This window comes from Papaver somniferum, unplaced genomic scaffold (assembly GCF_003573695.1).
Source record: "Papaver somniferum cultivar HN1 unplaced genomic scaffold, ASM357369v1 unplaced-scaffold_107, whole genome shotgun sequence".
Taxonomy (NCBI): domain Eukaryota; kingdom Viridiplantae; phylum Streptophyta; class Magnoliopsida; order Ranunculales; family Papaveraceae; genus Papaver; species Papaver somniferum.
Window position 1 is genome coordinate 6,746,813 of NW_020619603.1, and position 61,050 is coordinate 6,807,862.

Here is a 61,050-nt window from a genome sequence, read left to right on the forward strand (position 1 = left end):
CTCTGGGTACTTAGATGCAAAGTACTCCAATAAAATTTTAGAAGCACACAATTCTAACCCTAAATTAGGTAACTTTTGGAAGTCTAGGGATATAGAAACATCCTCTAAGTTGGGTGAATTATCTTGTGGGAAGGATTCATCTATGGAATTAGGCAAATCATCAACCCAATCATCCACAAGGTCATCTTCAAATTCTGTCTGGACAGAGAGTCACTACAAGACTGATCATCATCATCATTAAATAATTTTGGTCATTCCAATAATCTCAGTTTTTGTTCCAAACTAGGTGGTGTGTGTTTATAATACTTCTCATATATCTCTAGAGGAGATTCTTCACTTACTTCGTGTGGAGCAAAAACTCCATACCATTTCCTACGCTTATATTCAACAAGCGTCATCTCAGATGAGGTTTCCTAATAATTTGACTTTCTACGCTTATATTCCGCCAACGTCATCGTAGGTGATATCTCCTCAGACGAAGTAATCATCCTCAAAATGTCCCTGAAAAGAAATACAAAAAGAAACGCATAAAAAGGAAAAAATAAAATCTAAAAAAAATGAAAATAATGTACAAAATTAAAATAAATAAACCTAAAAATTAATCTAAAAACAAATCCGCGTCGGCGGCGCCAAAATGATGTGTTTTTTAATCGTTGTCTTAGTAAATAGATACGAACTCTAAGACTTGTGAGGATTAAGTTTAAAGGTTTAATGAAAATAATAAAAGAGAGAGTTACTGGGTCTAGGATTCCACCACATTCATATCATATGACTCAATTATTCATTCTCAACAATTATCGCTCAATAAATAAATAAAACATCGACTCTTGTTTTTCCAAAGTAGATCCTCAAAACATTAGTTATAAATCGTAAGCATGGGACATCAAACATTTAAGCAAGCATGACTCATCTAATAAAATAATAACTAATTAATTCGAATCATAATTCAATTTTAATTAAGTGCAAAAGTCATAAAAAGAATAAAACAAATTCACCCATGTATGAAGTTCGACTTCCTCCATCGACCCAGTGTTTGGGTTTTAGCTTCTCATATTGTAGACACGCTCAAAATTCATTTTTATTGCTCAAAAGTGCTTACAAGAAGTGAAAAAAATAAGAAAACTGAGTTTCGCAACGCTGTTAAGGCGCTACAAAACTGTTACAATGAATAATACAGAAAACTATTGTTTTTATCTGTCGTAGAAAACTGTCGTTCCAGGTTGAAACAGTGACAGTTTTATGCGACAAATCTGCTATGCAGAAAACTCGGAGAAGGATATCGAGTGACTGGGGAGAAGAACAGAGGGTTGCATAGCAGAGTTTTCTGCTGCTATGCAACCCTCTGTTCTTCTTCCCAGTCACTCGATATCCTTCTCCGAGTCATGTATCTCCTATTTAAACCCACAGCAGCATCAAATCTTCGAGTTAATTACCACATATTCTCCATTATTATTTTTTTATTCTCCTCGGTCTCTCACGGGAATAAATTCCCTTTGTATTCTCTTTCAACTTCTTCTAGTGGTGTACACGATCCAAACACGTTTGTTACATGACTCTTGGATGAGTTAAACTCTATTCATCTACGCGCTACTTCCAAAAATATCGCAACAGAATACCGAAGATATCTTACTCTGTTTTCCTTCAGTCCACGTAACTTTCCCTTTTCTTCTCCTGCACGCGTTAACTGTCAGCAACGATCGTTCAAACAGGTTCCATACACGCTGCCAACACACCAGATATTGAGTTATCTTCACTACAGCCATGTGAAATCACAGACAAGCCTGTGTAATCTATTCTCCCAGTGTGTTGTAATTCCCAACGATGTAGCCCAGCTTAGATGTATCAGAAGACTATGTCAGATCTGTATAAGCGAAACAGGCCCATAACAATCCACTGGAGTGACTGAATCACTCCAGAAATCTCCAAAATCAAAACCAGCAACTCTCGGGTTTTCAAGCAAAACCCGTAACCCCTTGTTTCACTCAAACTTGATCAAACAGCCAAATCTAATCGATTCTAAAGACCATACCATCTTTGTTATGCTTAAACAGAACTTCCCAACCAATTTCAGCCATTTAATCTTACTGGAACACCTTCAAAATCCGAACCCTAATTCTGCCACCATTTTTCCCGCCATTTTCTGATTTTGAATTTGAGAAGAAGATGTCTTCCCCCTAATCCTGTACGGACGTTCCTTTAGAAGTTGTCTTATGGGTTGTAAATAGTAAGGAAGGTGCCCCTTATCCGTGAGGTTCCCATTAGTAATTGAGGTACCCCTTAACCAAAACTGAGAGTCCGAATAACACGTTTCCTCCGAGTGCAAATAACATTTTTTCGAGCCAATTCTCCACAAGAGCTTATTCTTCCAAAAACAACTAAAACAAACTTATTAGAGAAATAATGAGTCCTAGCTAATGTATTTATGGGTTAAAATGCGTCGCACTTTCGTACTTATCAAGCACTTGAAGGATAACTGGACGTTTGAGCAGCATAAGCACGAGGAGCCGTAGAAGATTGTCCAGTAGATGATGGTGGACGAGGAGGTGGTTGTGGTCGAAACGTGCAAGCAAACCGCTTCCAGCATAGAGGTGCAAGATGGCTGGGATTATCACAGAGTTGAGAAACTATTCCCGGACGAGAACTAATGTTTTGTGTCTGTCCAGTATTACTACGTTGAAAAGAATTAGGGTATGATGCAGGGTACCTTGTAGAAGAAGCGACATTGTCAATAGGTTGAGAAATTAAAGGCTTGTGCCGTTGTTCCATCCGTAACTCAAACGTAAGAAGGTGAATAATCTTCAATGGTCATAGATGCTATGGATGTGGTCAGGGAGGTAACAATTGGATCATATGATAAGTCCAAGCTTGCACGAATAAAATGGCACATTTCTGTAGTGGTGACAGTAGTATAAGCAGGAGCGAGACTATCAACTATGTCTCGGGCACGATCAATATAGGATCTCATGGAGAGTGATCCTTTCTTCAAAGCACGGAGTTCACATTGGAGATGGTGAATATGAGCAGCAGATTTAGAGGAAAACAAGGACTCAAGAGTAGTCCAAACTTCACGAGAATTTGTAAGGCGATGAACATGCCTCAACACAACAGGGGTTAAGGAAGAAAAAATCCAGACAAGTAAAATACGATCTTGTTTCTTTCAGGCAGTAAAATCAGGATTAGGGTTGGTCGTGTTGGGAAGAGTTGCAGCAGGACAAGGTTTGTCACCATTAATGAAACCGTCAAGTTCATACCCTTAAAAATATCGTAAGAACTGAGCACGCCAGAGAGAGTAATTTGTATCATCGAGTTTGACGGTTATGATATGATGAGGTTTAGAAAATAGAGATGAGGCCATTATTGATTGAGATGAGGAGATAATAGTAGAGATAGTCGAATCTGTAGAGGTTGCGCAAGACATGGAGGATCGACAAGGATGATACCAAGTCAAGTTTAGGTTTTGCATAGGTTTAGAAGAGACACAGTAGGGTTTAGAAGAGATAAAAGAATTAAAAGAATTATAACTTTCCTCTTGATTCAATGTATGTTCGAGTATACAGGGAGAGCATATATATATACAAACTTTAACAACTTGTATCTCAAGTATTACCTATCTTAGAGTTTCCTAGAATACAAACATTCTACATATAAATCATTCTAGAACATTCAGCAAAACTGATAGTTTTCCTATCACGTCACAGATGTAGTCCTAACAAACACTATGCACCATTAAGTCTATGAGACAGAAAAAACCACTGCAAAATATAATATGTATATGCTGCTCCGCAAAAATCACCAAATGAGTCGTTAACGCCGCACTACAGTCTTCAAATGCGTTTTCTTCCACTAAGAATAACTTGGTTTTTCGTTCCTTTTTTTTTTCCTTTTTTTTTGATCGGAAACTTGAGTGACGGGCGGCGAATTTGTGATTGGATACAATGCAATTCTATGAAGTGTTGATATGAAATCAAAGATAGCCAACGTTTACATGCAAACTTGCATGACAATACAAGTGACCTTGATCGAGGGTTGGAACCATGCTTAGTACCAACATCAAAATTTTCAAGGCTTGGTAATTCTAAGACTTGATCAGTTACACCATATATCTTTTAGCTAGGTGTTGCAAACAAGTGACAGTTTGAAATATAGCCTATGTTGGTCCAGTATAGCCTGGCATCCAAATTTTACAGCAAGAAGAACATGGGCTAGGGCCGTAGGTCATAAGCTTGGCACATATAATAATTGAAGTCAGGAAATTGAGTTTTTGATGTAGAATTTGGTGATATTTGCAAACTCCCTCATACTATGAGACCTTGTAGACTTGTAGTTAATGACATCCCTAGCTCACCCCCAATCCCTACCACACACGTACTGACCCTTTCATCTTCATAAGACCAGAAAATTTAAATCTATCATAAACAAAAAATATATCGTATGTCTTCTTTTTTAGAGAAAGGGGATTAAAATGTAAAATTGATAAAGCTCCATGCTTTAACATCTAATTATAGAAAGCATTATTGTTTTACCCCTCGTTTTGGAGTTCTTCTATAGAACATTTGGTTTCTATAAACAGGAAACAAGTATCCGGTTGATTTCCTATATGTATCCGTTTTATTCTTATATATACTCAATCGAAGTTATTCATCCTCGAAGTCTGAAGATGTCGACATCTAATGTTGACAGTGGAATTCCTCTAAAAAAGACAGATGTTCTTCCTGTAGTTGCAGGAAAACCTACAACCACACCCCCAATGTATCTAGACAATCACTCAAGTAATCATAATGAATTCTTTATTAACTCTTAAGAATTATAACTGGATACAATGGATAACAAACGATTACAATGACCTTACTTACTCTCCAAATAAACTTTCTCTCTCCTAGTTTCTTGTCTCACACACACTAAAAGTTCTCTCTCTACGTGATGACTTCTCTCCTTTATATAGGATTCCTCATAGTGGATGACAGCTAAGAGATCCACTATTTTCGGAATCATTGTGCGATACATTCACTCATTTACACTCACTCATTCTCGCACAACTTATATTTCGCATAGAACATCACACTTTACTCGTGACTTTGCTGACATCATCCAATACGTCACTTCAACTTTGCCATGTGTGATAGTCCTTGCTTACATCAGATAATTATTACTTCGCATACTTATTGATATGTGCGATATTCTACTCCTACATTTTGCCTCTTCTCATTTCGTTACATTGTGAAGTGAGCGATATGAGAAATTTCCATCCTATAATATGGCATGTGTATATCTTTTCGTATTCTATCTTGCCGACATTCCTCCGGAATTTCTGTTTTTCCTTAATTACGCGTGTATTTTTAACCACTTATTATCTAACACGTCCTTTTAAACGCCTGTTTTTATCCGTTCATTCCACGCATGAATGAAACCTTGAAAAATGGGACTGATCTTTCCATATATATCTTCTTTCGTCTTCTTCTTTATATCTTCTTTCGTCTTCTTCTTTCTTTTTTTTACTTCCTATTTTCTTATTTCATTTTCTCTGCTACTACTTTCACTGATAAAAATTAAAACTTATTTTATCAAGTAACTTACTTCTTTTATTCACCTTCATTCCCATTATAAAAATGGCTCCTGATGGTAAGAAGATGGAGACAGAATTCAACAGGTTGAAGAACAAATTTTATTCGAGAGGTTACTCACTTTCTCTTCCCTCATCATTTGACTATTCATCCAAACTTAGTCTTGATTTGATCGACTCCGATCAATGGAACAATCAAAAAATTATTGTTTAATTGGGACAACTTTCTATTCTTCCTATTCACTTGTTCAACCCAGAAATACCCCTATTCTATGAAATTATTGTTGATGCCCGATTCGCACGAGGAATATTCCAACTAAGTGGTGAGGCGATCAGAATAGCATATGAATATTCTCGTCGCGCAGCTGGTTTAGGGACTTCTTACACTTATGAGGTGCGAAAAGAATCACATCGTGATAAGGTCATCGATTCTTCCGAATACAATCTTGATAACTTCTTCAACAATTACTATGTTGCAATTATGAAGAGTAATTTAACTAAATGGGTTGTTCGCTTAAGAAGAAAAGATGGTATTGCTGAAGATGATAAGATTATGCGAGATGTTGATTGGAATGACAAATCTAACAGTTATGCTCGCAGATCTAATGACTCAAGCTGGTTTAACTGCTCTGTCATATTAAATATGGTCCATATATTTCTGGTAAAGCTGAGAATGGCTCTGATATTCCTCTTCCCGAAAATTTTTCTTCTTACCAACCTTGGAAGTTTGGTCTTGCCGAATATGAGACAAAGAAAGTGGTATGGGGGCTTCGCATAAATGTTTTCAATCTCGCATAATTTCCTTCCAATTTCTTATAGTCATATAAATGTTCTCAATCTCGCATGATAATTCCACTTTTTGCAGGCTGCTAAGAGGACCAAGACTTCACACAATGCATCAGCTTCGCAGAATAATAAAGTAAGAAACATTCTTTTTGATTTTAAGAATATTTTTTCCTCTGTTTCTTATCTTGATTATTCGCGTAGGTGAAATATTTTGGTGATAAGACTTCAATTAAAGGTAAGAATATTCCTAAAAGGCCTACGTCTAAATATCATCAAAAAGGATATCTTCAATGGATGAACTCTCTAGGAAGCGTAAAAGATATGATTCTTCTTCAAGTTCGGAGTCTAGTGAGGATGACATCCTTGCTTCTGATGATTCATCAGTTCCTTCTTCTTTGAAAGAGTTGTCCAATCTTTTTGTTAGAGATCTTCTGACTGCTGTTGATAATGAAGAATTAAATCGTTCTTTTGGAATGGTTTCTAAAATATACGATAGGTGAAATATTTGGGTGATAATACTTCAATTAAAGGTAAGAATATTCCTAAAAGGCCCACGTCTAAATCTTCATCAAAAATGATATCTTCAATGGGTGAACCCTCTAGGAAGCGTAAAAGATATGATTCTTCTTCAAGATCGGAGTCTAGTGAGGATGACATCCTTGCTTCTGATGATTCATCAGTTCCTTCTTCTTTGAAAGAGTTGTCCAATCTTTTTTTTGGAGATCTTCTGACTACTGTTAATATTCCTTCTTCTTTTTTATGGAGATCTTCTGACTACTTTGATCATTCTTTTGGAATGGTTTCTAAAATATGAGATGCTCCTAATTTAGATGATTCATCTCTTCGTGGAGCTTCCTCTGCAATAAATCTGAACCTCCAATTCACAATCAGCTCTTTGGTAACATTTGCAACTTTAACTTTTTGTATTCTCTTTAGTCTTGCTTTATTCCTAATCGCAATACTTCCTTTCATTCTCGCAGGGAGCTCGTTTATCTTATGTAATCTCCTTAGACTACCAAAGGAGACTTACTAAACTTGAGAAAGAAAATGCCAAGCTTAAAGCTGAGAATTCAACCAATTCTGATTTGATTCACAGAGCCCGAGAAAGAAATGATGAACTCATTGGTATGTATCCTTTATTTTCCTTGTTCTTCTATTTTTATTCGATAATTCGCGTTTCTTATTTTGTTATATTCGCAGACCCGTATAACCTTTCCGATGAGGCTGCCAATCTTTCTGATGGTGAAACCCTTTTGGAACACCTTAATTCTTCTTTAAATAACTATCCCAACCAAGGATTTGAAAATCTGAGTTTGGAAGAATTAAGATTGAAATATGCTGCTCTTAGAAAAAGCCATAGATCATTATTGACTACATTTAATAACTTTAAACATCATCTTCGTGAGAGCCAAGAACAAATTCAAGTTTTGGAAACAAAGAAGAATAAGCTTATTGATGAGAAAGATGAGATTGCTCTAAAGGGTGCGATAGCACTAGAAAAATTCCAAGAGTCCATTGTTGAGGTTCAAAAAGATCGTGATTTACCTTTGAGCGAAAAGAACATACTTGCGAAGAAAGAAATTTAATTCGCTCTCAGCTTCTCATAGAAAGCGAAGCTGAATTAAGTTGGGCTGCTAGGGTTCTGAATGATGCTAGAGAGGGTTTATCTATTAACGTGAGTCTTCAAGCTGAACATTCCGCATTGGTTAAAGACATTGTTTCCAATTATGAAGGTCAAATATTGCTTTTTTAATACTTGTCTTTTCTTTGGGAATAACATCTTCCTTTTTTATATATCCTAACCTGCTTATTCATATTTCGCAGATAAGGAGAAGAATTATCTTCAGAAGATTGAAGAATTAGAAACTCGCTTAGCTTCTGAAGAAGAGAAGAATTATCCTCAGAAGATTGAAGAATTAGAAACTCGCTTAGCTTTTGGAGAAAAAGATTTATCTGCTCGCAATTCTAAGTATCAGCAATTGAAGAAGAACTTCATCATCACAATAGCAATGGGATGACAAGATAAGCAAATGGGATGACAAGATAAGCAAGATCAAACGGTATCCAATTGTATGGCCAAACGGTATCCAATTGAAGAAGAACTTCATCATCTGGAGAAAACCGTTCATGAGAAGGATTTTTTTATGAGCAAGTTAAGGCATGTTTTATCAGTCAATTCACATTTACAGATGGGACTTGACAAGAGCTATGAAATTCTTGGTAAAGTAGCTGATCGTGAAGCAAAATAAAATTGATCAGTTTGTAATTCCTGTACTGTTTGACTCGTGCGCCACTTATATGTTGGCTGCAAGGTTCATCAATAAAATGGTTAGTTCCTTTTCTTTAAGCATACTTCTGACATACGGGGGCTTGCCATTGGTGCCACAATAAGAACAGAAAATACATGAATTAAGGAGTTGCTTACCGACTTACTTCCGAAATGAACGCATACTACAGTTTAGACTTACGACTAAATTAAGCATCGAACAACTTTTTCTTTTGTTTATTTTGGGTCCTTTGTAAACTGCTAATCGAAACGGATAAAATACACCGCATATCTTTTTGATTTCCTGGTGGAATTATTTAATGGGAGATTGCCTGGATGGAGACTGCATTTTCTCAACTCTGCTGGTAGAAATATTCTCCTCAAAACGGTGTTCTCTGCAATACCCATCTTTTTCATGGGTTACTGCTTACTTCCAAAAGGGGTAACTCAGGAATTGGAGAAAATCCAACGGTGTTTTGGTGGGCTCACTCTTCAGACGAAAGAAGAATGCATTTTCTTAACTGGATGAAAGTGTATTTGAGCACAGATAGTGGAGGTTTGGTAGTGCGAAATCTTGAACAAATGAACCTGGCTCTTATCTGTAAACTAGCCTGGAGATTCATTGAGAACAAAGATGCGATGTGGGTGAAGATTTTGTCAGCAAATTATATCTTGGAAGGGACGTTCTGGTCTGCTGAGGAACCGGAGAAGTGCACTGCTATTTGGAGTAGTCTTTTAGAAGTCAGAAGGATTCTAGAAAAATGAATTTTTTGGCAGATTGCAAACGGACAGAATACTTATTTGGGATGATCCATGGCTGTTCAATCATGCTGATCATGTTCTCGGTTTTCCAGAGGTAATGACTGATGGCATTAAAAGACAGATGTTCTTCCTAAGGAGATCATACAAATTTTACACCATTATACAGCATGGGAAACAATGGAGGATCTGGATATAGTTTTGAGAAACTATAGGACTTCAACAAGTGATGAATTCGATATCAAGGATGTCGAAAGTGAATTAGAGAGAATGAAAGAACTAAATACTGATCTGGAGTCTTATGATCGTGATGTGATCGGTAAGTCAGTTATGTCACATCATGATGCAGTTAAAAATATTGTTCATCAAATTGTTGACAAGTTTCCAAGCTTTCAAAAAACGAAAGCGTATAATCAGTTGTTAATTACCAGATCTGATAAAAATTGGATTCGAAGAATTGTGCGAGAGAGGAGTACAGAGAACAAGGATAAAAGTCGACCCAGACGAAGGGGAATTGCTGCCGCTGATAATGATGCTGAAATATGTCTCAGCAATTGGCTTCAAAAACTTATGATTGACATAAGCAAGAAGCTTGAATCGAACCATCTGTGTATAACTATGTTACATGTGCGTGGGAGGGTGCGGGATTTAATGTAGCTCTTAGAATATGCAATTACGGATATCAGAAATAGGATGCGGGCCGAGGAAAATCAGCGTGAAAGGGATCGTTGGATCAGAAAGTGGGAGGAGGAGAAGGAGGAGGCTAAGAGATTGATAAAGGAGAGCCTGCAGTGTCTGTGCAATGTGATGAAAGACGTGCTAGGTGATAGAGTTCAGAACGTTGTTGTCTCCGGCTGTTTCGAATATTCTTCCCCTTGTTCCTCTTCTTGTCTACTGAAGGACTCAGGCATGGGTGGGAAGACATTAGAGATCAACCCTCATGACCATGTCATTAAGGACCTCAAGAAGAGGTCTGATGCTGACAAGAATGACTTTCATGTCAGGAATGCAACTCTTCTGTTGTTTAACTATGCTGAATTGCATTACAAGACGATGCGGGAGCAGCAAACTGCAAAAGTTTAGACTTGCCTGATAACATATACGCTTTATTTTGATATTGCTTGATTTTCCAATGTTTTTGTGAACCTAGCTATTTTGGTGTTCAGCTAGCGTGCAACGGATTGGAATTTCGAATGCTTGCATATAAATTATTCATCGAACTATTTGTCATCAATATATGGTCACTGACTGACCACCTAGTCGCTAATTTATCTTGTTTTTAAGTGATTGAACGTCTAATATCCTTCAACCTCTTGTGCCGGTTCAATGTGCTTTCATGTTCTGATCCGTTTGTGCTCTTGAGTTTTATGAGCAATTTCCCCGGCTGCCCTATTTATTTTGTGGAAATTAACGTTTAATCCCAAAGTTGTTGGGCTTTGGACACTCTAGTCCTCTCATCTCGAGCCTAGTTCTAGGAGGTCAAAATCTACCAAATTTTGTACAGGTTAATCCAAACCTGGACGATTCAGTCCAAAACTATTTTTTCTGTGGGCAAAAAAACCCTTCAGTTAAATGTAGTATCACTTATCCGTGATTCAGTTTCCATCTTTTCGTTTTCATTTCATAGAAAATAGCTCTCCTGAGCGAAGAAAACAATCATAAAACTGAATCTCTTCGTTTCAATGAAATTTCAATCTTGTCGTTTGTATGATAATCGAACAATGATGGATTCATCTTTGAAAAACCTATATCGTCGTCATTGAAGAGTAACTCAAAATCGAATTTTTTTGGCAAATCAGTTTGAAGATTCCATCATTTGGAAGCGATTTGAAACATGAGAACATGTTTTTATCATTTAATTTGAGTTTATCTCCCTCCGTCCCATAGAAAACAGAGAGAAAAACCCTTTAAACTTTTTTTTCCATTAAATTTGAAGATCTAGAGAAATAATTTTTATTTTGGTTGATGGAAAACTGAGGTCGTAGACAGATTATTGAGCATGGATCAAATGCGTTCAGAGAAGATGTCATTTGTCATAGAGGCGTTTCTTATCTACGAGATATTGAACTCCTACGATTCAAGGATGTAAGTAGTAGTAGTAATAACCAAAAATTTTCAGATTTCACCCTAATTTGATTTTTGGTTTTCATTTTTGTGCATCGGATTCGAAATTTTTTAAGGTCATCGTTGAATTTTATTAGTAGGTTAAATTTTTTACAATTGGGTTGGTGTTGTTTAATTGTGAATGATCGATATAGTAGCTTAGGAATTTATGATATATAGGGAATATAATTTATTGTGTTTGATAGTAATGAGACTTAGAAATGTAGTAATTGCAGTTCATGCAAGCAAATTTTATAGATGAGTACTTCAGCCTTTGAGCATAATACGTACGTTGACTTCAAAATTAAGTAATTGCAGCACATGATCGTAGCTGAATGAGCTCTAGACTTTAATATCAAAATTCATAGTTTATAAATAAAGACGAAAGATAAATTAAATGCTTCAATCAACAGGTGAACTAATAGCACCAATTTGTAAGATTTTCATATAGCATGTTCTAGATTATGAGTACTTAAACAACTAATCAGAGATTTTCAAGATTCTTAGGTTCCTCTTAAGGAGTTCATTTCATCATCGTTGTTAGTCGATGCCGTCACGCTCTGTAGAAGATACGAGATGCTAATGAAATTAGGGGAAAAATAAAGACCAAAGAAAATTAAAAAATAGATAAATAAATTAGAAGTCTAATTGTTGGTAACGTCCTTGTTTCATCCCAAGTTAGTCATAAAACACAAATTGTTCAACTGAAAATGTGGGCAGGTGTTTGTCTTACAATTTTTGAAATAAAACGAAGTCCAATTGTATTACATTCTAGGCTTCAGTGCATATAGTTGTACACATGCTTCTCACTATACAAAAATCTTCTATATTATTTTTTTTTTTTTACTTTGTTTTTGCATCTCTAACGTGATATGTGATGTTAACTCAGGGGGGAGTCAGTGTTGGTGACGATGATGAAGTTCCTGAGATCTGTAAATGTATAATAAAACTTGCAATTTTGACAACTTGGATCTCAGTCCTCTCTAAATTCCTGGTTGATCAAAGAGGTTTGTAGTGCTTGTTCCCTTTTCTCCCTAAATATTAATTACATGATAACATGCCATGTTTCGGTCTATATATGGTTTCCTTTAATCAAAGGGAAATTATATTATTTATAATTGAGATCCTTTGTGATTGCAAAGCTAGGAGAACTTTGTTGGTGATATCTTTCATATGTTTTATATTTTAGATTATTTGAAGATTTGTGCATGATTGTTCCAATGTCCTTCCAATGACCTATAACATAATGTTTTAATATTTTTGGGTCTGATTGACAAACTACAATCTACTTTTTACCAATGGGAGACTGTCCCTTCAAATACCGGAGAGCAAGTTCATCTAACGAAAGAGCTACAAACTGGTTATTGAAGCATTGAGTGGCAGGTATTACAATCAGTTTGACAAATAAATACTTAGATGTAACCATATATGATTTTTATGAATGCTAGCTCATGAAAAGTGTACAGTCCCTCGACATAATTAGGCAACTGCCGCACACGAGTATTTTTTGTAATTTTTATGGGTCACATTAAGAGATTGTTCATAACGTAGCACCTATTTGCTAAACGAACATATCAAACGTTAGATAGATCACTAGTGAAAGTTTTTATTTGGCTCTCTACAATTTATAGATACTCCAAACACTTGCCTTATTAGTTTGTGCATTATTTATTTTTGGATTACTAATGTGTACATAGTTGTACACATGTTATTTTTTGAAGGCTGGGCATAATTCTGCAATTTAGTTTTTTTTCTTTTTTATATATATTTATAAAGATAATGTATTGTCATCATTTTTCTTTTAGTACTTCCAAATTTGGTTTCCTATGACCCAGTATAAGTTTTGTTGATAAGATTAATTTCATGAGAACTCTTTGTTTGTACAAAAATATAAGATTTTGTTAATTTATTTATGTCTTAGAAGTAGACCACATCAGCTCTTCAAGAGCTTCTTAATTACGTATTTTGTGCTTCCAGTGTTGGAAATGCTTAGTCGTAATCTTGGTTTTAAGAAGATAACACATTTAAGATGGCATTTTCCTATGATTTCGTTTCCTTCTACTGATGTGTTAACATCCTATCTATTTTTCTGTTAAAAATGGGGTATAACAGAAGGCATATATGTTGATGCTTAGTGTGTACATAAATGTACATATGTTGATCGTTAATTTGTATACCCTTGATCGTTAATGTGGACATATTTTTACACATTTTAATCGTTTATGTGCACATAATTTTTCCCTGGAACCAACATAGAGGGAAAATATCCTTGTATAAAGTAAATGGATCCTATAGTTGTACATGCAAGTTGGTAGAGAATGCAAAAACATAATACACAACGTTTTATCAGAATAGTTGTTTTAAGCATGAAGAGTCATCTAGAGAATCAGCCACTGAATTCTAAAGTTCCAATATTCCATGTTTAAAATACCTGCAAAGGGTTAATCAAATACCTAGTCTTCAAATGTTGTTTAAAATACAAACTATTTTTGAAAAACTACTCTACGGGTTAATATCTAAAGTCCCGAGTTCAAAAAGCAATGAATTTCTTTAATTTGCATACGGAAGTGTTTAATCTGATTACCTAAATCGTTCCTCTTTGGAGGTCTACATACATGATTCTCTCTTCCGACCAAATTGTTTCCTACCCGCGCCTGCATATATATGTGTATGTATCCGTCATATATTCTTTTAGAGATTCTATTTAAATTATAGGAGTAAGATGAATTGAGTATATATACAGATCTAACTGAACTTATAAAGTATGTTAAAAATATCGGTGCCACACCAATTTCCAAGCTTTGCGAGTAAGTTTCAAAGGAACCTTGCAGGTGTCTCTATCACAAAAATGAAATGAATACAACAGTAACAGGAAGGGCCTTGCCGCTCTTCGTTTTATTTAAAGAAAAAAGAACTTATCTAGATCAGTGATTTTGGAATCATTTTTGCAGTGATGACACGAAACCAAAGAGCAGACACAGATAATTAGTTATGCAGGTCGTGCCATCACTGAAAGAAACACCTCATGAACTAATCATTTGAGATAACTACCATTGTCAAAATTAATTGTTATCTTTAGTATAACCTCACTATTGAAAGAACTAAAACCAATAAAACATATAATAATTACCTCATGAATTTCTGTATATTTTCATGATGGAAATCTGAGTGCAGGACTTTACACAATCAAAAATGTAATACACAAATAAAACAAAGTTCAATGGTACTATAGTTTTATGGCTTCGAACTATAGTTTTTGCTTTCTCCAATTGCTCTTTCCTAAAATGTCTTTCTTAAAATGTTTGAAATGGAAAAATACCCAGACTCAAATTTGTCCATATATTAAGTGATCATTTCAAGCTTTAATGTTAGACCATTTTCAGAATCCAAATTCTTAGAAGAGACACCTTGGGAAGTGACCGTATGTCTTTAGACAGGAAAGATAACAGAAGAAGTACTACCTGAAGTAAATAGATCCAGTCATGCCATAATGTCCAGTCGCACCAATCTAATCAAGTTGAGTTCCCAATCTTACATACGTCTGTGAAGTGAGTGCACTAACACATTAGAGTTTATTCATATTCCAATCAAAGAAATAAGAGAGATACAGATGCATTGAGGTAATTAATATATCCAGTTGGTTAATAAATCCAACTGCAATTTTAATTAGTTATGCAGGTCGTGACAACTGGGATTTGAACTAATTGAAAACTAATTAGAATTCTTACTAAGCAAGCATACTCAAACTCACTTCATCATCATAACTATTTCAGATAACCCATCCAATGTGTGCCGGACATTATCATCATCAGACATCGAGGTCATAGAGAACAGAAGAAAGGGGATCTTTGTATTTCTTTTTATTCATATCGTAAGGACAATCGTACTTAAAACACCTTACGAGAAGAAAAACAAACATACATAAGAGATTAGTTGAATAAGAAAACAAAAAAAAGAACTCAAGCTTGGATTTATAAATAACCTCTGATAGATAATATGGCTTGGTACGTAAATAGCGATCATGACAGGCTTCATCTGTTGTTAGTGATGTGTAGGAGAAGGTTGTATATCTTTTAGTTGGGACTGGTCATATGAATGATGACAACATCAGACAATGTGTAGAACTGAGAACCTAGTACCCCTGTCCACATGCAGTACTTTCCGAATCAGGGACAACAACCAACAATTTCAACAAAAAAACAAATACTGCACACAGAAAAGTTGGTTCCAAGCTTTTATAATTTATTCAAATTTTAAGAAAAAGTTAAGACTTATTTAGATATATCGACTACATGAACTGGACGATCATTACTTCAACAGCTACTTGAGAAATCATCCTGTATATATACACCTCCAAATCCTCCTTTAACAAAATTTTGATATTGTATTTGTGCATGCATTACACAACCCAAATCTAAGCAGAGAAAATAAAAATTAAATAATGAAAATCAAAAAGGTGTTAATATTATTCTCTTACAGAAGCAGAGAACACAATAAAACATCCTTGCAATTTAGGGTTCCCTCTAATCTACTTTCAAGACGACAATGCATGGTCGAGGGAATCCAGGGTATCTGCCGTTAAATAGTACCACATCGCTTAGAGCAACCTAGGATCCATGCTTAATAAGGCATGGGAAACACTAACCTTACAAGCCGGTTTTCAAGATTAGTTAGGCCCGGGGATTCCAAACATGGTATCAGAGCCAGGCCCCTCTCAACCCACCCATGTCCATCCGTGTGTCCGTGATTTCCGTATCACCCATCAGTGTAGCCCAGTAAGCGGCTTTCGTATCATACCCGTCAGTGTAGCCCAATCAGCGGCTGTCATACCCGTCAGTTCAGTTCCTAAATAGTACCACATCGCCTAGGGAAACTTAGGATCCATGCTTAATAATCCATGGACAACCCTAACGTTGCAAGCCGGTTTTCGAGGTTAGTTAGGCCCGAGGATTCCTAACATCTGCAAAACAATGAAAATAGATTAGAGGGAACCCTAAATCGCAAGGATGTTTTTTTGTGGAGTAAAACAGAAGGAAAATAGGCAGAGAGAAATCGGCAGCGTAACGGGAGATGATCTCGATCCAGATTGTTTACTGTTTCAGAATGGAAAAGAGATGAAAATAGAAAAATGAAGAAAATAAAATTAGGGTATCGGATAGTTTTGCGAGTAGGTTTGATATCTGAAATTTTTGGATATTGTCCACCAACCCCGTTTGTGTGCGGCAATAAACACGGAAAAATCTCAAAATCCTGAAATTTTTATTGGTCGGGGGCCAGGAGCTCTAGAATTCAAGTTTTTGGCCTAACTTTCAATCTGAGGCCAGCAATTTCCACTCAAATTATATATACAATGTGCACATAATTTAACTGGTGGCAGGGACGAAGACCAAATGGTAAGTGGGCTAACCCTGGATTTTCAAGTGGTTTTTCACTCCATCTTTTGTAGCTGTATATTTAATCCTTTGGGGAGAAGGTTGTTACTCTAGCAAAGAAGACAGCCAAACGATAGTCTACGTCTTAAAGATTAAGTGCAAATGAAAATCTACGGTAATCTTTCTTCCCTTTCTTTTGGAATAAAGATCCAAACTAAACCCGCCGCCAGAAGCAGAGGATATATAAAAGGAGTAAAATTGATCTCTCTTTCTTGGAGACACTACATGATGCACGAGTCCATGACAGCAAAATGGAAGGGATTTGGGTATGTCACAAAGTTTCAGTTTGCAGTACAAGTCAGAAAAAGCGTGTAATCACTAACATTTTAACACTCTTGATAAGTCTAACCAAGGGGACGACAGAATAAAAATGAAGAAACATCTTTCTTTTTATCAAGTTTGATTTTGTGGTCAATTTCTTTTTGTTTGAAGAAGGTTACCATTGAGAAGGCAAAGGTAATTAAGAACCTATGAAGATGAAAATGACGTAGAATCTAATGAAGACGTCTTCTAGGTGTTGCTCATGAGCTTTTACCATTTAACAAGGGTGAGAATAGCGTTTTGGAAGTGTCTCTAAGTCTCTTCCATTGATGTTATTGGTCCCTGTTGAGCATTTTCGCTTCACAGTAACACAAAAGGTCCAGGTATGTACCTGTTTTTTGTTTGTTTGTATGAGTGCTTTGAATGAATATTACATACCTCTGATAAGTAGTTTAATAAGGCTAGATATAAAATTGTTAATACATGTTTTTGTTATACGAGTAAAAATTTTCATGGCACCATTTAACCATTGTTGTCCAGGTCAGTGGGTTCTTTTTTGATGGCCGTGGGTGCATGATTGATGGATATGAGGTAGTGATTATAATGGATGACAATAAAACATCTAATACTAATGCAAAAGGACGTTATAAGCTTGATCAGGTTAAAGTGGCATGCATTTGGTAACTAGCAAGTGACATTAGAATCTTATTATGTTGATTTCTTCTTTTCTTTTGGAATTTTTCAAGCATTACAAAGCTGTGAGAAAAATATAATATTGCTAATAAAAAGGTATTGAAGTTTCTGTAATGGTGCTAATTTTGGCCAGCACTTCAGCAAGACCCATGAATTCTGATGTTGTTGCTAATATTGTTGTAAAACCCATTGTTGTGCCTTCTGCAGCTCTGCTTACAACGACTAAGACTCCTATGATTATTACTTTTATAATGTTAAAGAAACAGTGAGTTGATTCATTGTATAAATTTGAAAGTCAGTATACTCAACTGAACAATTGAATTTGTTTATAGACAACTTGATTCCTGATTTAAATTGTCTGTAGGTTTGGCACTTCGTTCTAAAGTCTACTTTTTGTTCCACAATGGTAACAAAGCAAAGCATTTGAGACTGTATGCAAATAACTATTACAGTTACTGTAATTCAAAAATATATATTTTCCGCTCGCAAAGATTATTGACAGGAAATTACTAAGTGTAAGCAGAGAGGTGGACAGAAATTTAACATTGAACTTGTTTATAGTATATAGAAATTATGATGCCTTTCGTTCCCCGAATGATGCTATAAGAACCCCGAACGCCACGATATACATAAATAGCATGCTAACAAGCAACACATATGTTCTTCTCGAGGACTTCCGATATTCTCCCAGTAGAAGTATTCCCCAGAATGTGCTTACAAGTGGAAGTGCCTGATGCAGCATTCAGAGATGAAGATAATATCAGGAAAACAAGAAAAGTGGCACAGGAGATCTTGCAAAGAATGGCGCATCTATCGCAAATAGATTCTTCGACTACAAAACAGGAAGTCATACAAAGAGACTGACCTGAACAGCATCTGCTACTGAATATACAGTAGCTTCATCGCCCATGAACTGGACACCGTTTCCAAAAACACAGATCAATCCTGCCAAAAGTGCCCAATATCTCCCATCCCAATCTTTTCAGATTATTAGTCCCACATGGTTGGGTTATTTAAGATCCTGCAGTTTATAATCTATTAGGGCCTCTCCACTCATTGCCAATTGGTTTTGAGTTGGATGCCCGCAGACTTTAATATGGTATCAGAGCAGGCTATTTGTGTCGAATCAGTTGACCGCACCTTTACTCCGCGTCACCCGATTTAATTGTCCACGTGTTTGTAAGACCCGCCGAGGCTACACGTGAGGGGGCGTGTTGGGATTATTAGTCCCACATGATTGGGTTATTTAAGATCCTGCGGTTTATAATCTATTAGGGCCTCTCACTACGGGAAAAATCATCATTGACGACACAAGATAAGAGTTGCAGTACCCCTACGACAACTCCATTTCATGCATTGTGGAACGGGGGTATTGTAGAAAGTCCAAGTTTTTCTACAATGGTTGACAAGTGTTGTAAAGGGTGATGTGATTCATGGTTCGACAATAGTTTGTCAATGTTGTGATTCTCTTTCGATTTTTTTTGATAACCTAACACAACTCTTGCTTGTATTGTAGAACAATCGTGGACAACATAAGTAGCATATCGTAGAAACATATGCAACAACAATTACAAGTATTATGAATAATATTTGCACAACACTTGTATGAATTGTCGAACTATCTTGGACAACACAAACTTATGTTGTAAAGTAACTGTTTCGTAGTCGAAAAATGGAATACAACATCGATTAGTATTGTGAATACTACTATCATTACACTTCCTAGAGTTGTACAACTATACTGAACAACTCCTACTTATGTTGCAAGATTTGTTTTTACAATACCCTTAACAGTTGTAATATTTGAAGTAACAACTTCTGTTTTCTGTAAATGAATGTGTAACCACAACTTTTATTAGAAATTGTGTGCATAAAACTATTTTGAAAAAAAAAATTATAGCTGAAACTGGATTGCCGAAAGTATTTCACATTCACATTAACCTGCCAGTGCAATACACTTACATTCATTCAAGTTAACCTACTAGTGTTAACCACATACATTCAAAAAAATGGCAGTGATACAAAAGTTAAGTTTTCTAAACACACTCCAAAAAGATTATGAAGATGTCTATGGGAACACTAATCGACCCTTGGGCCATGTAATACAACTTCCGACAGCATTACTAACATACTTGAACTCTGAAGTTGGCATGTAGACATAAGCATCATACACATGAGCAGTAATCACACACTGTATGCCAGATCATAATGAATCTGGAAACTGCATCCCATTCAAGTTACTATCATTTGTGGGGGAACTGCCATTTCTATTTTGGTAGGAGCCATCATTGAAGGCCTGACGAAGTCTTCAACCTTAGGTTGGTGGATGGTAACATCAGGCAATGGAGTCATTGGACCATTCTTTCCTTTAGGATCCTAATCCAACATGTTCTTGACCTTGATACCAATAACACCTTGCTCAACAAAACAAACAACAATGAACTTTAAGTTAGAAGATGAACGGAATTTCCAGAAATAAAGAAAATATAACTCGGCACACAACAAAAGAAGTAAAACAGAAGAAAAAAAGGCGCTCTTTATAGGTGCAATTGGGTCCATCTTTTGGCAGTACAATGTAAAATACTCCTGGGATTATCTGCAAAAATATAGCTTTAACATTTCAAAACCAAGTCGGTAAATCAACTGCAAACACAAAGCACAAGAACCCGTAAATTAAATTTAGACTAAATCCCACAAAGTACAAATAACCAATAACAAGATGAATGAAGCGTCCATACCGAGTCTGAATAAGTATGACGATATCGATTTCCAAAACAGAGCAATTACACGTACTGTTACTGGACTCCCTACACATTTGACTCATAATCGTAGTCATCCCCGTTGCAGCTAGGTAAAACCATGAAATAGTCTTTCCTTGAATAGATTGCTTAACCTGAAATTTACAAATTGATCCAAGTAATATATAAACTTTAATCAAATCAACATGAATATAAATGGACGACTTCTGAAACAGGTGGTGATAGTGTATGATGCAAGCTATTCAAGGAACCTACGGGAAACAAGTTAACCAAAATCTAGCGCAATTGTGTTCTCTTTCTGCAAGACATGAATCCAAACCAGAAGGCCAGTGATAATGAACAACTTCCTATAGATTCCAGTTTTTCTATATGAAGCAGCACAGTTGTCTGCTTTAATGGGATGTAATAATGAAGATACTGCAACAACTAAAATGATTATAGCTTGTGAAATACCTTATCAACCCACTTCAGATTAGTAGTGTCCGCGCTCAGAATCAGAGCTGGTAGTAGCCACGTACAAAAATATTGCATGAAGTAACTAGGTTCTGACTTGAGAAAAAAAGAGATCTTGTATCTGACTTAGAGCAGCAGCAACAGTGCTTTAAACTGAGCCTCCCTTTCCTTTCTTACCCTCTCCTCCACTTCATCCTCTCTCTGCCTCTGCTTTTCAACCAGCTCTTCCAACTTGTCCTTTCTCTCTGATTCTTCTTTCTTTTTCCTTTTGGCCTATGCAAACCCCAAACAAATACCAATTGTTAAAAATAAAAATAAACACTTCAACAACCATTCATGGGGGCAATATATATCCACAATTGCATACAAAAACTAGCATTAAAAAAGTAAAAAATTAAGCAAGAATCGTACATTGCTGCTTTCGAAGAGCTTCATCTTCCTCCAATTTCTTCTGTCTCTCCTCCTCAGACCTCAGATTGAATATCAGCCTCCTCTGCTTCTCTCTTATCTCCCTGTGATCCTGAAGCAGCTGGGCGATACGCTCACCCCTCTCCCTTTGCAACCTGTGAAACTCATATTGGCGACAAGAGACGATCCTAACCTGGAGAATGTTCTGCAACAAGTGAAAATACGACCTGCATGCTGCATCTCAGCCAACACCGTTCAACCAATACCAATTCAGAGTTCAATCACCTTCAATTGGATCAACCAATTCCTTGTTCTCTGCGTTTTCAATCTGTTGCAGCAACCACTTCAAATCCCAGTACTAGCACCCAGCTCATAACCTCATTTTAGCAGCACCAGAAACTGTAACTTCAGCGCAAGAACGAGCTCATTTCTGCAACTTCTGCTCAACTCAAACCCGTTAAACTGATTCAACACAAACATGGCAATGTCAATATCTAGTTCTATTTTTATTTGGCTGAGGAGGAGTGCAATAGATGTTACTAACAACAAATCATGTTAAATTTAACTTTGAGAGTCTTTTTTCAACATTTTAGCAAAACAGAAGGATCTCATAGTGCAAAGACATTACCTCCATAAGTGCAGCTACGCTTACTCTGCAGGAAACCCAAGAAAAGAGAATGAATCCCATAAGTTAATCTAGGTACACAAGAACCATCGCTAAAGAAAAATCAGCCACAGACCTGAATCTCTCTCAAAGCCTCAACACGCTTCCTAACATTTGGTGCAAGACTTTCAAGTACATCAGAATGTTGTCCGGTCTGAAGCTTATTCTGCAAACAATAATCAGCCAAAAATACCCAAAAAATCAACAAAAAATCGATTCCCCTTAAAAAAACAAGAACAAACCTTTCAAGATGCAAATCCCCAATAAATCAACAAAAATCCTCCCCAAAAATCCCCAATTAATCAACAAATAATCGATTGGGGACGATGGGTTTCTGGTGGAATTACAGATTTCGAGAGGAGGATTACAGAGGAGATCTGTGTTGAACTATGGTATCGAGAGAAGGATTACTGATGGACTTGTACCACAAACCCCACAACCCCTCTATTCACGGCTTGCAATTCCAACACCCGCTACCACCATCCCACCAAGAACGATTCAAACCATCTTCTTCTCAATGATAACATCACCACCAGTTCACGAATCAACATCACTCCTGTTTAATCATCCATTGAAATAACATCTTCCATACCCTGTATTACCAAATCGAACCCACCATCTTCATAGCTTCTAAAAACCTTGACAAACACCAACACATATGAAACCCATGATAATCACCATGCCTCTGCTATGCTCAATTTATTCTCGGATTCAATAGAAAACCCTGAATCTGAATCAAGAAGAGAGGGAGAGTCGGAGGCGAAGGCTGAGGAAGAAAAGAGAGACGGAGAGGAAGAAAGAGAAAAATTAATAGGAATTAGTGTTCTTAGTGTCGAGGAGGGTTAGGTGATACTACCAAAAGAAAGGACGGACAAGATTTCATTTGATCCACCCATACGGATTAAGAAAAGATCTTAACGGTTGAGATTGTATTTGGGATGCTCATACGGATTGAGAAGTATGTGTTTTTTTTTGTGTTAATACGAATTAATTATTGGGTTCTATTATCAACTTTTGACACGAAACAAAATTCCAAAAAAATTATTAATAAATTTATTGCATTGTTATCGACATTTTAATATAAAAAAAAATCTAAAAAATATATAAGAATGAATCGGGAAAATAAAAATGAATTCGATAATTGGTGTGTTTCTTTGTGCTTTTGTGCTTTCTCTTTGTGCTTCCGGTTAGAATTTCGACTAGTTACATAGGTCATGAAGTAATTTCGACTAGTCATACAGGTCATGAAGTAGCTTTAGTTCACATTAGTAGCATGATACATCATTGAAATCGATAAATATGAAGCTCAGTGTCGATTCAAACTTCAAATGTGGTATAAAGACATACAAACTATGAACCAAGAAGCTCTGAGAGGGTTCTGACTTCAAACTTAGCATGATACATCATCAAAATCGATAAATATGAAGCTCAATGTCGATTCTAACTTCAAACTTTGTATAATGGCATTTATTTTATGAACCACGAAGCTGTGAGAGGGTTCTGACTTCAAAATTAGCATGATACATCATCGAAATTGATGAAAATGAAGCTCAGTGTCGATTCAAACTTCAAGTTCGGTATAACGACTTACAAACTATGAACCAAGAAGTTTCAAAGTGCACAAAAACGATGAATCCAACCATTTACTGGTAAGATTCCATGGAAATATTCTACGAAACCTTAAACACACACAAAACTTGGTAAGAACGATGAATCCATCCATTTACAGGTAAGATTCCTTCGGAATATTCTATGAAACCTTAAACAAAATATGTTTTTGCATATTGTATGCATACCAGGCTCTGGGATCGAAACCTGGCCGGGAGTGGACTACTATAAGTCAGAAACTTGGTAAGAACGACGAATCCATCCATTTACAAGTAAGATTCCTTAGGAATATTCTACGAAACATTAAACAAACCCTATTTCTGCATATCGTATGCATACCAGGCTCCGAGATCAAAACCTGGCCGCGAGTTGACTACTCTAAGTCAGACTTGGTAGGAACGACGAACCCATCCATTTACAGGTAAGATTCCTTCGGAATATTCTACGAAACCTTAAACAAACCCTATTTCTGCATATTGTATGCAAACCAGGATCCGAGATTGAAACCTGGCCGCGAGTTGACTACTCTAAGTCAAAAACTTGGTAAGAACGACGAATACATCCATTTACAGGTAAGATTCCTTCAGAATATTCTACGAAACCTTAAACAAACCCTACTTCTGCATATTGTACGCATACCAGGTTCTGAGATCGAAACCTGGCCGGGAGTTGACTACTATAAGTCAAAAACTTGGTAAGAACGACGAACCCATCCATTTACAGGTAATATTCCTTAAGAATATTCTACGAAACCTTAAACAAACCCTACTTCTGCATATTGTATGCATACCAGGCTCCGAGATCGAAACCTGGCCGCGAGTTGACTACTCTAAATCAGAAACTTGGTAAGAACGATGAATCCATCCATTTACAGATAATATTCCTTTGTAATATTCTACGAAACCTTAAACAAACCCTACTTCTGCATATTGTATGCATACCAGGCTCCGAGATCGAAACAAGGCCGTGAGTGGACTAGTATAAGTCAAAAACTTGGTAAGAACGACGAACCCATCCATTTACAGGTAATATTCCTTAAGAATATTCTACGAAACCTTAAACAAACCCTATTTCTGCATATTGTATGCATAACAGGCTCCCAGATCGATCCTGGCCATGAGTGGACTACTATAAGTCAAAAATTTGGTAAGAACGACGAATCAATCCATTTACAGATAAGATTCATTCAGAATATTCTACGAAACCTTAAAAATTTGTAAAGATGAACCCTTTACATGTAAGATTCCATCAGAATATTCTCTGAAACCTTAAACAAACCCTCTTTTGGATATTTCTACCCAATCTCAAAAAGCCTAAATTTCTAGAATTTAGTGGGGGTGTTAGAGAAAATAGTTTTTAGCATAAGTGAGAAAAATTTAGTAGAACCGGAGACCAAAATAATTTTTAGCAGAAGTGAGAAAAATTTAGCAGAAATGAGAATCCCCCAAACCTCATTTTTTCCCACATTCTATATTTTAACTTCAACAACACTTATAAGTGTTGTTATACGTTTCTATTAAAGAAAAAAAAAAACCTAAACTTGTGAACTGTAAGGATGGTTGATGATCTAGACATCCATGCATTAGGTTCATGTTTGAATCTCCCCTCTAACGTATTTTTCATTATCATATTTTTGTGTTCTTCAACAACACTTGTGAGAATTGTGATAGGCTAAGTCACTACATTTATGAAACAAAGTTGTTATACCTAAATGTCGTCACAACAGTTTTGCTAAAGGAGTTGTCGTTTGTTTTCTTAGCGCAACCCCTTGTTCCTAAGGGTTGGTAGTGATGATATACGACAACTCTTCCTTTGAAACCAGTTGTAAAACATAGGACTTTCTACGATGTATAGCGAAGTGTTGTAAATCTCCAGTTGTAGATGTATATTTTTCCCGTAGTGTCTCCACTCATTGCTAATTGGTTTTGAGTTGGATGCCCGCAGACTTTATTATGGTATCAGAGCAGGCTATTTGTGTCGAGTCAGTTGACCGCACCTTTATTCCGCGTCATCCGATTTAATTGTCCACGTGTTTGTAAGACCCGCCGAAGCTACACGTGAGGGGGTGTGTTGAGATTATTAGTCCCACATGGTTGGGTTATTTAAGATCCTGCAGTTTATAATCTATTAGGGCCTCTCCACTCATTGCCAATTGGTTTTGAGTTGGATGCCCGCAGACTTTAATACAATCATTTATGTAAGCCTTAAGCGAAGATCGTGGTACGTTGAATACAGGATAGTACAGGAAAATGATGTTTAGAATGATAGCCACTACAAAACATGACACAGAAAAGTAGAAAAAGGCAGTGTAGACAACTAAATGGGGAACCCCTGGAGTCATCGTTTCCAATTGATCATTTATCGCCAAATTGAATACTGCTGGTGAGAAAACGGACAAGCAAAGACCGGCAAAGAATGTTATAACCAAGCCGATCAAAGTGCTCTTTCCAGAAACCTGCCAAACATGAAATCGTTAAGAAATACACTCCATAAAAAATCACTGAGAAATATACGTAGTAGTGTTGGGAAATAACCAAACCTTGATAGCCCTTTTACTTTCAATCTCTATAAGGAAGTTAGCAGTTCCAAATTCAGCTTTCTCGACACGAAATCCTCGATATCATTTTCTCCATCTACATTTTGTGATTTCATTGAATATGATTACTAGAAGTGAGCAGAAATTAAAAGTTTTGCAAATTTCGAACACGTAAAGAATGGCATACCTATGCTGCCGGAAGCATCTTTAGACCCTTTATCATTTGTATAACTACTAAGCTTTGCATTATTATCAGCTGCATTTGAAGCATGAACAGAAGATCGAAGATAAAATGCAATTAAGAAACATCCAACTCCCGGGAAAAGAATCTCGGCCTTGTTGATTTGACCATCTAAGATGAAATTCATAGCTTTGCCTGTTTACATTCATTCTCATGTGAGAACTTACTCGATTTATGAGATGATCATGTGATCTTGTAAATCTTAGATATAATTTGGGTACATAAATACCTATAATAACCGCTATGCTTGAACAAATGACCTCCGTTACCGACCAACGGCAAAGCGTACTGGGTAGCAAGGTTTCCAAGACTGAGAAACACCCCACCTGCCATAGCGAACAAGACGCATGGCCAATTGTCCTGCAAAAATTAATAACCAGTACAACTAATTGATCAACGAAAACTGGGTTAAGGAAACAATTGCATCTGATCTGATTATATGATAAAATATAATGAAAGTAGTCTTAATTAATTTCTCATTTTACAAAAATTATACGATAAGTTGAATAACTGAACAATAACAGAAGTGACAATAGGAAGAAAATCACAGACCAAAACCAACATCACAAAAACGCAACTTCTCAGAACCCATTTTATAAACAACATAGCAATCAACCAAAAGATTAGCAAAACACCCGATTTTCACAATCAAACCCACCGAGATTTATAGAAAATAGAAAAAGAAAAGGTGATTTCAAAGATTTGTAGAAATCCAAAATCTCTAATTGAATCAAAACCCACTTCTAATTTTGTTGAAAGATGTGACACACTTTTTCTAGAATTCTCTGTATGTAAATACTAGTGTAGTGGACTAGTGGTTAAAATAAATTACTAGTCTGCAAGTTGTCTAATGTTTTCACAGTCAGTCAAAGTTCTTGTGTGAACACCAACTTTAGTTAACCAGTTCAGAAGACTCTAGATAGTTGATGTGTAAGGCTATATAGCCATGTACTTGTAACATCTGTACAATCTAATAATAAAAAGGAAAATCTCTCAAGTCCGAGAGTTATCTATCTGAAGTGTGAGTTCTGTGATCTATCACAAAACTTGATTTACAAATTCACCATAAATTTCTAATCAAAGAACCCAACAGTGGTATCAGAGCACGTTCGATCTAATCGGGCGTTTCACTTCCGTTTACCATCATGGCAAGCAGTAGTCAATCATCAATTGCAGTACCTATATTTTCCGGTGAAAATTATGATTTCTGGAGCATAAAATTGAAGACATATTTTGTGTCTCAAGATCTTTGAGACATAATTGAAACTGGTGTTGATCTAGACACTACAGCAAATTTGACTGAGGAACAACAAACTCAGTTGAAGGAGAAAAAACAAAAAAATGCTAAAGCTCTATATACTCTTCAGTCAGCGGTTGATGACACAATCTTTCCAAGGATTATGGGAGCTACAACGGCCAAAGAAGCATGGACTAAGCTGAAGGAGGAGTTTCAAGGAAATGAAAAGGTACGGACCATTAAATTGCAAACACTTAGAAAAGATTTGGAAAACATCAAAATGAAGGATTCTGAGACAACAAAGAATTTTTATTCTAGAGTGAAAGATATAGTTAATCAAATGAGTATTTATGGTGAAGTTATTGCTGATAAAAAGTTGGTTGAAAAAATTCTTATAAGTCTCTCTGAAAAATATGATCCTATAGTAACTGGAATTGAGGAGTCGAAAGACATTAAGACTCTCTCGGTGACAGAACTTATGGGTTCTTTAGAAGCGTACGAACAAAGATTGAGTAGGCGTAACGAAGCCCCAATCGAAAGTGCATTTCAGTCGAAACTCAACTTTGGCAAGTCTCAGAAATCTAAAGAAGATGGCGGAAAATCCAAAGGAAATTATAAAGGAGATAAACCCAATAATAATTGGGTAAAAAGAGAGACAGGAAAGAAACATTTCCCACCTTGTAATATTTGTGAAATACCAAATCATCGAACAGAAGATTGTTGGCATAAGGGAAAGCCGAAATGTGACAATTGCAAGCGTTTTGGTCATATTGCAAACTATTGCCGGGCAAAGAAAAACTTTCATGCCAACTATCATGAAGAAGAGAAGGAGGAGGAAGCAAAACTGTTTTATGCCCGCCAAACATCATCAGAAGAAAAAATGAAGCATGGTATGTCGATAGTGGTTGCACCAATGATATGACTAGCGACGAGAGCATTTTCTGCGACATCGACACATCCAAAAAGGCACTGATCAGATTGGGAAACGGTGAACTAATTGAAACGAAAGGCAAAGGGACAATTGCAGTGCAAACTAAAAAAGGTACGAAATTTATTGAAAATGTATTCTTAGTTCCCAGTTTGAAAACCAGTCTGTTGAGTGTCGGCCAAATGGGCGAAAATGGATATTCTTTTTACTTTGCGGATGGTCTATGCTTCATATATGATAGAAAGAAAAAGAATCAAATTATTGCTACTGTGAAAATGCAAAATCGAAATTTTCCTTTACATTGGAATTATGTAAGCAATACTGCCCTGAAAGTAGAAGTTGAAGATTCATGGTTGTGGCATCGAAGATTTCGTCACTTCAATTTCCATGCTCTCACACTAGTACAATTATGGTCTTTGGTCACGGTTGACCTAGTCTCGGTGCTACCTATAAACGATACTAAAGTTTAGTTTGTCACGGGGACATATAGCTCCGTGTCTAATTTACACCAGTCCACGTCTTTTAAACACGATTTGAGGATAAAACTGCCATGGTTTCTCAGCCCACCTTCTATACTCCCACGATCTACAACCCCACGCTCATCCCACTGGACTCCCACTTCCTTGTCTCTCATCCTTATGTTCAAGGGAAATCATTCCTTCTCTCTGTCATTCAAACTAAAATATTTTTTTTTCCCATAATTCCATTTCAATCTGATTTCATTTTGCAATGGAGTTTGAATCAGAAGTTCCAAGCGGTATTATCTCTCTTTAGATCTCTATTGTTCAAATTTTTGCATCAAACCTAGATGCAGTAAACAACAAGTATTTCGTTCAAAGGATTGGGGTTTTCGGTTTTAATCGATTTAATGCAAACCAATTTGATGGGGAAACTGGTGTCGATTAATTTCAAGCGGCTTGATTTTTTTTTGGTAAGATTCTGAGATCGTTATTAAGTTATTGGAGTCGTTTTTGGTTAATTGACCTAATAATTTGCAATTATGAAATAGGGGAATTCTTTGTACCTTGGGTTTAATTTCTTATCAGAAATAATGACAAATTATTGTTCCAATTTTTGTTTTGGTTGAATTTTTAAATTGGGTACCCTTAAATAAACATTGCTAGAGAGTGGAAGATCCATTTAAGGTACACTAGTATCTTCCTTGGCATCTTATTGTTTGCTGATAACTATTTTTAAGATCAATTGGCTCACATGGTGCTTTGTTAGTGAAGGCAAAGCTCAGAATGACAAGTAGTCCATTTTACACATCAGAATGGCTTCCATGGTGCTTTGGTAGTGAAGGAAAAAATCGGGTTCCTCTTCCTGATCAGAATGATTTATTTAACCTTGATCAAAGCTGGTCTGGGTATTTTAAACACAATTTTCTTATCATTCAGTTTTATGTGGTTGATTTGGAGGTAACTTTTTATCTCCTCAGTGGAGATATTCAATATCTATGTAGTTTCAGTATTCCATATCGTGCTGACTTTTAAGTTTTCTGATTTCTTGTCGAGGTGTTGCTAAGCTTATAGTTAACAGTCCATGTAAGGATGAGTATCCAATTTTAATATATATATCATCTTTCTTCACATGATCGTTCAGTATTGAGTACTGTCTTTATTGTAGCCGGTTCTGTTTTACTAAATATGAACCATATTATATCTAATATGGGAAGTTGTTTTTTTCTATAGATGCGGGATATAACCAAGTTTAAAGTTATTAATAGACTATGGCTTTGTTGATGAAGATAATTCTTATGGTTACATTTTATTGAGGTGAAAACGGAGTTCATTCTGACAGTTTTCTTGTAACTTGTAAGCCTACTTTTGCCTCCATTTATCCCTTGTAAGTCTTAGTTCTGAAATGGTTTCTTTGACCCAGGCATCCTAAACACCAAAGATCCTCAATACCATGATAAGGTATGGGCTGCTCAACCAAATGAAAAACTGGTTAATGGATATACGAGTCTTACGGGTATGGGATTTAATCATTACCATTTTCAGTTTTTGATTTCACTATCTGGTAAGAGGTCCACCAATCTGATTATCTCACATCCATTTTTATTGTTGCTGATAACTCATACAGGATACCAAAAGATGACACACATCTTGACATCTTTAACTGGTGAAAAAGTGCTTGTCATTCCGGAGAGAGGGTGGGTATGTCTACAAGTCTATTATGGAAAATTAGGAATCATTGGTTACTTACATTACTTAAAACATTTTGCAGCTGTATTTTGCGTTTGACTATGTTAATTTGTTAGAAAGGTGAGTCTTAAACTTCAACTGATGCCCTTTCATCTGTCATTTGAATTCACAATAAGTTGTTGTATTTTAACAAAATATTTATACGGTTGGTTGTTGGTTGCGGGTGGTTCAATAGGAAGCTAACTGTGACATGCTACTTGAGTCCTAATTGTTATCTCACGAGATGCTTCTCAAAATATTATATTTTTGAGGGAACAAGTTGTTTTTATTCTGTCCAAATCAAAAGAATATTCCGTATTATTCTTTTGATCATCTGTCACCAGTTTGGTTAATACCTGTTTGGATTTCCTTATGATGATTGTAGTTCCATTTAGGATTCTTTGGTTCTTTTATATAGGACCACTTTGCGTGTGGAAGTGAAAGATATTTGCATAAACTTTGAGCTAGGAAGCGGATACCACCACATGTCAAGTTTGTACTGGAGAACCCGAAAGGGGTATTCTACTGGTAAGACTCACTCTAGAGATATTTCCATAATGTTTCAGTATTGATTCACGTGTTTGTTTTTGAAATTATTTTACTTGTTTTGATTGAGCTGCCAATTAAGAATCACAAGTTATTTGAAAGTTATGAGATATATCAACAGAAGGCAATTTCTCTATACCAATTTTTTATTTTATTTTATTATCTTCCCAAGTCTTCAGATCTTCATGGTCAATATTTTGTTTTCTGTTGATAGAGAGTTTTCCTTTAAGGGAGGCTTGGGACTGGAAATACATAACTTCAAAAGCATTGGCACGCTCATTATGCTGACATTAAAAATCCTTTCAAGAAGAAACTGTCCCTGAAGTAAGCCTACCTGCTAAATGCTAAACTGTCAGGTCCGTGAAGTAATCAAACTTCGAATGACACTTAATTCCTTGGAAAGAAAAGTTTGTATTTCTGAAGGTACCACTTTTGGTCACATGCTGATGTTCCATTTTCTTTGGTAATCCTGGCACACGTCAAGGGGAAGTCACCGGTTTTGACTTTACCAGTGTATTAGTACGTACTATATCTTCGCTCGGAGGTTCGCAAGCGAACATCACTGCTGCCATCATGATTGTTTTTTGTTTTGTATAGCTTGAATAAGAGAAAACTTTTAAACATTTCTATAGGTGTCACTGAACGGTTTATGCATCTTACAATGCTTGCTTAAGCTTTTGTAATTGGCTTCGATGAAGATTTAGAAATTTCAATGAAACATAAGACCTTGTATTGTAAATTGACTTGTACTTTTTTTTTTGCAGGCAAATGGAGGTTTTGAGGAGTCCTTGCAGTGTGAGTGTGCACAATAATCTTTAATTAGTAAACAAGACCCTTAGACCCGGCTGAGACCTGAGTAGGCGCGCAATGGAAGTGCAGTTGTCTTTCCGAATGTCGAGACCTGTTTCGATGGTGATCGTTGTCAATCTAAAAGAATGTATATATCAAGATACATGTGAACTATTGTGATTTTTCACCATATAACCATATTTAATGCCATGTTTGATAATTTTATTCAGATATTGTTACTGATTTTCCTTGCCTACTTTTCCTTTTCCTTTTTTTTTTAGCAAGGAGTAAAGATGTTTGCTGCTCAAAACTATGCCCAAGTCCCAACATCAAAGGATCTTATCTTATCAGTATGTGTATATGGGATCTGTGTCAACCATACAAACTGGTCACGGTGTAATACAAAAATCCGTATCCATTGAATAACTTTGGTCCCGGTATATTTCAACATCCCGGGACTAATGAGAAAATTTGTCACGGTCTATGATAAAATCCCGTGACTAATGAAGTTTTGATCACGGTGATTACCGTGACTAAAGTCTATGACTTTTGGCCTCGCAGAATTTAGCCACGGTTTTTCAGAAATGAATCACCGTGGCTGTATACATTTGGTCACGGTAAATTACTGTGTCTAAAGGCCATTTTTGTACTAGTGTCAAGATACTCCAACAAAAGAATATGATAAGAGACATGCCCTGTATACAAGAAATTTCTGACGTATGTGAAGGCTGCCAACTTAGGAAGCAACATCGTCTATCATTTCCGCATGGACAAGCTTGGCGAGGAACTGCACCATTAAAACTCGTGCATACAGATGTTTGTGGACCGATGAGGACACCATCGCTCGATCAATCCAGGTACTTCATTCTTTTCATCGATGATTTTACAAGAATGACTTGGGTTTATTTTTTGCACGAGAGGTCTGAGGTATTTGCAGTTTTCCAAAAGTTCCAAAATTTGGTGGAAAAACAAAGTGGTCACTATCTTAAAGTATTAAGAAGTGACAGGGGTACAAAATACACCTCTAAAAATTTTAACAAGTTTTGTGAAGATGAAGGAGTTGAACACCAGTTAACAATAGGATATGCACCGGAACAAAATGGCGTATCGGAAAGGAAGAACAAAACCGTAATGGAGATGGCTAGGTCTATGTTGTATGAAAAAGGCCTGCCAAAGAAATTCTGGGTAGAAGTTGTTTACACGGCAGTGTATTTGTTGAACAGATGTCCAACAAAAGCAGTGAGAGACAAGACTCCAATTGAAGCCTGGAGCAACAGGAAGCCGTCAGCAAAACATCTCAAAGTATTTGGGTGTATATGCTATATTCATATTCCCAAAGAAAAGAGACATAAGCTAGAAGAAAAATCAGAGAAAGGTATATTCATGGGTTACAGCTCTCAATCCAAAGGCTACAGAGTATACAATCTTCAAACAAAGGAGATGATAATTAGTAGAGATGTTGAGTTCGATGAGAATTCCTCATGGAATTGGGAGGCATATATTATTACCAGAAGGACAGTGATGCTACCTGCGGAGACTCAAAATCAGGATGATAAAAATGATGGCGGCGAGCAGACTACATCACCTGCAGATTCACCACCAGAATCACCAGCTCCAGCATTAACTCCACAGCAAGAAGTATCCTCTCCAGAATCAACACCAGGAAAAGTCCGATCATTGCGAGACCTATATGAAACTTGCAACTTTGCATTTGCAGAACCTGAGAGCTTTGAGGAAGCAGTTAAATAAGGTGTATGGGTTGATCCAATGAAAGAAGAGATCAAAACGATTGAGAAAAATGGAACATGGGAACGTGTCGAACGTCCACAAGACAAAGAAATCATTGGTGTGAAGTGGGTTTACAAAACCAAAACTCATCCAGATGGATCAATTCAAAAACGTAAGCGAGACTCGTGGCCAAAGGTTTCTCGCAGCAACCAGAGGTTGATTTCCATGAAACATTTGCACCAGTGGCACGACTTGACACAATAAGAGCACTTGTGGCACTTGCAGCTCAAAAGAAATGGAGAATTCATCAGTTAGATGTTAAATCAGCATTTCTAAATGGCGAGTTGGAGGAAGAGGTATATATCCAGCAACCACAAGGTTTTGTCAAGCAAGGAGAAGAAGAGAAAGTGCTAAAGCTAAAGAAAGCTCTATACGGGCTTAAACAAGCACCGCGAGCGTGGTACAGTCGCATTGAAAAATATTTCATTGGATCTGGATTCAGGAGGAGTCCAAATGAACCAACACTTTACATTAAGACTACAAATTCAGGTACTCTTATTGTTTCTATGTATGTAGATGATCTTATCTATACAGGGAACAATGAATCTCTACTTCAGGAGTTTAAGGAAGACATGATGAAGACATTCGAGATGACTGACCTCGGATTAATGCACTATTTTCTCGGACTCGAAATAAATCAAGAAGAAGAAGGCATCTTCATATGTCAGAAGAAATATATTGAAAACCTACTAAAAAGGTTCAAGATGGCTGGATGCAAGTCTGTAGCAACACCACTGGTACCTAATGAAAAACTAAGGAAGGAAGATGGATCGGCGAAAGCAAATGCATCAACCTACAGAAGTATAATTGGAAGTTTGCTATACCTTACGGCAACAAGGCCTAATATCATGTATGCAACTAGTTTACTGTTAAGATTCATGTAAAGTCCAACACAAATTCATTATGGTGCAGCAAAAAGAATATTAAGGTATCTACAAGGTACAAAGGAGTACGGCATATGGTACAAGCCAGAAACAGACTCAAAACTAGTTGGGTACACGGATAGTGACTGGGCTGGTTCAGTGGATGATATGCGAAGCACATCAGGCTATGCATTTTCACTTGGTTCTGGTATATTTTCTTGGACTTCTAAAAAGCAAGAAAGAGTCGCGCAATCATCAACAGAAGCTGAGTATATATCAGCTGCAGAATCAGCACGCCAAGCTACATGGCTGAGAAGAATATTTGAAGATTTGGGAGAAAAGAAAAATCAAGCGACTGAAATATACTGTGACAACAAGTCTGCGATTGCTATATCGAAGAATCCTGTGTTTCATAATCGCACAAAACACATTCCTATCAAGCATCATTTTATTCGAGAAGCAACAGCAGACAAGGAAATTGAGCTCAAGCACTGCCATACTGGAGAACAAATTGCAGACATATTTACAAAATCTTTGGCAAGGCCAAAATTTGAGTTCCTAAGAAGACTACTGGGAGTTGATCAAAAGTGTATCAAGGAGGAGTGTTGAAATGTGTGATACACTTTTTCTAGAATTCTCTGAATGTAAATACTAGTGTAGTGGACTAGTGGTTAAAATAAATTACTAATCTGTAAGTTGTCTAATGTTTTCACAGTCAGTCAAAGTTCTTGTGTGAACACCAACTTTAGTTAACCAGTTCAGAAGACTCTAGATAGTTGATGTGTAAGGTTATATAGCCATGTACTTGTAACATCTGTACAATCTAATAAAAAAAAAAGGAAAATCTCTCAAGTCCGAGAGTTATCTATCTGAAGTGTGAGTTCTGTGTTCTATCACAAAACTTGATTTACAAATTCACCATAAATTTCTAATCAAAGAACCTAACAAATTTTAACACAGATTTCTAAAAAATCTAACTCCAAATCTCTAATTTGAACGCAGGATTGTAGAAACCTTAAATCCACAATCTCTAATTTAACAGAGATTTGTCCAAACCCTAACTTTGATTTGATATAAATTGAAGAAAAAACAGCAAAACATAACTTTAAAAGAAGAAGAACCACAAACAAATAAAAACAATTACCTGATAAAGCTGAGTGATGAAATTTGGCATATTGGGTTGGCTACCTCCGATTTGTCCGAATGTTAGAGCAATTAATACAGCAGCTAAAAGATTTGTAATAGAGTAATCAAGGTAAGTATGCTGTGGAAGCCTACCTCTTCTCTCTAGAAGAGCAACAATAATAGGCCATGTTCCTAAGAAGAATAGAGAAAGAAGCCCCTTCTTTACTCTGAACTACATACATTTTTTCAGATCTCAAAATCTCTCAGTAACTCAATGAGAAGAAATCAGAGAAGAGGAAACTAATAATTATAAAAGCAAGAGAAATGTAGCTTTCTTCTTTGCAGAACTGATGCAAAACCCCACCATTCCATAGCTTTCTTCTTTGTAGAACTGAAGAAATGGTGTCATAAAGTTTGTGAAGAAAAATGAACAAAGGAAAATGATTTATATAGAAAGACCAGCACAATATGCACATGACAACAAACTTTACACACCAAACAGCTTCTAGATTTCTAATTTGTTTTAGGGTTTTAAAGTAAATGTTATCATGCACAGTGAGCGTGCATCTTTAAACTGTTAGATTTGATATTGTAGATATGCATGTAAATAGATGTGAAATCCGATGATCTAGATGTGTAAACTCATCATGTTGTTATGCACTCAATGTGTGACAGTACAACTTTTTTTTTTATAGTATAGTAATGGGCTGTCATTAAATAAAAGGAAGTGGTAACTTGGATTGTTGAGAATTAAAAACCCCACTTGCCTACAATGCCAATTTGAACACCTTTCATTATGTTTGTAAAGGAGACGGACAAACGAAAAAGGATTCATGTAGAAAAACTAGTGATATGTCCATGACAAGAACCTTAATAAATACACCAAACAACTTTTAATGCGAGTCAGGTTTTTACACACTCAAGTGCAAAATAACACAATGAATATTCACTTCTGAACCGTCAAATTGCATATCCATTTATATGCATCTTAATAATAGTAATCTGACGGTTATATATGCATGCTCACCGTGTACTCAAGTGTGTGACAACACCTAATATCTAGCTTGCTTCACATTTGATTAAAACCCTGTTTGGGATTTTTATTGTTTCTATCGAAAGAACTTTCTAACAAATGTGTAGCAAACTTTTACTAAAATTAGTGTTTGGCAAACAAAAATTTAAAATACTTTTGGGATTTTAATAATTAAAAGCAAAACTGATGCAAAACCACACTTGCCCAAAATGCCAATAAGAACAGCTTTCATAAAGTTTTTAAAGAAAAATGAGCATGACAAGAAGAAAGACTAGCACTACATGAACATGACAAGAAGCTTTGCTCACAAAACAATTCAACAAGATTGTTAATATGGGGTATCATTTTGCTTGGGGGTGTGCCAAATTTCATACTATAAAACAATACAACACTTCCATTTATCTCCGTACATCCCCAAGCAAAATAATCCCCCCATTAGCATCCATGCCAGAAAGCTCATAGTATTCCATCTTGTCTGATAGTGACTACTGTCTAGTGTTATCATGCATGCAAATTTACAATCAGCACGCGTCTTTAGCCGTTAGATTTGATATTACAGAAGTGCAGGTAAATAGATGTGAAATCTGACGCTTTAGAAGTGCATACTCATCGTGTTTTTATACACTCGAATGTGTGATATAACAACTCGTTTATAATATAGGAATGGGCTATGTCATAAAGTAAAAGGTAGTTGTAACTTCAGTGATTGAGAATTAAAGACTCATCAACTCACTGTTCGCTAAAATAATAAGATGAACTAGATAAAGTCCTAAGAAACAAAGCCTATTGTAGGATTCTGCCGACAATCTTGGAAATATGTGCTTAAGCAAAATATAATAAATCCCCTACTATTACAAGTTCTCGCCCAAGTGGAGAAACTACAGGAGTGATGCATTCTTCTGGTGGACCATGACTTTCTTGCGCAAGAATTGGAGAAAGAGCAGGGGCAAAACACTCCTCTCTTGGACACCCCTTTCCTTTGAAGACCTTAACAAGGAACTGCATTCCACCATCATGCCTAAACACAAGAAAATCATACTTTTTCAAGCAGTTCTCTTGCAAAAATATCTCCCAGCCATCCTCGAGGAAGGTGCCATTTTCGGTTTTGTTCACTTCTACAACACAAGACGCTCCACTAAGGCCCTGGATAATTGCCCATTTACATGCTGGAGAATCTGTGGGTAATCTAGAACAGAAAGCTACAGGAATGCGCTGAAAATAGAAAAAAGAAAATCACATGTTCACTACTAGGTAATACATATTACAGTAGCTAGCACGAAACAAACAATGGTGATAAACATGATCCAACATAAATTGGGGATTAGATTCTAAGTTGATTTCAGGAAGCAATGAGAGAGTCGTAGTTGCGCAGTTTCTAGGTAAATGTGGAGTTCTTTGCATCATGATCCATAACAGAAGGCGACATAAATCAATATAACTATCAGTGACAGTTTTATTAAGCACATTTTACTTAGTAAACTAGATTTTTCTATCTTAACCACACTAATAAATTTTGACCTCAAATGGTCCAAAATCTTGCATTGGCTATGGTTAGTTACTGGACCAAGCTCTTTTATACACAAATCTACATCCCCTCACTATATCCTTGATTTTCTATACTTGCTATCAGTCAATCTCTCCGGTCTATTACTCTCATAGTTAGATATTTATCAGGGATGGATGGAATAGAAATTTAAACTTCATGCACAACAAATCTTGTAGACTATACATGAAACCAAAGAGTATATGTTATACATTCAACTGAAATAAAGTAATCTCATGTTTACTTCTAGCTCAGATTACAACCGGTACCGGCGGCCAAGAAGCAATGGTGTGATATAATCAGTGTAAACATGAGATGCAGAACACAGCAACGAATCAGCCAAAGCATCACCAGCTAAATAATATGCATAACTATGTGTGGCTCTCAAGTGGTTTTGGTAACAGATCTTCTATCCATACAACATGTAATCTGTAATTGTTGTTTCATCTAGGCTTTTATAGATCCTGTTTTTCTTTGTAAATTATTTCTTTTCATTCTACTTTTCATTCTACTGAATGAAGTATGGAAATTCATCTTACCATCACCACATTTCTAAGAGCTAATAGATCAAACATTTGAGCTACATAAAACAAACTAAGTTGAAACAACCAAAAACAAGAATTTTCATACAAAACATGATGAATAGGAAGACTATATCAATCATACCAATCTTCTGTTCTGTTCTTCTTCATGGAAGATCTTGAAGATATGATGTCTCCTTTCAGCTCCTGGTTCAACAATCTTGTTCCCCATCTCATCAAACAATCCAACAACAACCAAATCCCTAAATTTTTCCTTCAAAAAACCCTAGATAATTTTACTCCTCTCTCTCTCTCTCTCTCTCTGATATCTAGATAAAAAGAAAGCCTGATTTTTTCTTCTGAATTTAATCTTGTAAGACCTATCACAATGTTCAGAGAATTGAATGAACAATGTACTATTTCCACCAAACCCCATCTTCCAATTCATGGAATAAATCTTAAACCTTTATAATGATTCTCTTCAGCGGTTTCTTTATTTTCTCATTTATTTACTCTGTTTTCACGACAATAAGTTAACATCAAGTATGGGGCATTTAAGAGTAGGACCACGAAAGGGTGCCTTTTGGATTAGCCCCCACAAGGTTTAGAGTGGTGGTTTCTTTTGGATTAGCCAATACAATATTGGTTCCCACTTACTTCTGGTTCTGTGAATTGAATTCAGATTCAAAATAATAGCACTTGGTTGAGATGGACTATACCATGCAAATCTACCAATTTAGGAGGGTCTACTATTGATCTTTACCACTGCAGTACATCCCTAAACTTTTTAGGAGATTATACAATAAGAAAAAATAAATAAAATATTTTCAAGGAAAGCCACAACTAATTAATAGTGAATATCAGGATTAATTAAAGAAGCTACTTTATTTATTATGCAAAATTTAATTTTGAAACGGACATAATAAGTGTATTGAACTGATAAAGTTTCTAATATTTTTCTGTCTATATAAACACGCCACACGACCCCGATTTAGTCAGATATTGGTTTCTAACAACACTCAACTAGCAGGGTAATTCGTGCATAAAAAGAATGTTGCCAATGTTAGGATATTTAGTAGGTTGTGTAATACTGCTGAGTACAGTACTTTTCTCGATCGTGCAAGGAGAAGGAGCCAAAGAAATTTGGGTATATCCCCCTTGTTTGCCATTGCAGAAGGGAGGAGATTGTCTATCTTGTGATTATTCAACTGATCCTTTTAACAAAAAAATCTACGACAGACCAACGATATTGATAGTGAATGCTTTCATAAAGAAGAAAGCACATTTATGGGTTAAGTGTCAATCCCAACATTATGATATACCTGGAGTAATGCTGCCGCCTGGTGGAAGATTAGAATTTGAACCCCAAGAGGTGCCTGGAAGTGGCTTTCAATACTGGTGTTTTATCGACTGGATCGATCCTGTTAACAATAAGAAATATGGTCGTACGTTGAATGCATGGGGTTACGGTTACTAACAAAATCAACCCCTGTACGGGCGCTTGTACGAGTATGTTGTTAATAAGGATGGCATATTTGTTCCAGAGGTAACGGTGGCTCAGGTCAGTCACAATAATCCATTTAGCTATAGAGTTAAGGTTGTACTTAAAATCAAAGGCTACGACAGAATCCATTAGAATCAATGGATAACTGAGTTTATTAATTTATCCATGTAATATCTTTGGTTAACTTTTCAATAAAACGGAAATATCTTTAAAATAGTAGTTCGACGAACTCACATCGCACTTGGATGCGTGGAAACAGCTTCTAGTAGTCTAGCTTGCTTTATTATTCAGAAATGTGGTATTTCTGTAAGTTTAAAGATCCAAAAACATCACAACTATTTTAAAAGTTGTTGACAAAATTCAACTCATTGTGTGTGCGAAATAGAAGTCTTAGGATATGGTAAGTCACATTTGAGCTAATTCTGGTGTGTTTTCATGTGCATTCATAATAAATAATACAAAAAAATTGAACCCGTGAATTTGTCGTGTCTAGGGGGCTCTTAATGAAGTCTTTTTTACAATTTAAACAACACAAGGTGAAACAGTTTCACATCGAGTTAAAAAAAAAAACTGCCAGTTAATTTCACAAGCTTAATTATATTTGCATGGTAAGCCTTTGTCATATAATAACTCATAATGTCGGGTTTAATTAATAAGTTACTTACATAAATGAATTTTTAAACAGACACAATACTATTTTTCTATATATTTAAACAAAACGTACAACACCATTTTATTCACGAAGCCCTTTTGTTACAGAAATCCCCCTTTGCAATTCCGTGCATGATAGAATAATAAAATTTTCCCAATAATAAAAAGAATGATGTCAAGGTTAGAAAATTCTTCGGTAGGCTGTGTAATAGTGCTTAATATGCCGATAGAGATGCTTAAAGAAGTACTACCGTTAGAAGGAGATTAGCAAACATATACCGTGCAACCTCAAAGGTCCTATATGGGATGATCATCTATCTCCCTAAAAGAAGTTTATCGTTAGAAGGAGACACCTGATGTTCATCCAATGTAAATCAGATTGTACATATAAACCCATGTGATGTCTATTCTGGTTAATCGTTTTGGAAACACATTGATTTCGTTTAGTTTGCTACAATATATAGGTACCGTACTGACCAGTGTTTGCTGGAGTGAATTTTATTTTACCCGAGAACAAGATACTTAGAAAAGAAGAAAAAAAAAGCTCATCCTATCACGACAACTGTAACACCACTTCTTCTCAATACAAATAAGCAGAGGATGTCTACTTTATGCATCCGTATATGAAGGATAAGGATGTGCGGTTCGAGATGCTCTTATATAAATCTGACTCAGTGTTAGGGTTTGGGATTGAGGAGATCCGTAGAGCTTAAAATACCTGCCCCTTTCTTTCAAGTCTATTCTTAATTTTGTGTAACGATGCTAACAAGTATTCAACAATTGCAATCATTCTACGGAGAAGAAGATGAAAAAGAAGTAATGGATGTGGATCTGTAGAAGAAGATGCCTTCTCTGAGAGTTCCGTCGACTTTTCTTACTCTGAAGAAGAATATTGTAGCTCAGGAAACGACGGAGATCTAGGAGAAGTAGGTATGTCCGATTCAACAGAAATAGAAGAAAACCACGAGTTCATATCAATAGATGATGTTGCTCTCAAGTACTCTATGAAGCTTACTTATCTCTGAAGATGATCAGGACTCTTCGAAACCTTTCTCTGGCTGGGAGTCGGAAGATTTGGCTTATACATGTAGAGCGGAAGATCAAAACAAGCCCGCGTTGCAGGATGGCACTCTAAGAATTATCTCTCCCTGTAAGTGGGAATATGTGTTGGAGTTATAAGGGTTAATTCCTTAATCATTGTGAATAGAAATTAAGTGAAGGGACTAAGGCAAGGGTTGGAAACGGTTTAGTATTTGGTTTCAAATACTAACCACCCAAACAGTCCCTAAACTACAAGTTGTGTCTTTGCTGAAGGGTTTTGAATCTGTTAAAGGACCAAACGTTGTGCCTTTAGAGAACAGGCTTCTTGTCCCTATTTTCAGTCACCTTCTTCTCCTATAAAACCTCTGAAAATTCCCTTGTTCAAGATCAGTTTTTTACTCCTAGTTTTGTGTCAAGTTCAGAGTGTCTTGATTGTTTGAAGTGCTGCATCAATCAAGAAGGAGATGGTTGTATCCTGCATCAATCATCCATACGGAATCATTGTGGGGGCGTAATCGTTTTAAGGACATAGAGAATTCTCTAGCCTCAATAGGCGTTTGCTATTCCTATCTCTTATTCTCTCAGTCCTTATATTTCTCTTTTTACTTCACTGTGAATGAATGAATATATATTTCACTAATGATGCAATTGTTGTAATCCTTATTGAGATTGCACAGTTGGGTATTGATTGAATATTCAAAACATTGAAGGTGCGGTATACAAATTGGTATTGAAGTGTGTTGACATTAGTATACATTTCTGTGCAAACCAGGTGTTTGTTTTAACGTCTCAGTGAGTTGTAGTAGAAGTTTAAGTTACTGACTTGCATAAATTTGGTGTTTCTACATTAACTTGTCTTTTGTAATTGGTACTTAGTATATTTTCCAACAATATGATATGAGGAGGACTCTGACTCGAATTCTGAAGATATTGGTACTTAGTATATTTAGACATTGGTTGGTAACAACCAGTGTTTTAAAAAACGTTTCGCTTCACGCTTTAACACGCGCTTTTTTACGCTTAAACGTTTCGTTTCGCTGCACATACATGACCAACAGACATAACTGATGCATATTTTACATATGCTTTTTTTTTTTTTTTTTTTGAAATGAACCTCACTTATTTTTCATCATTTTGATTTCACAATTAGGCTTCTTGGAGAAAAGAAGTTATCAAAAAGACATCTCATACACCACAAATCGAAAATTCAGAGCTTTTCAACGATACTGTTATGACATTTTTACTGACAACCTGTCGGAGAAAATGAGTTTTAATTAAAAGATTTTATGGTCTTGGTATGGTTTGATCTAATGACCTAAGGGTCTAAGGATACTCACTCATTTTTGGGTGAATGAAGTGGAACCTTTAGTCCCACATTGTGGAAAACTAAAGAGGAGCTCCACTATATAATCATACACTTATGTATGTAAAACGTGGGTGGAGCAGGTGGGCAAAAATACATATTTTGACCCAAGAGTTTTATTTGTGGGAAATTTCTTTTACGAGTTTTACTTGTTTTTGAAGAAAACAAAAACATAACTTGATTTGCAAGTATCTCATCTTATAAAATGACTCGAAATTCTGTTTTAAAAACACACACAAGCAGCGAGTATCTTTAGGTCAACTTTTCTTCTTCTTCTTATATTTTGTGCGGCATTTTACTTCCATCCCGGTTGCTGAGTTTAAGAGTGGGTAACTTGCGTTGTGCTAACTCAAGTTATATCGGACAGTCTTATCCTGGACACATCTTCGCACGTTGGGGTATAGCATTATTTCAGAGTATACCCGCGAACTAATGTGTTAAGAAAAGCTTGTTGAACCTGTGATTCTGCCCTCATCAATTTGTTCGTGGTAGATTTGTTTGATATTGTTCTTTATATTTATTGTTTGATACATCTGACGTTTCTTCTATTGTTGCAAGATTCCAACACAACCACCAAGGCGCGAGGTCCTTTTGATGTCTTTCTATCGTACTTGATCTGCATATACGATGACAATTTGTAGCGTAATATGTGAGATTATACAACTTGATTTTGATAACTCTATTTCATGCTTTGTTTGTTGAAATCCTCTCTTATTACATATATGTAATGACAATTTAACAGACTATTATATTATTTCTTTCGATGCCTGGATGATGCCATAAGAATCCCAACTGCCACGATAAACATCAATAACATGCTAACAAGCAACACATATGTTTTTTCCGAAGACTTCCGATACTCTCCCAATAAAAGTATTCCCCAGAATGTGCTTACAAGTGGAAGTGCCTGATTATAAATTAAAAGAAGCAGCATTCAGAGATAAAGATAATATCAACATGAGATACTTGCAAACAATGGCGCATCTATTACGAATAGATTCTCCTAATACAAAACAAGTAGTCACATGGAGAGACTGACCTGAACAGCATCTGCTGCTGCATATCCAGCAGCTTGACCGCCCATGAACTGGAGACCGTTTCCGAAACCACAGATAAATCCTGCCAGAAGAGCCCAATTTCTACCATTCCAATCATTGATGTAAGCCTTAAGGGAAGACCGTGGTAGGTTGAATACAGGATAGTACAGGAAAATGATGTTTAGAATGATAGCCATCACAAAACATGATACAGAGAAGTAGAAAAAGGCAGTGTAGACAACTAAATGGGGAACCCCTGGAGTCATCATGTGCAATTGATCATTTGTCGCTAAATTGAATGCTGGGGAGAAAACGGAGAAGCAAAGACCGGCAAAGAATGTTATACCCAAGCCGATCAAAGTACTCTTTCCAAACACCTGCCAGTCCACCAAATCGTTAAAAATCTCAGAGAAATGTACACGAGAGAGGCCTAGTATATTGTTGTGAAATACCAAACCTTGATCGCCCTTTTATTTTCAATCTCTACAAGGAAGTTTGCAGTTCCTACTTCAGCTTTCTTTAGACGAACAGTTCCATTCTCCAAATCTTTTCTACCATCTACAATTTTCGATTTCAGTGAATATGATTACCAATGTGGGTATTCCCAGAATTGCTAGAATCAAAAATTTCAAGTTTTCTCTACCATATTTTTTCTTCCACCCATTCCTGTCAACGTAAGAAGGGCTTACCTATGCTGCCGGAAGCTTCTTCATAACTACTAAGCTTTGCTTTATTATCAGCTGCATTTGAAGCGTGAACAGCAGATCCAAGAAAAACTGCAACGAGAAAACATGCAACTCCTGGGAAAAGAATCTTGGCCTTGTTCATTCGTGCATCTAAGAAGTAATTAATAGTTGTGCCTGTTTACGTTCATTGTTGTGTGAGAACTGACTCGGTTTATGAGAAGATCACGAGATCTAATAAATTTTAGATATAATTGGGTACATAAATACCTATAACAACCACTATGCTTGAACAAATGACTCCGGTCACCGAGATACCCACCAACGGCCAAGCATACTGCGTAGCAAGGTTTCCGACACTGAGAAACACCCCACCTGCCATAGCAAACAAGACGCATGGCCAATTGTCCTGCACAAATCAATAACCAGTACGACTGATCAAAGAAAACTGGGTTAAGGAAACAATTCATCTGATTATATGATAAAATAGAATGAGAATAGTTTTAATTAATTTATCATTTTACAAAAATTATACGATAAGTTGAATAATTGAACAATTGCATCGGGTTAGATGATAAAATAGAATGAAAATATTCTTAATTAGTTTATCATTTCACAAAAATTGTACGTAATCACGATTGTATTAAGGATCAATTACATAGGTGACAATATGAAGTAAGCCACACAGACTATAATAAATAAATTGAACCACAAACAACTTGAAATACTTACCTGATAAAGCTGAGTGATGAAATTTGGCATATCCGGTTGGCTACCTCCGATTTTCCCGAATGTTAGAGCAATTAATACAGCAGCTAAGAGATTTGTAATGGAGTAATCAAGGTAAGTATGCTGTGGAAGCTTACCTCTTCTCTCTAGAAGAGCAATAATAACAGGCCATGTACCTAAGAAGAATAGAGAAAGAAACATACAGCCTATGGCTCCTCCTTTACTCTGAACTACATACATTTTTTCAGATCTCAAAATCTCTCAATAACTCAATTAGAAGAAATCAAAGAAGAGGAAACTAATAAATAAGAGCAGAAGAAACGTAGCTTTCTTATTAGCTAAAGTGATGCAAAACCCCACTTGCCTAAAATGCCAATTTGAACAACTTTCATTATGTTTGTAAAGGAAAACAGACAAACGAAAAAGGATTCATGTAGAAAAACTAGCGCTATGTCCACATGACAAGAACCTTAATAAATACACCAAACAACTTCTAATGCGAGTCATGTGTTTTACACACTCAAGTGCAAAATAACACAATGAGTATTCACTTCTGAACCGTCGAATTGCATATCCATCTATATGCATCTTAATAATAGTAATCTGACGGCTATATATGCATGCTCACCGTGTACTCAAGTGTCACTACAAAACAGGTGGCTTCTAGGGACGGTCAATTTTGTAAAACCGTCCCTAGAGATGGTTATTTGGGATGTCCATGGGCTGACCGTCCCTATTGGTCATGGAATAATTAATTTAAAGTTATTTTTGGGCCGTCCCCAAAAAAAAGTACGACCAAAAAGTATTAGTGACGGTAGAATAGGGGACGGGCAGAAAACGTCAAAAATATATCTTGGGACGATTTTTGGGCCTACTGGGATGATTTTTAGCCGTCCCAAGAAGCCTTCTATTTTGTAGTGTGTGTGACAACACATTCTAATATCTAGCTTGCTTCACATTTGATTAAAGTCCCGTTAGGAATTTTTATTTTTTCTTTCGAAAGAACTTTCTATCAAATTTGTAGCGAACTTTTATTAAAATTAGTGTTTGGCAAATAAAAAATTTAAAATACTTTTGGAATTTTAATAATTAAAAGCAAAACTGATGCAAAACCCCACTTGCACAAAATGCCAATAAGAACAGCTTTCATAAAGTTTTTAAAGAAAAATGAACATGACAAGAAGAAAGACCAGCACTACATGAACATGACAAGAAGCTTCGCTCACAAAACAATTCAATAAGATTGTTAATAAGGGGTATCATTTTGTTTGGGGTGTGCCAAATTTCATACTATAAATCAATACAACACTTCCATTTATCTCGGTACACCCATTAGCATCCATGCCAGAAAGCTCCTAGTACTCCATCTTGTTTGATAGTGACTACTGTCTAGTGTTATCATGCATGCAAATTGACAATCAACACGCATCTTTAGCCGTTAGATTTGGTATTACAAAAATGCAGGTAAATAGATGTGGAATCTGACGCTTTAGAAGTGCATACTCATCGGGTTTTTATACACTCCAATGTGTGATATTACAACTCGTTTATAATATAGTAAGGGGCTATGTCATAAAGTAAAAGGTAGTTGTAACTTCAGTAATTGAGAATTAAAGACTCAACGACTCACTGTTTGCTAAAATAATAAGATGAACCAGATAAAGTCCTAAGAAACAAAGCCAATTCTAGGATTCTGCCAACAATCTTGCAAATATGTGCTTAAGCAAAATATAATAAATCCCCTAATATTACAAGTTCAACTGTAACATAAGCTAGAGCAGCAAGCAAATCGGTTATATATCTAAATAGAAGTTCGAAGAAGTTAAACTTCTGATACCCCAAATAACAGCTTCAATCTTCATCTGCATCATCCTCAAAGATGACTGGGACTGGATAGATATGGAAGTTCATCACAAACTTTGAGTCCGGAAGTCTATCAATCAGTTCGAAAATGACAAAATCGCCAATTTTCAGATTGTTGTCAGTAGCAAATATTTTCCAGCCTTTACTGAAAAGGTATTGATCATGTGCAGTTGTCCTCACATGAAGCTCCCAAGTCTGGCCTTCCTCATTTTGTAGCATGACCTCGGTTATCTCTCCCCCATTTACCTTAGCTGGAAAATGTTTTCTTGCAAATTTTACCGGTATAGTCTGTTAGGGAAAAACGTAATGATTCGTTACATTCATAAAACGGCCTTAGTAAACAAGCTTTTATTGGCATATAAGATATCAACTCACCATACGATCTCCATAAACATTGAAGCGGTTCACACAGGTCCAGAAGAAAGGAAAGGAAGATCTGGAAGATATAACTTTTCTCTTGACTGCTGTTGCTGCTGAAGCAAGCATCTCTGGGAAAACGAAAGACATATAAATATCATCAATCTGGTTTTTTTATTATAAGATGAATGCAAACCATCTTTCTTACCTTGACTAGAAGAGTCTCTCATTTTTAACATTGAATTTCCACATGGGCTTGCATGTCTCTTTCGTTCTCTCCCAAGTGGAGAAACTACAGGAGTGATGCATTCTTCTGGTGGACCATGACTTTCTTGCGCAAGAATTGGAGAAAGAGCAGGGGCAAAACACTCCTCTCTTGGACACCCATTTCCTTTGAAGACCTTAACAAGGAACTGCATTCCACCATCATGCCTAAACACAAGGAAGTCATACTTTTTTAAGCAGTTCTCTTGCACAAATAATTCCCAGCCTTCATCGAGGAAGGTGCCATTTTCGGTTTTGTTTACTTCTACAATCCAAGACGCTCCACTAGGGCCCTCAAGAATTGCCCATTCACATGCTGGATACTCTGTCGGTAATCTTGAGCAGAATGCTACAGGAATGCGCTGAAAATCAGAAAAAAAATGTTATGTTCATTACTAGGTAATACATATTACAGTAGCAAGCAGAAAACAGACAACGGTGATAAACATGAAGACCATTCATTCCAACACAAAATTCCAACATGAACTGGAGACTAGATTCTAAGTTGATTCCAAAAACCAATCAGAAGGCGACTTAAATCAATAACTATCAGTTTTCACATGTCAATCTATTAGTTGGCTTGTGTTTGACATTCGGGCAGATTTTGTTAAGCAGATTTTTCTAATGGGAACGAAGTAAACTAGACATTTCTGACCATTAACCACCCTAATAAATTTTGACCACCTGAGGACCTCTAGCTCTAGGTAATCACATGACCTCAAATGGTCCAAAATCTTGCATTGGCAATGGTTCAATTTGGACCAAGCCCTTTATACACAAATATACATCCCCCCACTCTATCCTCATATGATCCATTTTGCATTTCTATAATTGCTATCTGTTAATCTCTCTAATCTCTTACTCCCACAGTTAGATATCTATCATGGATGGATGGAATAAAATTTAAAACTTCTTGCAGAAAAAATCTTTGGATGAAACCAAAGAGATATATTACACATTCAAATGAGAAAAAATAATCTTGTATTTACTTCCAGTACAGGTTAGACAGGACACTAGCCAAGAAGCAATGGTGTGATATAAGCAGTGTAAACATGAAACGCAGAACACAGCAACGAATCAGCCAAAGCATCACCAGCTAAAATAGTATGCATCACTATGTGTGGGTGTCAAGTGGTTTTGCTAACAGATCTTTTATAAGAAGGAAAGCAACAAACAAGATAATGAATGAAGCTGGAAATTCTTCAGATCATCCCAATAATTCATAGATCTAACAGATCAAACATTTGAGCTACAAAAAAGAAACTAAATTGAAAAAAAAAATAGAGCCAAAATCAAAATTTGCCATACAAACCATACATATCTACTATGAAATTCAAAACCCAGGAAAGCAAAATGAAAAAGAATAGGATGAATAAATCATACTTACCAATCTTCTTTTCTGTTCTTCTTCATGGAAGATCTTGAAGAAATGATGTTTCCTTTCAGCTGCTGGTTCAACAATCTTGTTCTCCATCTCATCAAACAGTCCAACAACCAACCAACCAAATCCCTGAATTTTTACTTCAAAAAACCCTAGATAATTTTACCCCTCCTGCTCTTCTCTCTCTCTGATGGGCAGATAGAGAAACCCTGGTTTTTTCTGAATTTAATCTTGTAATGTTCAGAGTACTGAGATTTCCACCAAACCCCATCTTCCAGTTCGAATAAATCTTAAACCTTATGAATGGTTCTCTTTATTGTCTCATTTATTTACTCTTCTTTCACAACAATAAGTATGGGGCTTTTTAGAGTTGACCACACAAGTGTGTTAGATATGGACCAATGCCCCACAAATTAAGAGTGGTCTCTTTTAAATGCCATCTCTTTAGATGCATTGGTCCATTTTGGATTAACACATAAAATATTGGTTCACGCGTATTTTTGGTTTGGTTGGAATAATGCGATCTTATGAATTTAATTTTAGGGGAATTCAGTTCTTGGAATTCAGTTCTTGGAATTTAGTTCAGATTCGAAATAACAATGCTTGATTGAGATAATTCAATTGATTTTGTTTTTAACCCGATATCTAATCAAATTGAATTATTGGATTAGTTGAATAGAAGTCTATTATTTTGGAATGAATCAGATACTTACAAAAATCAAAAATCATAGTGACGCAAAGTTGATTTGTCTTTTTTGGTTTAAGGAATCAGGCTCACTCTCAGCATTGGAATACATAGCTTTTAAATCCTTGAACCAACACATGCTATCAGTGTCTCTGTTAGGCTAGTGTAATAATGAAGAGACATTTCTCTTGGTTATAATATAGCTACTTTCAAAACCAATATTAGAAGAAAAAACTTTAACTGCTTGCAAGCCAATTAATGTGGCGATACAGACTATGGCCTCTCCTTTACTCTCAACTACATACATTTTTTCAGATCTCAAAATCTCTCAATAACTCAATGTGAAGAAATCAAAGAAGGGAAACTAATAATTATAAAAGCAGAAGAAACGTAGCTTTCTTCTTAGATAAACTGATGCAAAACCCCACTTGCCTAATATGCTAATAGGAACAACTTTCATAAAGTTTGTGAAGAAAAATGGACAAAGGAAATGGATTTTTACAGAAAGACTACCACTATATGAGCATAACAAGAAGCTTCACTCACTAAACAGCAAGATTGCAAATAGGGGGCACCATTTTTCACTGGGGTGTACAGAAATTCATATAACACAAAACATCACTACCATGTATTTTGGTACACCCTAAGCAAAATGATCCCCCGTTAGCATCCATGCCAGAAAGTTTTAGTATTCCATTTGGCTTTATAGTGACTAGTATGAGCATGCACCTTTAAACCGTTATATTTAATATTATACAGATGCAAGTACATAAATGTGAAAATCTGACGATTTAAAAATGCAATTTCAAGATGTTATCATACTCTGGAATGTGAAAATTTGACAATTAAATATTATACAGATGCTAGTTCCAACAATCTTTTTTCACCCGTTTTTCTACCGGAATGTTCAAATCCTCCTCCAAATGCTAAATTCTATCATCTACTAAGCTCTAATGGATAATTCAAATCATCTGAGTCAGTGTCACTGCAATTGCATCAATCACGCACACCGCATTTATCACAAAATCGATGAAAAAGAAGAGATGAGTCTAATCTCACAAATCACACACAACACCCAAATCACTAATTACTGGATTTGCCCCTTCCAAGAAGAATTCTCAACAAAATTTCAATACCAATTTCACTACCAAGGAACAATTCCCAGAAGTTAACTCTAATAAAGAAAGATTAAGAATTTGCTTCAACTTTAAGGAGCCTAAAAGGTTTCCTCTCCAGCAAATCAAGCATCGATTTTCAAATGTTTACTTCAATTTCAGTTCCTCTAATGCCAAGCATCCTGACACTGTGATACCTGATGAAAGTTTAAACACAAGTAATGAATCTCAGAAGCAAACTTTCAACAACAACAACAACAATTTCAACATTCAATTATTCCTCTACTCAACTCATGGTCATCAATCTCACTAAAATTTCAGTCTATATCAATCTTCTCAATGCTCTTTGAGGAAATTAGGACACAAGCTCAAATGGGTGAGCCTCTTGGATACTTTTACTCTTCATTCTGGTATGTACCTCTCTTTAAGCTTTCTGCATCTCTCTTGCTATGGTTTGATCTATTTCCTAAGTGTCTCTCGTCCTCAAAGTCTAAGTGACCTACAATCTCAAAAGCTAAGTGACTTTATCTGAAAATCCACCTACTACTTTAGACATGTTAGTTTTATCAGAAATGTCTATAGGATTATCTGCAATTCCAATCTTAGAAAGCTATACACTAATCCCCTTTGCACTAATACTGCTAGCATGCTCAAAATTCTCATAATAAAACCCACAAAACCATCATTAATTTTAAACACCACTTGCCTTTTTAACAACAAAAAATTTATCTGTACCAAAATAACTATTACCCAAAATGAAATGTTTTTCACTGCAGTATAGTTAACCCTCAGTTCTCTCAGAATATTGCTTTGAATCCTACCTGTTTAGTTAGATCTTGCACCCCCAGATGCACTTTAGCTTTCATCGCAGTTGTTGGTGCAGTGGCCTTTGGCATTGGTGCAGAGACATTTGGTACAGGAGAGCTAGATGCTGGAACAGGAAAAGGTTCATCTGCTGGAACCTCATAAGGATGAGTCACTTCTCCAAGGCTTGCTTTATCAATTTCGGCAACATCTGCAGCCATTTATTGTATCTCTAGAGCCAGCATAAACAAGTTAGGGAAGATTACTGCCTCATTTGGGAGAGGGATGGCATCATTTTCATGGATCTGGGATCTGATATTCTCAGGAACTGGAGATGCAAAGAAACCTTGTCGAGCACCTCTACAAACTATCTGTTGATCCCCCACCAAAACAACCCCCTCATTGACTACAAATCGGCCTCGATTCGGATGAAGAGCATACAACACACATCCATACTTGACTCTCATCATCTCTGGTCATTTCCTGCCTGTTCCATGAGGATGTGCAGGTGCACTCTGCTGATTCTGAAATTCATTCCCGGTTACTGCCTGCACTTCTCCTCCATCTCCAGACCCCTCACCTGTAACCGCACCTTCAAAATCACTACCAAGAGCAACCCTTTCTTCACTCCCCTGCAAACTTCCTCCAAGCCTTGCTGGAGGAACTATGATCCCACTAATTGCATCTACCTAGCAGAATGGTGGAAAGTCAATTTACCCAACATCAGACACTTTCTAGTCAAAAACAATATACTTACTTACAAACATCTCTTTAGAACATCAATAGTTAACAAAATTCTCTTGAAAATCATATAATATTACCTGGTTTTTGGGAAGACTCAGCCTAGGATTCTTCAGTCTCTCTTGAATTCTATCTGGATTCTCATAATCGCGCTTTCTATCACTGGTATCCAAATTCTAGTTCATCTTCAAAATTTCTCTTGACACGGAAAAATGTAAAATTGTTGGGTTATGCTCTGGAAAAACGAACTGAGAAACTGAAAAATCTTCTGATTTTCTTATTTTTATCTTGGCTGGGAAGAGCAACAGCCTCCACATTACAACTGTTAATTATCTCTTGTGGATCTATGACCAAATGTCCTAGAGATTGGTACTAGTTGATTTTACAAAGTGGCAATCCTACTGGATACTTACCTTGGCCTATCAAAAGTAACCAATTTTTACTGGCTCATGCGAAGCGGCATCAAACACTTGGAAATTATAAAACTACCACAAATTCGGGTCCGAGCTTGGATGTTGTTCAATGGCCTCTACCCGCGAGAATTGATCCACCAGGGATCCATCTCAAAGTGACTTGGTTTTACATTTAACCCTGAGTCAGATGATTAAGAATCACATTCTGCTTCAGACTCAGTCTGAGTCAGATTATACTTGGACTACCTCTATTTGCACTTTAGTCAAGCCCATTATTGCCTAGTGTCAGATTCACAATATTTCAAAAGGCATGGTAAAGGAACTCAGTAACAAGGTAAACTTTCTTTCCGCTAATTCTGATACCACTAACGCCTTAGTATCCAGTGATATGAGTTATGACAGGTTGCTCTCCAATGTTCCATTATCAATGGTCGACCAAGTCAAAAAGCGATTAGCTGGCCACACCAATAACAAGTACAGAAATCTTAGATTCTCCACTGCTACCTTCAGTTACGACAAGGCTCTATGGCATCCCGTGAATTTTTTTCAAATTAATGTTAATCACATCAACATCATCCTAACTGTCCTATATATACTTCATTCTTTCTACCCCAAGTGAACATAACCCTCACACCTCCTTACTTCTATGGACTCATAAACTCAGAATAATGGCCTCCTCCTCCAACTCTAACCCATCATCCATTGAAAACCTGGTAAAGAAAATGAACACAACCTTAACCATCCCTGAGGACCTGTTTCCAAAAGTATTTATCAACTCCGAGAACATCAAAACCAAGAAATTTGAAGATTGGAATGGATGTTTCATTGGAAAACTATACAGTAATATTTTGCTTCCAAACTTCCAGGGTTAGCAGCTTCATCAACGCTCACTGGGAAATGATCAGCAAAATTGAGGTTGAAATCTGGAACAGAAGAAGAAATTTATACATTCTCAGAACTACTGATGAAGAAGACTATTCAACCTTGAGGAATGGAGGTACTAGAGGGGTTTTTGATAAGCTGATGGTACTTGTGGGTGTACCATAAAAAGGCACTGAACTCACTGATGAAGAACTTTTCTCTCAGGTTATGATCTAGATGCTAGTTAAGAGAATCCCTACTCACATAATTCCACACATGCCAAACATCATAAAACCAATGGTTAGATCATGCTAAATGCAGAAAAATCATTGTTCAATGTTGGAAAAAGGTCACTCCTGGTTCAAGTGATTTCTCTATTGCAGAAAATTAAAGATATTAAATTAAAAATCAGAGTTTGGAACAAGGAAGTTTATGGAAACATTAAAACCAATATTGAAGAATGCAAGAAACACTTAACTTGGATGCATACTAACTACTTCAGAGCTGACAGAGGGAAGGCCCTAGCTGATGCTAGAAAGCAGCTCAAAAACTAGCAAGACATAGAACAGAAATTCTGGAAAACTAAGAGCAGAGATCAACTCATCAAGATGGGAGATCAGAACACAAGTTACTTTCACATAGCCACTAAAAGTAGAGTAAGAAGGAATAAAATAGAATCTATTCAAAATGAAGAAGGCAGCTGGATTACTGAGTATCAAGAGGTCAAAGACTGCTTCACCAATCACTTCTCTCAGATGGCTACTACTGAAACTACAAACCCCTCTCCTGAAATCATCAACCTGATCCCCCTACCCATAATTCCTAAAGACAACACAACTCTAAGCAGAAAACCTGAACCTGAAGATAAAGCCATCTTATTTAGTATGGCTAATGACAAAGCTCCAGGACCAGATAGATTCCCACCAAATTTCTTCAAACTCAACTGGGATATCATTGGTAATGATATTGTCTCTGTGGTTTAACATTTCTTCCTTTCTGGTCACCTTCTAAAGGAGATGAATGCCACCTTTATAGCTCTCATCCCAAAAGTGGATAACCCAGCTTCCCCTAGTCATTTTACACCAATCAGTCTCTGTAACACCACATACAAAATCATATCTAAACTCCTATGCCAGAGAATTAAGCCTTTCCTAACCAAAATCATATCTCCTTACCAATCAGCATTCATTCCTGAAAGGCAAATTTCTGACAACATAGTTATTGCTCATAAAATTATACATACCATGAGGTCTAAAAGAGGGAAAAAAGGAAACTCTGGTACAATGGGAATAAAGATTGATATGGCAAAAGCTTTTGATAGAATGGACTGGGTTTCTTACTGACCATTATGAAGCAAATTGGTTTTGATGAAAAGTGGTGCAACATGATTTATCAATGTATCTCAACCTCCACCTCAGCTGTCCTCATCAATGGCTCACCTGACAAATTTTTCAAACCCTCTAGAGGTCTAAGGCAAGGAGATCCCCTATCTCCCTATCTTTCTTATTTTGCATGGAATCTCTATCAAGGACTCTTTTGCATGCTGAGGAGATGGGTATCACCAATGGAATAAAGATCTGCAAAGAAGCACCTCCTATCAGCCACCTCCTATTTGCTGATGATTGCATGATATTCTGCAAAGCAAATACTATTCAAGCTCAAAATATAATGCAGCTCCTGCAGATATTTGGCAGTGCATCTGGGAAACTAATCAACTTTCATAAATCTGGAGTCTTCTTCAGAAAAAACACTCATCCAGACCTAGTTCCTCAAATTAGCAAGTCTATGGGAGTTCAAGTGCTTCAGTTAGATGACAAATACCTAGGATCTCCTATATTCACTCAAGCAAAATCAATTCTTTCAAACCTAGCGTAGAAAAATTGAAGTTGAGACTTACTGGATGGAAACATACACCATTAAATCCTGCTGGCAGAGAGGTAATCATCAAATCTGTGACATCCTCAGCTTGTATTTATCAATTAAACTGCTTTAAGGTCCCTAAGAAAATCTGCAAAGACATCAACAACTTACAAAGAGATTTCTTCTAGGGAAGAATATAGAAAATCCTTCTGGTTATTATCCTAAAGCGTGGACAGCAGTGTGCAACCCAAAAGAAAAGTGAGGCCTATGATTCATGAATATGGAACTCTTCAATAGCTCAATGATAACAAAAATTGGATGGAGACTTGAGAAGGATAAGGACTCTCTATGGTAAAAACTCATGGATGCCATCTCTTAGGCATAAATGTTCATAGTATGAATACTAAGTCAAACGATGGGGATTCATGGATATGGAAAGGAATTATGGAAGGCATAAGAAACATACAACAACACTGCTCTTGGAGGATTGGTAATGGCAGAAAGATCAAGATCTTGGAAGATATATGGATCCCAAATACTAACTCAAGACTTCAAAAACCCCAGAACTGACCATAGTACATTGACAAGCTTGAAGCTTTGATACTTCCAGATGGCAATTGGGATGAAGATCAAGTTTCTACCTACTTCAACATGGAGGAGGCTGTTGTGATCATTACACTGCAAACACACCCAAATGAAGAAGACAGAATAATATGGAACCTCAATAACACAGGAGTGTTCTCAGTCAAGGAGTTGTACAAGGCAAAACTTGATTATATTTACAGAAATGAAATTCCAACTGGTAATTGGGAAGCCATTTGGAAAATGGATGTGTCCCTGGTTATTAAAATTTTTAGAGATATTTTGTAAAAGGGTCGTACGTTTATTAGCTAATTAGGGTCTGGGTCGTAGAAGATGCAGTTAATGCATTATGGTCCTTTACTAACCTCAAACACCGTCAGAAAAATATAAGTTAACTTTTTTAATTTGCCATACACCCTGACCGTTAATTGACTAGCGCTGACCAGTTTAATTTAGTTAGTCAAAACATATATCGTCCTTTTTTATTTTCTTCCATTCTTGTTCTGTTCTAGCCTGTGTCTCCATTCTTGTTCTTCTTACCTTCTCTATTTCTCATAAGGGGATCAGGTAAAGCGCCTATAAATAAACAACTTGGTGCTAATTGTATTGTTCTCATGGGTGCTATCATTAGAGATGTGGTATGGCAAAATGGGTTCAACTTCAAAATCATCTGTTTAACATTTTAAAGCAAGTTACATTCGTTATCCAACGTAGTAGTATGAAAACATAGTTTTGTTTATGGAGTTTGTTATGGAGTAATTCAATGAACCAACAAATGCATACAGAGAAGACAAAGTTGCGCACAGATGGGTTTAAATTTTTGGGACTCTAGTTCCAAGTATCAGCTGAGTTCTCCAAATTCACTTACTTTTTATTAAACCCAATTTCTTCGAACATAATGTATCAAACACAAGTAGTTTTCGTATCCTGTTATATATGTTATGCTAATTTTGCAACCAATTTGCATCTATGTAGAAGTTGCGAAACTTTCGCTGTTTTATTCGTTAGGTTCAGAGAAAAAGAGTCTAAATATGCACTCAAGATTGTCTACGAAATGTCTTTATACTTGGTTAAGTTCTAAACGAAAGTTAGAATATATTGTCATTTTACTACTACTCACGGGTATTTTGGAATAAACTAACCAGTCAAAGTCAGTCTACGACCCTGATACATCAACTACATTTTTTACGAGCCAGACCTGATTAGTCACTAAACATACGACCTTTTACAAAATATCTCAAATCTTTATTTGGAAATGTGCACATGGAATCCTTCCCACAAATGCCAAAACAGCTAGCATCTTGCATTACATCAATCAAATATGCATTGTCTGCAACATTGGGTAAGAAGAAACCATGTCTCATTTGTTCCTAAATTGTCCTACTGCTACTTTGGTGTGGCAGAAAATTCTTGGCACCTCTCATACTCTCTTTGATAAAAATACCATCTTTATTGACTGGTTAAACTCTTGGTTCCATGTTGGAAATACTAGTTCTGCCTGCAGCATTTATGATACCACTTGTTGGTATCTATGGAAAGCAAGATGTGATCTCATTTTCAAACAAATTCATCCTAATGTGGGAGTTATTACTCTCATGATTAAGCAACATTTGTGCAATCATAATAGAATACATGCAATGTCAGATCATGTAATGTACGACTTCCCTCTTTTACCAGAGGAAGAGGATACTACCTTACAACTTACCAGTCAATATTTCTTACAATTGGAATGTAGAAGCAGGATTTGGGAAGCATATCAATATATGCACACTACAAGATCTTGAGAATTCTTTATTTTACACTGCACTAACAATGACAGATTTTGCAGGAAACACCATTGGCGCTAGAAGACATCCAGGACACTATGGAGAAGGGGGAGCCACCGGAGGGACATACCTAGCTTTGCAGTGGGCCAAAGAAATGCAGCATACAAACATTGCAATATCTGTTGAATCATTGGACATTCTAGACCGCTTTAAGTTACTCTACCATGAAGCTGTTCAAGGAAGATTTGATCTTAAGTTCTATGAAAAAAGAAACAGTCAAGAAGACAACAATAGAAATATGGTCATAAACCCCATATCTTTTGTTTTACTGAATCTTAGCATCATCCATCACAGTGAAAATATGAATGCTTTTAACTTAGCTCTTTCTTGTAAGAACAATGTTGGCAGGCTGAGTGGTGCATCCACATCCACTGCCAATGTCAGAACACCACTCTTCTACTGCTGCTCTTGGTGCCTTTCTAGGCCTAAGTTTTTCCTATAAAAAAAAAAGGGATGAGTGATGGTATAACTCCTCTATAATATGCTAATGGGATATGTCATTAAGTAATAAGTCAACACCAAGGATGGGGCTTCTCAGAGTTCAACCACCAAAGCGCGCCAAATATGGACCAAGGACCCCATAAGATTTAGAGTGGTAGTCTCTTTTGAATGCCATCAATTTTTTTTGGATGCACTGGTCCACTTTGGATTAGCCAAGAGAATATTGGTACACGCTTACATCTGGTTTGGTTGGAACAATCGAATCCTCATAATTTAATCACGGGGTAATTCAATTTTTGGAACTGTATTCAGATTCCAAATAATAATATATGGTTAAGAGAATCCAATTCATTTTGTTTTTAATCCGAAATCCGATTCCATTAAAATATTGGAGTAGTATAATTGAACTATTAACTTGGAAGGAAGAGAATTCCTAAAAATCAAAAATCTCAATGACCTAAAGTTGATTTCTCTTGTTTGGTTTAAGGAATCGGCCTCCTTCTAATAAGTGGATTACCTAGCTTTTAATTTCTTGAACTAAGCATGCTATTAGTGTTTCTATTAGGCTAGGAATAATGGAGAGACATATAATTTTCTTGGTTATGATTAAGGGTGCACAGGAACCGAGCCGGACCGATGGATCGAATCGGAACCGATAGAATCGTACCTGGTTTTGGACCGAACCGAGATACAAGGTACAGGTACCGATCCAAAAGATAGGAACCGAGGTCTGGGAGGTACTGGTACACGGTCCAATACAAGTACCGTGACGTACCGGACCGAAAGTCCCGAATAATAAAAACCGTTAAATTTGGGAGATAAGAGATCAATATTAGCCGTTAGATTAAAGGGGGTATATAAACTAAGGGTTGGATGTTTTTTAATGGGATCGTACAACACTATTTGAAATGAATTTGTTACAGAACAATGAAAAATGCTGCTCAAGGGATCGTATGACACTGCCTGAAATGAGGATTGTTACACAGCTCAGTGAAAATTTTTGCTCATATTGCCATAGCAGTAATGATTGCAAGTTCTCTCCATAAAAAATCCTCAAGAATTTGGAATTGGTTACTCGAAATTAAATGTCATGAAAGTGAATCAAAATACACATGATATGTCTGATACAAAGAGAAAATGCTGACGGGAATATTGAAGAAATATTCAGAAACAGGAAACTCACATTTCTTCCTAAAGTCTACGAAGTGGAGTTGTAACCTTCTTCGTGTCGATGAATATCCTTAACAGAGGAGCTAGTGTCATTTTACCATCAACCCTTCCACACACCTGGTGAAACTGTAGTCGGCGAGCCATTCCTTCATTCTCCATGCAAACAATACATATATGTTTACAAACTTCGATATCAAAATTCATGGTAACTATCATTTTTCCAAAAATTGGACCTTGTTGTAAGCCATTAAACTATAACTGTAATCAAGGAGAGCAGTGCAAGGAAATTCAGTAAGAAGAATCTCAAAATTTACCGACCTGTACCGGAACCGAAGTACACGGTACCGTCCAAAATGTTGGGACCGATCCTACGGAGGTACAGGTATTCGGTCTAGACAAGAACCGAGCCGAACCGTACCGTGTGCACCCTTAGTTATTATATAGCCTAGTCTAGGTACAATGGCATATCACTCCGGTATAAGTCGAACTTGGGGTAAAAATGTGTATCACCCACAAGCTAAGAGCATCCAGAGCCATAGAGGTTAAAATGGTATGTTATAAAGTCTACTACTGCAGTACATCGTAAAGTCT

General features: G+C 36.4%; 4 protein-coding genes and 1 pseudogene across 4 annotated transcripts; 1 reads left to right on the forward strand and 4 right to left on the reverse strand.

The window, feature by feature from the left end:
• Positions 1-10,064: 10,064 nt before the first annotated feature.
• Positions 10,065-10,454, forward strand: LOC113327959 (heat shock protein 90-3-like). The gene has a single exon (XM_026575064.1). The coding sequence runs from the start codon at positions 10,065-10,067 to the stop codon at positions 10,452-10,454; it is 390 nt and encodes a 129-aa protein (XP_026430849.1).
• Positions 10,455-18,431: 7,977 nt separating this feature from the next.
• Positions 18,432-36,518, reverse strand: LOC113328203 (annotated as a pseudogene).
• Positions 36,519-37,680: 1,162 nt separating this feature from the next.
• On the reverse strand, positions 37,681-39,499 carry LOC113327687 (B3 domain-containing protein Os01g0723500-like). Its single transcript, XM_026574833.1, has 2 exons — positions 39,234-39,499; positions 37,681-38,236 (listed from the first exon to the last, which is right to left on the reverse strand). The coding sequence occupies exons 1-2, from the start codon at positions 39,318-39,320 to the stop codon at positions 37,847-37,849; spliced, it is 477 nt and encodes a 158-aa protein (XP_026430618.1). The 5' UTR covers positions 39,321-39,499; the 3' UTR covers positions 37,681-37,846.
• A 4,743-nt stretch (positions 39,500-44,242) lies between these two features.
• On the reverse strand, positions 44,243-46,458 carry LOC113328364 (ureide permease 2-like). The gene is made up of 6 exons (XM_026575475.1): positions 46,100-46,458; positions 45,638-45,776; positions 45,374-45,544; positions 45,142-45,242; positions 44,687-45,061; positions 44,243-44,554 (listed from the first exon to the last, which is right to left on the reverse strand). The coding sequence occupies exons 1-6, from the start codon at positions 46,334-46,336 to the stop codon at positions 44,399-44,401; spliced, it is 1,179 nt and encodes a 392-aa protein (XP_026431260.1). The 5' UTR covers positions 46,337-46,458; the 3' UTR covers positions 44,243-44,398.
• A 1,305-nt stretch (positions 46,459-47,763) lies between these two features.
• On the reverse strand, positions 47,764-50,267 carry LOC113328365 (B3 domain-containing protein Os01g0723500-like). The gene is made up of 4 exons (XM_026575476.1): positions 49,968-50,267; positions 48,525-48,942; positions 48,335-48,447; positions 47,764-48,247 (listed from the first exon to the last, which is right to left on the reverse strand). Exons 1-4 carry the CDS (start codon positions 50,052-50,054, stop codon positions 47,948-47,950), a joined length of 918 nt encoding a protein of 305 aa, XP_026431261.1. The 5' UTR covers positions 50,055-50,267; the 3' UTR covers positions 47,764-47,947.
• Positions 50,268-61,050: the final 10,783 nt, after the last annotated feature.

What these genes read in the sequence shown, in the direction of transcription:
- LOC113327959 (XM_026575064.1), top strand. Translation starts at nt 10,065, where the DNA reads ATGCGGGCCGAGGAAAATCAGCGTGAAAGGGATCGTTGGATCAGAAAG.
- LOC113327687 (XM_026574833.1), bottom strand. Translation starts at nt 39,320, where the DNA reads ATGGGGAACAAGATTGTTGAACCAGGAGCTGAAAGGAGACATCATATC. An exon ending in AAGAACAGAACAGAAGATTG is followed by an intron (nt 38,237 to 39,233) that starts GTATGATTGATA and finishes TTCTATTTTCAG; the next exon opens with CGCATTCCTGTAGCTTTCTG.
- LOC113328364 (XM_026575475.1), bottom strand. Translation starts at nt 46,336, where the DNA reads ATGTATGTAGTTCAGAGTAAAGGAGGAGCCATAGGCTGTATGTTTCTT. An exon ending in AAGCATAGTGGTTGTTATAG is followed by an intron (nt 45,545 to 45,637) that starts GTATTTATGTAC and finishes GAACGTAAACAG; the next exon opens with GCACAACTATTAATTACTTC. An exon ending in AGAAGCTTCCGGCAGCATAG is followed by an intron (nt 45,243 to 45,373) that starts GTAAGCCCTTCT and finishes CGAAAATTGTAG; the next exon opens with ATGGTAGAAAAGATTTGGAG.
- LOC113328365 (XM_026575476.1), bottom strand. Translation starts at nt 50,054, where the DNA reads ATGGAGAACAAGATTGTTGAACCAGCAGCTGAAAGGAAACATCATTTC. An exon ending in AAGAACAGAAAAGAAGATTG is followed by an intron (nt 48,943 to 49,967) that starts GTAAGTATGATT and finishes TCTGATTTTCAG; the next exon opens with CGCATTCCTGTAGCATTCTG. An exon ending in ATGTTTATGGAGATCGTATG is followed by an intron (nt 48,248 to 48,334) that starts GTGAGTTGATAT and finishes TTTCCCTAACAG; the next exon opens with ACTATACCGGTAAAATTTGC.